At 36.5% G+C, this 72,089-nt stretch overlaps 3 protein-coding genes and 1 pseudogene across 7 annotated transcripts in view; 2 read left to right on the top strand and 2 right to left on the bottom strand.

Moving 5' to 3' along the window:
- LOC115983917 (putative pentatricopeptide repeat-containing protein At1g12700, mitochondrial) overlaps positions 1-9,344 on the bottom strand; it is a 10,254-nt gene extending 910 nt beyond the window's left edge. Inside the window, exons 1-4 of one of the 5 annotated variants that reach the window (XM_031106780.1) lie at positions 7,115-9,344; positions 3,979-4,263; positions 1,279-1,796; positions 1-86 (exon numbers count right to left, since the gene is read on the bottom strand). The exon at positions 1-86 is cut by the window's left edge and continues 203 nt beyond it. In XM_031106780.1, coding sequence (XP_030962640.1) covers positions 7,178-8,986 — 1,809 coding nt within the window. In that variant the 5' untranslated portion in view covers positions 8,987-9,344 and the 3' untranslated portion in view covers positions 1-86; positions 1,279-1,796; positions 3,979-4,263; positions 7,115-7,177. Of the gene's footprint in view, positions 240-1,278; positions 1,797-3,978; positions 4,264-7,114 lie in introns of all 5 variants that reach the window. The other 4 variants (XM_031106778.1, XM_031106781.1, XM_031106779.1 and 1 more) reach the window with 4 other exon arrangements.
- Positions 9,345-18,228: 8,884 nt separating this feature from the next.
- Positions 18,229-20,421, top strand: LOC115985187. Its single transcript, XM_031108154.1, has 4 exons — positions 18,229-19,040; positions 19,095-19,377; positions 19,474-19,839; positions 19,996-20,421. Exons 1-4 carry the CDS (start codon positions 18,229-18,231, stop codon positions 20,419-20,421), a joined length of 1,887 nt encoding a protein of 628 aa, XP_030964014.1.
- Positions 20,422-28,430: 8,009 nt separating this feature from the next.
- On the bottom strand, positions 28,431-43,012 carry LOC115983922 (annotated as a pseudogene).
- A 14,799-nt stretch (positions 43,013-57,811) lies between these two features.
- LOC115987225 (SEC12-like protein 1) lies at positions 57,812-67,308 on the top strand. The gene is made up of 10 exons (XM_031110734.1): positions 57,812-58,277; positions 58,496-58,596; positions 61,355-61,487; positions 61,601-61,692; positions 63,495-63,594; positions 63,684-63,756; positions 63,840-63,960; positions 64,688-64,807; positions 66,647-66,717; positions 66,846-67,308. Exons 1-10 carry the CDS (start codon positions 58,089-58,091, stop codon positions 67,031-67,033), a joined length of 1,188 nt encoding a protein of 395 aa, XP_030966594.1. The 5' UTR covers positions 57,812-58,088; the 3' UTR covers positions 67,034-67,308.
- The last annotated feature ends 4,781 nt before the right edge of the window (positions 67,309-72,089 follow it).

Genomic DNA, 72,089 nt, shown 5'->3' with positions numbered 1-72,089 from the left:
ATGTTTCCAGATAATTTTGCCAATAATTGGTTGGCTGAATTAAAATTTGAGGATACCAATTCATGGGCTTCAAGAAAGCGCAGCCTCTGCAGGAGGCCATTGAACTTTTCAGGCCTCTCAAGTAAAAAGAAAACAAGACAAAAGGGATGATACATATCAGCTTCTCCATGAAGATTGTTTTACACAAAAGAACATTTATGTCTGTACTTGTGTGCGTGCACAATCACTAACATATACAACTGCAAATAACATTAGCAGATGGATAGCATCATACACATATGTAGTTAAACAAAAAATCCCTTACAATTTAAAACGTATTACATAGACTAATAATTATGTATAAGAAGAATGATTACGATCATATTCTATCCTTTCTACAATGCCCATAGACAAAGTGCTTCATCTGTATTTCACAGACCAATAATTGTGTATACAACTGCAAATAACATAGACAAAGTGGAAAAGAAATATATATCTTGCCCTTTCTACTCCTCATCTGTTTTTAAGAGTGTGACAGAACAGCTAGCTATTGGCCTCCCTTAACTTGTTACTTGCTAGATATTGTTTAAGCTATCAATCATTTCTACTCCCTCCAACAAAAGCATTATGCTGTTACACCTGTTAGACCCAAATCTTAGTGAAGTCCATTATAAAAGAAGAAGTTCATTTTCGATTATCAAACAATCTCCTCAAGGAACATCCCAATGTTCTGTTACTGATTTGATCGATTTATGTAATCTTTTGTGATTGATTGTATGGACCCCAGTTGTATACTCCCCGTATACTAGAGCAACTCTATATTTTTATATCAATAAAATTGATTTGAGCTTGAATAATACTGAATTCATGCATTATTCATGAAGCCTTCAAGCAATAGGAAACGTACAGGATACAATATTTCTATTAAGACCAAAAATTAAAAAATGTGGTCTAGAAAACACAATCCATTCAGAAAAAATATCCATCAATTGAAGAATTCAACCTGAGTACATGCTAAAGTTTTTAGATATTACCTAGCCTGGAGTAAATATATACACAGTTCTAAATATTATTCCACTTGGAAAATTGGATCAAAGATGAGCAAATAATAGGAATATTGTGGAATAAAATATGCACTACCAGAGTATTGCATTGCAAGGCAAACAATTTCTGTAAAACTTAGGAGTTGAATATTTTGGGGTGGGGGGGGGGGGGGGGAGGGGAGAATACATGATTTAATTCTAATAACATCAAAGGGAGCTCACAAGAAGGCAAACAATACAATAATAGCATACATACATGTTCAAGTGAACAAGGCGAGAGGGGAGAGCTTGTTCGATGAATTTCCAGACTTCAGAGTGAAGAAGAAGAAGAGCAGAGATGGGAGACCAAAAGGTGCCCTAACTCAGGACTGGGAAGCTGAACTTGCCAAGACCTTAAGCATTTAGCAACTTCCATAGCAGAAGCAGAAACAAGAGTGGTCTCATTACGCTGCTCGCACCTCTTCAATGTCTCCGATACACCTTCCTCGAACCAACCCACTCAACTCGCTTTCGGTCTCGAACTTTCTCCCCATTTTCAATCTCTCTTTCATAGATTCATATATCACACCTCTTGGTTTTGCAGGAGTGTGTATAATAATAAAGACTGTTGCCTACCGTTCCGGCACAGAGAGAGATCCAAAGCTCGATCAGTGTGTAAATGTGTAAACTCATCAAACCCTCTCAAATTTTGAGCCCTAACCTTTTTTTGACAATTCTAAACCCTAGATCCACAAAACCTCCTAAACCTTAACAACCTCAAATTCTCAATTTTCCCTACATTAGTATAAAGGATTGATTTTTCTTCTTAGCAATTATCAAAGAGGTAAACAAAATCGCATAACACAATTCATACTAATTTAAAAATGTGAGCAACACATAACAACCATAGTCCAAAGTACAAATTCAATTATTAATTGTTAATTTTATAGACTAAAAGATGGTTTACAGCAATCTACAAACACCGGACCAAAACATTGCAATTTGAAAGGAGGCAATCTGTGATAATGACAATTTGCAGCCACAGGGAAGGCAATGCTTGCTTATATAGTAATGTTATTAAATTTTTTTTTTTTTTTTTGGCTCAAGAAAAATGGGTAAGGGAAGCAACCAGTTTGTAGAAGATCTTGCCTAGGCATGATGATTGCAGCACCTATTCGCTGAGGAACCAAAGCCTAAGAAGCCTAGTTAGGGGAATGGGGGATTGGAGGACACATGAGCTCCCTCAGGGGGGGTTCAGGCATAGCTTAATGCCTTAACCTCAACCCCACAAAGATTCAAGCTCAGGATGTTGACCCCAACCAGACCACATTGGAAGACTTTACCATTGGACCACTCACCCTTGGTGGTCAATAATGTTATTACCTGCACAACGGACTGCTAGCATCCTCTAATGCTGGTATCTTCCATAAAGAAAGCTACTCTACCTATACTTGGACCATTGGTGATTTACTGATTGTGGGCTACAACTATCCCATTAAATGACCATGTAGCCACCACTGGACCATTTTTAAGGTATTAAGGGAAGATTCACCTCTGTATAACGAACAAGAAATGCTCCTTGGACAGATGGAGATCCATTTCCTATGATATTGGACGGGCACTACAGCCATCAAGAGTGGCTACGATCAATTTTAGAGCTCATGAACTATAACTAGATTTTTCATAAATTTCGCGAAGAGGATTGCTAAATTCAAAAATCTTTTAAAGGATGTTCAGAAAGATAATGGCATTGCACTGATTGAAAGAGTGTCAGAGAGCCTTTGAGAGTCTGAAGCAGAGGATGATTGATGAACCCTTATTGCGTTAGCCAAATCACACTAAGCCATATGGAGCATGCATGGATGGATCAGACTATGTCATACATAGCATCTGTATAACATAGCAACCCAGTTGCATATAAGAGCCAAAAGCTCAATGAGACCAAAAGGAATGGTCTAGGAGAAAGAGATTACAATCAAATGCAAACATCTACAAGAACTTTGGGACAGTATATTAGTCTAATCAACAACAATAAATACTCAACATTTGTTTGAGTTCCAAAACAGCCCATTTGGCTTAAATGCTCAATAACAAAGGAATTTAGTAGTGTGTAAGTGAACATAAGATTCAAATGTACATGAACATCTCACTGATTAGTATGTTAGGAATTCTCAAGTATATGAGATACTAAACAAGGGAAGGCATCTCACTGATTGCAGTTACCACTTACCAGCACTCAAGGTTGTTACATTTTACTAGAAAGCAAGTAGCAATTATATGTTGGAATAAAGAAACATCTTCGTCTATAGTGGCAGGCTAAAACATAAGCAAAGAAACAAAGGTAATGAATGCAAATCAGTTTAACTAACATCAAATTTAAAAAGCACAGACTAGTATTAGATTGAAATGTCTGCTTCCGTTGTTGCATTTTAAAGTTTTTTTTTTTTTTTTTTAATTTCTTGTTGAGTCTAATCTAATGTACCCATCTCCTGGCAACAAAACACTAAACTAGTTTTTATATTTTTTATTCAGTGCATATTTTTCCAGCCATAAATATAATTAGGGAAGAGTACTTGTCAAAGATAATTAATCAAATGCAGACAATTTGCACAACAATTGAGAGTAGGAACTAACACAGATAGCATCAATCTTATAACTTTCTTCTTCTTTTTTGTGACACTATTTCTAAGTGGTAACAAAATGTAAATCATTGAATTCATATTGCATCTATAATATTTATTGGGTAAATATCACAATTTTCCCAAAGTACAGACTCTAAAACCTAATCCAATATAGAGTAGTGAAATTCTCAATCCAATATAAAGGAGTCCTAATTAGATAAAAAAAATTAGGAGAGGTAATAAGAGTCATGCTTTCCACATATTTCCCAAATCCCTAACAATCCAGCAATTTTCACAGCAACCAAATTTTTGTTGCCAAATCAAAACGCAATGGTAGAAAGGAAAGAAGTACAAACCTCAGTTCATGAAGTACCAATGGATGCCAAAGATGACAGTAAGGACAGCAATGCCAGCCACGACGTGCTTCTTGTACCGCTGTAGAGGAAGTGATCCATTTTGGACATGAAACCTCCTCCTGCTCCAACATTGGTGCCATTGTTTTTGGCAGCACTGCTCATTTTCCCTTTTCACTTTCTCACTAGGTTAATCATTGGAAGCTATGTACGCTGTTTTATTATGCAATTGGACTTGGAAGACCTTCCTATCCTCGTGTTACCTAGGCTAATGACATGAGAAAGTATCTGTTTTAACACAATAGGTATACCAAGTTAACAAGCCAACTAGTAAATACCATGTTGGAGGTTGATAGAACCTGCTCTGATAAAGTAAAATAAACTACCCTATTCACACGCACTATGTGTGGATTTAGAGGCTCTTATATATATAAGTCGTAACTGCAAGTAGGTATAGTTTAAGTATAAAACGTGTTCCCTAATTTATAAAATTTGAAACTGAATTTTAAATTTCCCAAAAACCATTATATCCTTAATTTGCCTTTATTGCTAACTCATTTTTAATCAATCGAATAATAGGGTATTTTAACTAAAGATTTATGTTCCAATTGTATATACAAGCATGCCTTTCCTTGTGAATTTACTCATATATCATGGACTAGAGGGGAACTTCATGTACATAGAGGCTATATACACAATCTCACCAAAAATATATGTGTGCATAAACCATGTTGGCATCAAAAGACATGGTGACCTCTGAAGCTCAAAAATTGCAGGAGAGGTTTTCACTTTTCAATTTTCACCACACGTTCTTCTTTATCAAAAAAATAGAAAAACAAGAGCCCTTCACTAAATCTAAATGCCTAGTTTGATAATTTGATTGCTAAACCAATGAAATGAGCTCTAGCTCAAATAACACTTCCTCCCAAATTCCATAATCCTTGGGAACTTAATCAGATACTCCCAATTGAATCTAGGCTATATCACATATATACCATGCAGGAAATGGATTTCAACTCGGAAGAAATAAAAATTTTATTAGACTAAACACCAAATAGGAATAATTGAGAATCAGAGTAATAATTCAACAAAGCTGCTAAACCCAAAACTTAAAAGCAAAATTATCAATAGATTTGATTTGGCAATTTAAGATGAATGTATATCCTACCTATGTTTTATTCTAAAATGTGTATAAACTATAACGACAAATTTAGCGAGAAAAAAAAGCTCTACATATGAGGCAAGTAATTGTAACAAAGGGATTGCAGGTATACCAAATCCATCAAAGGTCAGAATATTAGTGGTAGTAGAAAGAAGATGATCTCTAATATTAACTACTAAGTAAGGAAAATCTACTAGTATCAATGGTCTTTGGGTGATATTCAATTGACCTATGTCGAGCTCCCAAATTACCCCATGAGCATAACCAATTGCAGACAAATTATTCTATCATTTCACAAATACATAAAACTAATTACACGTTCACAATGTTGCTTCAACTGAAGTTCAAGATAATTTTCACAAAAATTAGTTCAAATTTACAACATTAGTGCTCAACATAATTGCAAGGAAAGATAACAAAACTAGAATAGCAACAAACAACCTAGTGCCAATGCAAGAAAATAAATATCACCAGGTAAAAGAATAACTTGCAATGAAAATACTAGTCCTTAATCATTAGTCAATAAGTTGATATGATTACATACTGTACAAAGTAAAACAAAATGTTTACTCCAATATAAAGATAGCTTTATCTAATGGGGGAGGGAGGGAGGCATGAAGTAACCAAAAGAACCAAACTAATTATACTATTTGTCCAAGTGTTATGTAAAAATAATTAAATTTGTCCCTAGGGTTGGGTCTAAAGGGCCCTACCTTGGTGAGGTTCCTCGTTATGAAAAAAAGAAAAGAATAAATAAATAACAAAATTTACTAATAACGGCACTCTTACTTTAGAACAACTATCCTACATACCCTCAAATGAATAAAAGTTCAAGAATCTCTAGTAACACTCAAATCGTAGTAAGCACAAACAGAACATCAGAATTATGAAGGTTGAACACAAAATAGATCCTGCCTTTTGGCAAAAGACAAGTAAAAAGTATGAAAATGAAAGAGACAGTAACTTAAACTAATCAGAAGTCTGACAACTCAATCTATTGTGATTTTAAAACAATATTTTAAATTACAAGCACCCATAACCTGCTCTAAAACTAAATTTGATAAGCAAATTATAACCAAACTACCATTGTAAAACTAAAACTGATTCAAGAACTAATTTGGTGCAGAACCTGATCACTAGTGGTTTAAGAATTTTGGGGCTAGTTTAGGGAGTGCACACCTATACAAGTGGTATGATTTTTTTTGATAAGTAGTAAAGATTTATTGATATAAAAAAGAGAGACTCCCAAGTACACAGGAAGTATACATATCAAATTCAAAAACTACATAAATCAAGTAAATCAAAAATTGATGAAAAGGGTTGGTTTCTCCACACATAAATCAAGGTTCTAAAAAATAAAAGCTTGAGATCAGGCATAGAACAATCACTGTCTTCAAAACACCTACTATTTCTTTCCTTCCGAACACACCACATTAAACAATGAGGAACAACAATCCAGACATATCCATCACAATGGCGACCAAAACGACCTTGCCGGCAAGCAATAAGCTCAACAACAGACATTGGCATAACCCAACAAACTCCAAATAAACCAAAAACCATATCTCATACTCCAAAGCAACCGGACAATGAAGGAATAGATGGTCAACAGTTTCACTATTACACTTGCACATACAAAACCAATGCAAAATGCATACCTTTCTTTTCTTTAAATTGTCAATTGTAAGATGTTTCCCCAAGGCAACAATCCATACAAAGAAAGTCACTCTAGAAGGAATCTTCTACTTCCAAATGCTCTTCCAAGGGGTATGATATTTCACATCAAAATTACATTAGAAAAAATTTGAAACACCTATCCATGAGAAAGGGTTTAATGCAACAAAATGAGTGCACAACAAAATCGCAACAAAATATCGGATAGTAAAAGGAACAAACAATCTTGAGCACAGAATGGGAAGGAAATACTATCTCATAAAAAGTATTAAATTTTACTATAAGCAAATATACATCACTCACATAATCACTAGTGACGGGTTAAAATATAAAAGTTGTCCTTGATCTTGAGAAACTAAATAACCTTCACTCAAACTTTGGAAGCAACTCTTGAATATTTTCATCTACTTGATTAGACAATAGCAAGTCAATAAACAAGGCAGCAGTTGTTGCGTTTGCTGAAAATCCCTTGTCAACCATCATTTTGAGATATTTCATTGCCTTTGATGTCTCTCTATGTTGCAAAAACCCTTGGATTAATGTGTTATATGTGCGATCGTTAGGTGAACAACCGTTACCATCCATTTTCTCAAGCAGCTCACTCGCTTCATCAACTAGTCCATTCTTGCAAAATCCTTTGATTATTATAGTGTAAGTCCGAACATTAGGTTTCAATCCTTTTGCAGGAAGACCATTAAAGATTTCTCTTGCAGTCGTAAGTTCCCCAACATTACAAAAACCATCAATCAAGATGCTGTAAATCACAATATCACAGTCCAACCTTTTGTCTTCCATCTCCTGAAACAATGCCATTGCCTCAGCAATTCGTCTATTCTTAAAAAAGCCATCTAACAAGATGGCATAGGTTTGGGGATCTGGATGTTGGCCACAAGCTTGCATTGTATTGAATAGCTCTAGTGCAGTTTGCACTCTCTCCACTCGACATAACCCACCTATAAGAGTGTTGTAAGTCACTACATTAGGAATCATTCCCTTGTTCAACATTTCATGAAACAGATGCTTTGCCTCATCAATTTTTTTACTTTTGCAATATCCATTTATCAATATGGTATAGCTAAACACATCAGGTGAACAACCCTTCTCAACCATCATATTAAACGTCTTAACTGCCTCATCCATTTGGTTTTGCAAACAATAACCATCACTCAAAGAACTGTAAGTGACTTTGTTAGGCTCAATGCCTCTTTGAATCATCACTCTAAAAACTTCTTTTGCCTCAGTCAACCTCCCTTCCCTGCAAAGTGTGTCCACCAATATGCTAAATGTTTGTACATCTGGCATAACCTTCCTTTGTTCCATCTCATTCAACAAGGTAGCAGCCTCCCTCCCCCGGCCAAAATTGCATAGACCTTGAACTAAGGAATTGTAAGTGACCAGATCTGGTTGAATGCCTTTACTCATCATTTCAGATAAAAGGTTCAAAGCGTCATTTACCAATCTGTCCTTACATAAACTGTCAATGACCGTGTTGTAGAGCACCACATTTAGTTCAAAATTCCCATTTTCAAGCTTCCTGAGCAACCTAATAGCCACACCAGTCTGGCCAATCTTACACAAACAGTTTAGTAATGTTCCACAAGTAATTGCATTAGGTTGGTACCCTTTCTTCTCCATTTCTTCTATCAAATTCACAGCTCCAACTACGTTTCCTTGAAGACAAAGGCCTTTGACAAGAGTGGTTAGAATTATATGGTTTGGTTGATAGCCAAGTTTCAAAATTGTTGCCAAGACAGAGAAACCAAAATTGACCCGGTTCAAGTGGCAGAAACAATTAATCAAAACAGTGAGAGTATAAACATCGGGAGAGATTCTGAATGATTCCATTCGTTGAATTAGAGTAATGACTATGGAGTAATGCTTCATTCTAGCAATGGAACCAAACATGTTATTAAAATCCACAATGGAAGGCAAAGGGTGCATGTGAAGCATTGTATCAAACAGACCCAAGGCATGATCAAGATTCTTAAAGGTTCGAGATTTGCAGTGATCTCTCATAGATTTCAACAACTGATTCCGATTCTGATACGGGGCTTTCGCATTTTCTCTAATAGTAGAACAATAATGATAAGAAGTAAAAGCACGAAATGGAAGGCTTCCTACTCTAATAATCAAACGATTGCATATAAAAAGAAGAGAGGATGTTGATTTACCCATTTCACAATGACGACAGACAGTCTCAGCTACCAACTCGGGTGGGTCGGGTTTGGTTTGGGCGTAGCTTCGAAAGGAGAAATCATGGTGGTGGAGTGGCAGATCGGGGAGCTAAGCAGGGCAGAGATAGCGATTTTTGGGTTTGGGTTTGGGTTTTTCTGCTTCGATTCCGAGAACGTTATTTTAAGGGTTTGGGTTTGGGTTTGGGTTTTTTTGCTTCGCTCTTGAGATCGTTATTTTTAAGGGGAGAACTGTCTTTGAGCTTTGGGGGCTTGGAAGAAGAGTGGAACGAACAGCAGTGGAGAAAACGAAAAAAGGAAATGAAGCTGGAACGAACGGCAGTGGAGAAGTCAAAAACCCAATAAAGAAGAAAAAAAGAAGGAAAAAAAAAAAAAAAAAAAAAAAGTGTGTAAAGCTCATTTTTTTTACTTGAAAAATGTATAACTCTAATACTAGATATAATTTGAAGTCAAATATATGTAATTGTAATCTGTATATATAATTAAAATCAAAATTAAGAGATAATCTAAAGGTATATATTTTTTAATTATCAAATAAGGAAGGTTAGTCCTAGAAACTTGAAGTCTCATTTAGGCTCATGTAGGGTATATATATTCTCCATTTCATTGTTATGAAAGAGACAAATATTTTATAATTAATTTATTTCGTGTGTTTACTAAATTCTTTATCCGGAACCTATAATAGTAAGACATATTAATAAGTTGAAACTTGAAACTTGTGAATTGATATATGCTTTAAGTACTAAGTTGTGAAAGAGGTAGGATTCAATTGATAAGTTTAATTGTAATGGTATCTTTGTGGTATTTTATATTTGTGGCTCAAACCACATTTCTTCCTATTCACTATTTATCAATAAATTTTTTTAGCTTGAAAAGAGATTGCGATAATTTGTACTTATGTAAAATTATAAATTTGTGCATCAACATATTCTTTTATGGCCAGTGGTTTTACCAATTTTAATTGAAACTTTTCACCAAGACTGGCTGCATACAGATTGAGGGAAAAATATGTACTTATTTTTTTGTTGAATATCATTTAAATAATATTTATTTAATTTTCTATATTATAATTTTTTTAATTAAACCATTTTTCATACTTTTTGAAGTACAAAATTACTAGTTAATATTTTTTTTTGGAGACTAATTAATATTTTATATTTAAGTTTTGTTAACATCTACTTTTCAATTGATAATTTAACAATATAATTAAGGTCACCACTCATAGATTATTAAAAAATTATTATAGGATGTCATTGTCATTTTTTTTTAATAATTATGGCCACCTTCCAAGTACTTCACCTGCCAACTTTGCTATTCCATACTTCTCAATGTTTGTTTGCTTCAGAATTTTAGCAACCAAATAAATATTAATTCAGAGGGTCTTATTTTAATTAAAAAATATATACAGTATTTTTTTATTAAATATTTTTTCAAAAAACACACCCCTCAACTTTTTATTATATTCAAATTAAAAAAAAAAAAAGTTTCTAAACACACCAATAGCATAGGTGGAAAAGATAGTTTCATTTTAACTTATTTAGAGAATTGATGGGCATATGAGTTTGACTGGAATTACAATTTTATTGACCATGTTAAATTTCTCAATTATATCTATTGTGTTCTTAGTTTTTAGATTTTTTAAATACTTTCAATTAAATATAATGTTATTTTGTGGAAGTGTATTTTTTATTCCAACTACATATCGTTACCTACCCCCTTCACACAGGCGTGAGTTTAGAGGTTTTCTTTTATAATTGTTTAAAAATAAATATATAAAATTAATTGATAAAAGGTTATCAAATAAAAGTTGACCATACAATTTCTTTTCGAAAACGTTTGATAGCAATAAAAAGATGACATGTGTCCTGTTATGTGTAATACACATGATTAATTTGATTAGTTGGGTTAAGTGAGTTATGTGTATTGCACATGATAAAAAAAAAATGATATCTTCTAATTAGTAACTGGAGTCCAAAACTTCAAACATTTCTTTAAAACATAAGGTTTAGATTGGCAAAGTCTATTACAACTTAATAATCACTAAGTCAAAACATTAAATCTGCAAAAGCAAAAAAAAAAAAAAAAAAAAAAAAAAAAACATGTTAATTAAAGCACAAATCCAAATGGTTGTTTGAAGAAAACATTAAATTTGCAATGTAAAATGCAAATAGCCCATAACTTTTCCCAAAACTGCACATACAATTCCACATTTATACGCAAAACCCAGACCCAAATTCGTTCATATACATATATAATTGTTGGTGTTATGAAGGTACATTTCTTCCAAGATTGGCATAAATTTGGTTTCAAATTTCTCCCATAATGTGCTATGAACAACAACAATATCTCAATAGTATTATACGAGAAATTGGGACGTAGCATCCATCATCTATTTATCTATCTATCTATCTATCTATATATATATATATATATATATAACAGAAATATCTGAAACTCTCACAATTTTCCACATTAACACAATATTTAAATAAAATTATTTTTGTAAACTCAATAAAAATAAAGGACAGTCACATGTGACATTAGTACTACACAATGTGAGAATGGTACCATCAAATGTGAGAAAAAATAAAGGAACTAGTGAATGTGACAAAAGTGTAGTCACATATGATATTGATACTACACAATGTGAGAATGATATCATCAAACGTGAGAAAAAATAAGAGAACCACTGAATGTAACAAAAGTACAATCACATGTGATGTTGGTAATATACAATGTGAGAGAAAAAATAAGAAAACCACCGAATGTGATAAAAGTACAATCACATGTAATGTTGGTACTACACAATGTGAGGATGATACTATTAAATGTGAGAAAAAAATAAGGAAACTACTGAATGTGACAAAAGTACAATTACATATGATATTGGTATTATACAATGTGAAGATGGTATCATCAAATGTGAGAAAAAAATGAGGGAACCATCAAATGTGACAAAAGTATGGTCACATGTAATGTTGATACTGCACAATGTGAGAATATACCATCAAATGTGATGTCTTGGTAACCTGTTATGTAACCTGGTATAGTAGGTTACCTACTAGTGGGTACTGTACCCCCCAAAAAAGGAGGATACAGTAGAATTACCTTAAAAACAAAACAACCTTATTTATAATTAAATTTTTTTTTTTTTTGAAAAATAAGTGTATGACCTTTTCAAGTATCTAATCAAAAATCATGTTAATTATTGGACGAATCAAAATCAAATATAATAATACTAGACTCATCATACGCACTTTGCGTGTCCAATAATACTCTTATTTATTTATTTATTTTTTGGTTTAGTGTTATAATATTTAAAAGTGATATATAAATAACATTTTTTTAAGAAATAAGTAAGGTAAAATTGAATATGTTAACATGAGATGGAGATAGTATTCTAAGTTTTAAACTAAACAATTTCTTCATTTGGTAACTTCTCAATTTTTCCTCTTTCTTCTTTCTTGGAAATACAAGAAATATGTGGGTCTTCTGCAAAATTGCTATTTGTATGTCGGTTTTTTTTTTTTTTTTGGTGTGTGTGTGTGGTTAAATAGTGAAAAGGTCTAGGAATCAAGCCACACTAATGGTAGCAACAATAATACTGAAATATTTCTTTACACGCCTTACAAATTCTATTCTTCTCAAATTTCTCATTCTCTACCCTACACCTTACCAATGCTTTTCTTTCAATGACAGTTTTTTTTTCTTTTTAATATATATATATATATATATATTTATATATATGTTGAGGGCCATTTGCGGAAGCCCAGGCAGGCAGAAAAGCCCAATGATGAAGGCCACAAAGAATTGACAAGATAAATAGCAAAAAAGCCCATTAGGCCCAAGCGACAGGAATAATGGATCACAGACCCAACAAATAAATAAATGGGTCTTGAAGAGGTAAGCGGGCTCAAAGAAGTAAGGAAAGAAAGAAATAGCATCTCATGGGTAGTGTATGAGGTAGAAAAGTGAGAAAGGGCTACCGCAGGCCCAAGGTAGTGCAAACTAAGAGAGTAAGGGGTTTATGGCAGGCCCATGAACCTCAAAGATAAGAATAAGGTTATTGGGCCGGAGAAACCTAATGAAGCTACTAAAAAATCCATGGGAGTGTGGAATTAGCAAACGGATCGAGGAAGCCCAAAGAAAGCAATCGGGTCATGGATGCCCAAAGAAAAGCCCGAAGGGACATAGGAGCCTATGAGTAAAAACAAAACAATGCCCATGATAAGCCACTGAGAAAGGGGATAAACGGCTGGCCCAAAAGGAGGTCTAGCAGGATTAAGTTATTACGGTAGGAATAACAATTCAATGGGGCAGGCAGTAAAGAAAATAAAAAGTGGGCCAAAGAAGTGTAAAGCCCATCATCATACGAAGCCTAGCTCCTGAATGGAGTGAAAAACCAAAGGAAAACCCACATGAAAGGCTAGTAAATGCAGACAGAGAGTCTCCAGGTCGCGGCAAATGCATGAGCAGCAGGCAGACTCTTGGACAAATTTGAAAGGGGAGCACGCGCAAGGCCCAGACACCACCAGCCCAGCCAATATAGGACATGGTGGGGCCATGGACCAGAGGTAAGAGGTAAAAGGGGGTATGGTTTGGTGGTGGGGAGAGAGAAAAGGATCTATTTGCGGCTCTTGCCCAAGCCTCTTTTGGGAGGTACGTCCTGCTGGGATGATAGACCACCCAAAAGAGGCAAGTTTGAGGGGGAACCATTGGGTGCATGCTCTAAGGGTAGAGAGAGAAAACATTAATACCGTGGCAGGAAGAAATGTTACGGTACATAGAGGAACAAAACAAACCCACCTCTGTCTGGCAAGGGTGGATGTCGCACAGTCCTGGTGGTCGACAAGTACACTCAGACCAGACAAAGGCGGTTAAGGGGCAAAATGGTAAAACACTAGCCACGACAAGCGCTATAAAAAGGGTCTTACCGTGCCCTGTAGGGGGGATGGAAAAATAGAGTATATTTTCGGGAGCGAAAAGGAAAAACAGAGCAAGAAGAAAAGAAAAAAGATAAGAAAGAAAACAGAAAAGAAAAGAAAGGAAAACTAAGAAAAAGGAGAGTTGGTTCAATAGGGCATGCATCCATAGATAGGTTTCCCTCTCTCCCCCTTCAAATCTTACCTACTTCCAAAACACAAACAAGAACTCTTTCTTTTGGGCAACAACCATTCAGGTCCGATTCCCTCAAAACCATTAATCCCCACGGCAGGATCCTTTTCCTGGAGGGGGGTTATTTGCATTAAGAAGAGACGTTCTTTCCTCTTTGGCTTTACTGTGACAGACTAAGTTTAAAACTTAATTTATTCCCATTTAAATTAGCCAGTATTATTTTCTTCATTTTTCTCTGTTATTGATATCATTGTGACTGTAATTATGCTTCATTAGCGGGGAATACATAGCTGTTTATTTAAATAAGTCAAAGTACTCTGTTTTAGTTATTATTATATCTGTCTGCCGTAACTCATCTGCAATAGTTCTGCTTGCCGTAAATTCGTTCCTGGCACACAAGGCATAAGTTTATGCACAAACCAGCCCAAGTTGAGTTACAATTGGACCAGCCCCAGCTCCCTTACTCATAAACACTAGGGCCTATCACCGTAGGAGGTAGCCCAGCCCATTACCGCAGGAGGCAGCCCAATATACCATATCATACAAAAAAGGCCCCTACATTAAATCGGCGACTCCACTGGGGAGTTGGGAAGTAGATAGGAGCAAAGGAAAGGAACACAGAGCCCCTCGCAAACAATGCCACCCAAGTCCAGGATGACACGGAGTATGAGTGCCGTACCCTCACAAGTAGAATCCAGGCCAACGATGCCTCACCAAGCGCAACTTAACCAAACAGAAGGTGCCAACAGAATGGGGGCTGATCCTCAGCCTCAGACAAGAGTCCTCGTGGATAATGTCAACACCTTTGTCGAAGTATTGCAATCATTGCAGCACTCGTTGCAACAAATGATGGAAGAGATCCGTCAACTGAAGGCAGACAAAACAAAAGAGAAAGGCAGCTAGCATGACCCGGATCATGTGGCAGACAGAGAAGAGACACTAGTAGGGGGTGTCCCTCAGAACGCGGGACAGCGTTTCATCACCATGGCTAAGGCAGCAGCTCTCTTGGAGCAAGAGAGAGCCAAAACACCAAAGGAGAGGTTTTACGCAATGAGACCTCCCTATCCTCTAAAAGTACTCAGCAAGTCGTACCCCGAGGTATGAACCAAGGGCCTTTGCCCAGTACAATGGCAAGAAGGGAAGTGCGGTAGGGCATGTGAGCAAATTTATTGACACCCTTGGCCCTTACGCAGCAGACGAAGACTTATGTCTGCGGGAGTTTTCAAAATCGCTATGCGACCGAGCATACACCTGGTACATTGGTTTAAAACCAGGATTAATCCCGACCTGGGATAACATGGTGGACATATTTTGCACTAAATACTTTCACGGGGAAGAAATGGTAACACTTGCAACTCTGCAGGCGACAAAGCAAAGGAATGGAGAGGATCTGATGGAGTACATCAAACGATTCAGGGACATAGCACTTGATTGCTATGATCACTGTGAGGAGAGGACATTGGTAGAAATGTGCATGACCAATATGATTCGGGAGTTCAAAGTTGTCTTGGAGAATTTGGAGATTTCCCAGTTTGCACAGCTATTACAGAAAGCTAGAAAGACGGCTCAGTCCGTGAAACCCAATTCAGATAAGAGGAACGCATCGCAGGCTATGGCGGTGTCCACTGAAAACCAGAGAAGGAAAACAGAGGGGAGGGAGTATGATACACCCCTAACCCTGCCATGCACTCCTAAGGAGCTAGATATGCTACTTGACAAATGGATAGCAGACGGGATCTTTAAACTCAATTAGGTTTCTAGAGAGCCTACGGAGGAAGAAAGGAAGGATCCTTGCTTCTGCTGCTTGCACAACTATGTACAACATCCCACTGCAGAATGCTGGGCGCTCCGCAGGCTGGTGCACCGCAGGATCAAAGAAGGCACGTTAGAACTGACCCAGTATGAAGTCCAAAGAAACCCACTCCCAAACCACAAGGGAAAGGGTGTAGCAGCAGTAATGATATGTGCAGACCCAGGAGAAGACGAGGAAGAAAACTTGGCCTTGCCTGCCGCAGCGATTACCACTCTTCAGCAGAGTGCCAAGTTTAAAAATCTATTTGACCAGTTGGGACTTACAGCAAAAGAAAGAAAAATAGCCACGGAAGCTTTGGTAAGCATCGCCTCCGGAGCAGGGGTGGAATGCCTGTCAGTAGAGATGCTGAAAGACAGAGCCCTCCTATAGGAATCAACAGAAATCACATTTAGCAATGAAGATATGAAAGTGGGGCACCCAGATCATAGGAGGCCTCTCTTTTTGGCAGCATCTATAAATTAAATCCCCATTAAGAGGGCTCTAGTGGATACAGGTGCTTTTGTAAACCATATCCCATTGAGCACCCTGCAAGCCACAGGAATTTTAGACAAAAAGATCCAAGGATGGCCGATGGAAGTAATGGGATTTGGTGGAAGAGGTGAGTACGCCGCAGGCCACATTCAGTTATGGTTGAAAGTAGGCCTTATAGCCTTTCTAGCTCGCTTCCACGTGGTCAGAACTGAAGTATCTTACCATGTGCTTTTGGGAAGACCTTGGTTACACAAACACCGACTAGTCCCGTCCACCTATCACCAATGTGTGAAGGGAAGATTGAATGGCAGGATGATACACATAGTGGCAAACCCCTCGCCGTTCGAGCAGGTAGAAGCTCACTTGGTGGAAACCATGTTTTATGACCAATGAGCCCCATTTAGAGAAAGTTCAGTTGCAAAGCCACAAGGCACCTTTGTGCGTAGGTGGGAGGATGTTCAAGATGACCCAGAACCTGATTTAAGAGAGCTACTAGCGTGAAAGAAGAAAAGGAAAGAAGCGCTTGCCGCAGAGGCAGACAAAATACCTCAGTGCATCAGGGTCCGAGGCCTTGATGGCAGGATTGTTTATAAATTATGAAGGTGCGTGGGGCCTACGGGTGAGATGCAAGTGGGTCCCACCCAAAAAGGGCAACACGAGAGTTCGGCATGTTGCATTGTTGAAGGAAGTTTGGGAAAAGCAGAAGAGAAGGACAAGGCAATTGTGGCAGAAAAGGACATCCAGGTTATGGCAGATGAAGAGTTGGAAGAGATTGACTTAGGGTCTGACCCGTGAGAACCAAGACCCATGTCAATTAGTGCAAGCCTGATAGAAAAGAAGAAGTCAGAGCTTATACTGTTGCTAAAGAATTCAAAGACGTTTTTACTTGGGATTACAATAAAATGCCAGGGCTCGATCCCGGGCTTGTTGCGCATACGTTAAATGTGGACCCAGAGGCTAAGCCGGTGGCTCAGCCTGCCAAGATATTTCACACAGAAATAGAAGGGCAAATAGTCAAAGAAGTACAGAAGTTGCTAACCGCAGGATTCATCAAGCCTATCCAGCATCCCCGTTGGCTATCTAATATAGTACCAGTAAAGAAGAAGAACGAGCAGATAAGATGCTGTGTAGATTTTAGGAATCTCAATAAAGCTTGCCCAAAAGACGAATTCCCATTGTCAAACATGGATTTACTGATAGATTCTGCGGCAGGAAATGCCATGTTCTCATTCATGGACGGTTTCAGTGGGTACAATCAGATCAAGATGGCGCCAAAAGATGCAGAGAAAACTGCCTTCAGAACACCCATGGGCAATTTCTATTATACTGTGATGCCCTTCGGGCTAAAAAATGCGGGCGCAACTTACCAACGAGCAATGACGGCCATATTTCACGACATGATGCACCAGGAGCTAGAAGACTATGTGGATGACATAGTAGTTAAGTCAAGGAGAAGAGAAGAACACTTTCGGGTGTTAAAAAGAGTATTTGAAAGATGCAGGACTTTCAAGCTAAGAATGAATCCCCTCAAATGCACGTTCGGAGTGTCCTCTAGGAAATTTTTGGGTTTCCTAGTTCACAGCAGAGGCATAGATGTGGAACCGGCCAAAGCCACGGCCATAGCAACTATGAGACCTCCTGCAACAGTAAAAGAATTGAAGAGCTTCTTAGAAAAAGTCTCATATATCCGAAGATTCATCCTTGGGTTGGCATCAATCACATCTGCCTTCACTAAGTTGCTTAAGAAGGGGCAAAGTTTTAAATAGGGGGAAGCGTAGCAGACGGCCTTCAAAAGGCTGCGGCAGATAATGATAAACCTCCCCACAATGCAGGCCCCTATTCATAAAAGACCACTACTACTCTATTTGGCCACCAACTCGTACGCCATCGGCGCACTGATCGCTCAGGAAGACAGAGGTGGTATTGAGCAGCCAATATACTATGTCAGCCGCGTCTTAAAGGATGCAGAAACCCGGTACCCAAGGGCAGAGAGAGCATGCCTAGCCATTGTATACGCTTCGCAGAGGTTGCGTCACTATTTCTTGGCATACGAAGTGTGGCTGATGACTAAGTCACATACCATTAAAGCTCTGTTACAACAGCCGATTCTCTCCGGCAAGATATCCCAGTGGTTGCTACAATTATCACAATACGACTTAAGAATGGGGACACCTAGGGCAGTGAAAAGTCAAGTTATAGCAGATTTATTGGCACAGTTTCTAGGAAAGGAAGAATTTCCACTAGATGATGAAGTACCAGGGGAAGTAGCTATGGCAGAGGAAGTCAGGGAACAGTGGGTAATGAAATTTGATGGGCCTTCTACTACGCATTCCGGAGGGGTGGGCGTAGTTCTGTATCATGAAGAAGACAAGGGAGTGAGACTGTCATTTAAGCTGGAATTCCCCTGTTCAAACAACACGGCGGAGTATGAGGCCTATCTAACTGGGCTTGCCACAGCTCTCGAAATAGGAGTCAAACATTTGAAAGTATTGGGAGACTCAAACTTGGTTGTCTGCCAGGCTAAAGGAAGTTTTTCCTTAAAGGAGCCTAGCCTAGCCCCGTACAGAGCAATGGCCCAGAAAATGGAAGAGAAATTCTCAACCTTTGAGATAGAACATGCCCCGAGAAACAAAAATCGGTTTGCAGACGCATTAGCCGCATTAGGTTCGTAAATAATCTTCAAAGGGAATAGCACTAATATAGAAGTCAGCAAGAGGGAAGAATCCATCATCGAAGTGTTGAAGGAAAAGTTCCGGGAAGAACAGGGCGAAGGGGATTGGCGAATCCCCATAAAGGAAACCCTGGTGAAGGGAGATGACGTAGCAGAATTGAAGATATTAAAAGACTATGCCTTGGTGAAAGAAGAGTTGTACCGCAAGATGCCAGGTGGGATTTTATCCAGATGCGTGGGCCAGGAGGAAGCCCAGAGAAAATTGAAGGAAATACACAACAAGACTTGCGGGTCCTGCGGTGAAGTTAGTCTTTACCGAAAACTCCAGAGGGCAGGCTTCTATTGCTCGAGTATGGGTAAAGATGCAGATCAAGTCCAAACCTAATATGGGACCTGCCAGCTTGCGACAGACAAGGAGGAGAGTTATGCTGTGTTCATCAGCGAGGATTGGAGAAGCCCTTTCGTACAGTACCTGGCAGGAGGCATCCTGCCACAAAGGCACAGTGAAAGATACAAGCTTAAGAGGTTGGCGACACGTTACTTCTTGCATGACACGGTCCTTTTCAAAAAAGGATATGATGGAGACCCTTTGAGGTGTTTTGGTCCTGAAGAGGCTAAACAAATGGTAAAAGAAGTACATTCAGGGGAATGTGGTGAACATCAAGGGAAGAAAAAGCTTTACAGGTGCCTGCTGCAGATGGGCTACTATTGGCCAACCATTAAGAAAGATGCGGCAGAGTTTGTAAAGAAGTGTCATAGTTGTCAGGTACAGGCCAACTTAATTCATACCCATCCACAAGGCTTGCATAGCATGGTTACCCCATGACCCTTCCACACTTGGGGGCTAGATTTGGTAGGGCCAGTCAACCCGCCATCACGTGGGTACATATGGATATTAGTAGCTACAGAATATTTTACTAAGTGGGCGGAAGCCGTACCACTCTGTAAGGCCACAGGGGGAGCAGTGGCAAACTTCATTAAAGAAAATATAATTGTAAGGTTTGGGGTGCCCCACAAGATCATCAGCGACAATGGCACACCGTTTGTCAACAGTGATGTGAGGAGAATGCTAGAGTTCTACCAAGTCAAGCACCACAGGTCATCACCATATTACCTTCAAGGGAATGGGCAGGCAGAGGCAACAAACAAAATTCTCATAAAGATCATTAGCAAGATGAGCCAAAAGTATGCGGGAGGATGGGCAATGCACCTGCCAGATGCTCTCTGGGCATACAGAAAATCACCAAAGTCAGCCACGGGCTTTTCACCTTTTTCCCTAGTCTACGGGACTGAAGTAGTGAGTCTGGCAGAAATAATGATACCGTCCCTAAGGGTTATGCAGATGTGAGAAAAAGAAAAGGAGGGAGAAGTTTTCGCGGCAGAAAGGTTTGAAGACCTGGGAGAACTTGATGAAAAGAGGGAAGAAGCCTAGGAACGCAGCCGGAGATATAGGCAGAAAATGACTGAAACCTACGCCAGGATGACCAAGGAAAGAGTGTTCGCGGAAGGATAACTAGTGCTAAAAGTGGCAGACTACGTCAGGCGAGGTCTGGTAGGACCATCCAAGTTTGCACTAAAATAGGAGAGACCCCTTGTGATAAGAGAAGTGCATTAAAGTGGGTATTATCGCCTAACTCAAATGGACGGCAAGGACTTGATGGACCCCATCAATGGAAAATGGCTGAAGCGTTATTTTGTTTAGAGAAGAAAGTTATGTGGTTGACCCCCTTTCCTTAGTTGTTTGTTTATGTTTCCTTTACTAAACTTTTTCTTTTATTCCTCCAAGTGACTATATCACAAGAGAAATTGTAACATGCTTTCATGAGTATGCAATGAAAAAGTACGAAGTATTAGCATCATATTATAGTAGTAGTAAAGAAAAAGTAGTAAAGTGTAACATTATTACAAACCCAAACTGTGGCAAACAAAGCCAAGTAACTACGGCAGGAAACATAAAAGTGTTCTGTATAACATAACAAAAACAGAGAAACAAAGAAAAGGAAAGGAAACGGTGCTATCATCAATGAAGTCCAGAAATGAGACTCTGATCACCAAAGCGACTGAGTCCACCAACTCCGGAAAGAAGACGCTCACGGTGACCCTCCAAATCAGCCACCTCTTTCTTCAAAAGCTCAATACGAGCGTCTATGATTTCAACAGCTGGCTGGACTCTTCTCATGAAAAGGGCCCGGGCAATCTCACATAGATGCTCAAGAATGAACTCCACAGCGAAACCCACACTGATGAGCTCTCGTATCACGGCCCTCTACTGCAGGATCCTCCAGGCAGAAATAGAGTTGATGAAATTATGCTCGATGTCATTCAGCACACATCCCAGCATCTGTAAGAAATACTCCCTAGAAGAGCGACCAAGGCGAAACTCCTGCATAAAATTGCCATGATGACTGTAGAGCATCACTAAGTGCGAGACGTAGTCCTCAGGAACTCGAAAGCCATAAAAGTCCACGTAAAGAGGACCGGAAGCCCAGAAGTCTGCCGGACCAAGGTCATTAACCTCTGGCTGGTCAAAACGGACAAAGAAAGATGCAACATTATCCGGGACGGCGGCAGAACTACTACCCGCCACAAACTGAGAAGGGATAGTAGGAAGTGGGCCTAAAAAAAAAAAAAAAAGGAGGGAAACTCAAGGCAAAAAAAAAAAAAAAAAAATGAATGACACGGGAAGAAAAGGCTTGCAGAAAAAGAAGATGAAACAAGAAGAGAAAGAAAGAATTGCCAAAGTTACTAGGAATGGGGGCTACGGGTGTAGCAGAAACAGGTACTGCAGGCACAGAAGAAACAGGGGTAGTAGGTACAGCTGAAACAGGTACTGAGGGTATGGCAGGAATAGGCACTACGGGTGCGGTAGGAGCAGTCATTCCCACGCCTACTGCGATTTCTGGCCCCTCAGAAGTTTCTGCAAGTGGGGAGATAAGTATGCAAATAAAATGCAAATGCAGAAAGGAGATGAGGGGAAAGGAAGATACATACCCATAAAGTCAGGATCGGGTGAAGCACTCTCCTCTTCATCAGAGTTGGAAATTCTCTTTTTCAGCACGGGTGCATCATCAGGATCCTAAAAAATGTCATCAGGTCCCTCTGAAGATAAGTTCGGATCAGGACCATGGGTAGCAGAGCCGAGAATGAAGGAAGGAGTAACAACAAGTGAAACACTACCCTTTGCAGCCCGGGAAATAGCTGCAAAAGGGTCGCTAGTCGAAATCACTGGCGGTAGAACAGGAGAAGTAGTTTTGGCTTGAACAACAGTAGAAGGAATGACTCATTCTAAAGGAGTGGGTCTCTCAGCAGGCAAGGGTGTAGTCTCACCAACCCCTTCGACATGAGTACCCTTTCTAGGTACCGGCTCGGCAGAAGGGGTGGGAGTTTTGGTAGGAGTCTTATGCGTAGCAGAAGGAACAGGCGTTGCTAATACCGCCTCGGCCCCATCAAAAAAACCTTCCATAGGCACACCCATGAAGGCGGAAATCTCCTCGATGGTGGGGCGATATATGGATAGAGGCTCAGGCTCTTCCTAAAAAGAACATTTTTTATTAAGTAAAAAAAAAAAAAAAAAAAAAAAAAAAAAAAAAAAAAGGCAAAAGACCCATGGCGGATGCGTGCGAAAAAGAAAGAAGAAAGAAGTGGAGAAAAGGGACTCACCTCAGATTCAGGCTCATCGAGCAAAATGAGGCGAGTAACTAATGAGTCTTCCTTATGCTTAGACTAAAAGGAAAGAGGCAGAAGAAATTGGCGAGTTAGCCGTGGGAAAATTAAGAAATTTTATAGAAAAAGGAAAAAATGGAGAAATAACTTACCCTCCGTTCAGTGGCAAATACGGGGTAAGGAGTAGTTTTCCTTTTGTTACCACGAGCCCTACTAGCCAGGGGAGCACCTGCAGGAGGCAATGGTGTGGCAGGCTTGGTTTTGCCGGCAAACTTGGGTTGGGCAGGCGCTTTCTTGCTTGGTGCAAAGAGATTAATTACCTTAACTTTTTTCTCCCAACCAGGGTGATAGTCGCCAGCGTGCCAAAACCATCCTTTCTTCTCTGCGTCCCATTCAAAAATGCCTGACCAACTCTATTTTCTAGCATACGCCAAAACAGATTTAGAGGGAAACAGCAGACGAGGGTTAACCGAGGCAACCATGCTTAGCCCTTCAGGAGGAATAAGGGAGAAGCCACGACTCCTCGCTAACTCAGCCACAAATGAATCCATCACTGCATGCCAGTAACCGTGCATGGGAAAAGTGCAGACACCCTCCCTTAGCGAACCAGGGACTGTAACGGCGCTGAAACGCTTCTTCCAAAAGTCAAAGGCAGTGTGCCACAGGAAAGGACGGATTGAAGTAGGAGCTCCCATGAGGGAAGAAATGTCATTGAGGATGTCTTGATCCAGTCCAAACTGCCTTCTCACCCGGTTGGCAGGGTAGTGAACAAATCTGATGCCTTCATCAGCTAGGTAAGGCAGCCATCCAACATTGGTACCGGCAAGATAGGTAATCCCAGTTTCATCAAAGCTGACCAATGGGGTAGTAGTCCCAACGGTGTCAATAAACAAACCCATGACAGAGTCCGCACAAGTATAATCAGCACCCAAATTTCTATAGGCTCTCCAAGAGAAACCCACACCCTCATCAAAAGATTCAACCACAGAATAGCCAATCGGCTTCAAACTAGACCAACGAAAAGCAAGCGGGAAATCGGATTCAAACCTGCCACAAAAATCGGTGATCACTCTCGGACAACTCTGGTACTTCTCTCTGGCAAACCGAGCGGGTCTACATTTTGTCAAGTATTGAGCACATCGCTCAAACAACCACTGTTGAAGTATAGTGCAATGAATGGAAGAAGTGACAATGTGGCAAGACCTAGCCTGACTCTCATCATTACGAAGGATATCTAACTGAACATACAAGTGCCCCATGAACATAGGAGCCAGCGGCAAGCTCACCCCCGTAGATATTTTGATAGCCAAACGAAAATACAAAGGTTTTATGGCGTAGTGGGGGTGGGACCCAAAAACAAACTTGCAAAGCCAAAATGCAATAAAAGCCGCACGGCAGGCAACAGCGGAAAACTTAGAGGAAGAACTCACCCAGTAAGACAACTTGGCGTTTTCAGTCACCCTTTTCCTCAATTCAACCTCAATGGCCTCTTCCTCAGGAGAAAGCTCTAAGGCGGCAGGATCGGTATCGCTAAGAATGGGCAAAAGTAACTGGTTAGCCACATCTTCGAGAGTCACAGTGAGTTTGCCGCACGAGAAAAAGAAGGTGTGGGTGGTGATGCACCATCGCCGGACCAAATGACGGAGGTTATAGAGGTCCCGGAAGTTCGACAAGCAACGAGACGAGACTATGGCCTTCAAAACGCCAGCTCGCTGCAACAAACCCATGAAACCCGTGTCGGAAAGCTCGTTGTCAACCCATTCCTTCCAACCAGAGGATATGCCGGACCTAAACTCAAAATGAAGGGGCACAGGAACCGAAACACCTTGGCGAATAGATAGATTGGGGATTGAAGATGCCAAAGGAACCCAAGAAACGTTGGGGTCTCACTGGACAAGGGTAATCAATACACGACCCGGCGGTGGCGGTACATACTCACCGGGGATTTTTGGGAAGTGAGGGTTCATTTCATACCAAGGGTCAATTAAAGGAGCGCATTCGCTGTCAGGGTTGCGCTCCGCCTCCTCCTCAGTGGACCACTCCGAATCGGAACGTTCCATCTCCTCGGGAACGACAGGAGAATCGGAAGCAACCGTCTTCCCTTTGCGGTAGGAAGAGCTTTGACTTTTCACTGGCGACATGGTGAGGAGGCATAGTCGGAGAAAATGAGTATGGTTGTTTGAAAGGAAGAAGGAGAGTAAGAGATGGAGAGTGTATGTTTTGGGAGAAGAAAGAGTCTGTGATTAAAGTGCAGAAGGATTCTTCCTTAAATACCCAGGTCATTAATGTCAGCACAAAAGGATGTGACAAGTCAGCCATCAGAAGGGAATGGAATTAATGAAGCGGTGGCTCTGTTTTGAAACTGGGAAATTCGAAGAGACAACCCTGTTCGTGGCAGGAAGGAGAATATATGTATATATGAAAAGGGGTCCACAGCTTAAAAAAGACCCGTGAAACAAGAGAAGAAGAAAAAAGGAGGACAGAAACGCCTTTTCATTCACATATAAATCGCAGGAACGTTTTATATGTTCAGGGGGCTAAATGTTGAGGGCTATTTGCGGAAACCCAGGTAGACAGAAAAGCCCAATGATGAAGGCCATAAAGAATTGACAAGATAAATAGCAAAAAAGCCCATTAGGCCCAAGCGGCAGGAATAATGGATCATAGGCCCAACAAATAAATAAATGGGTCTTGAAGTGGCAAGCGGGCTCAAAGAAGCCAGGAAAGAAAGAAATAACATCTCATGGGTAGAGTATGAGGTAGAAAAGTGAGAAAGGGCTGTCGCAGGCCCAAGGCAGTGCAAACTAAGAGAGTAAAGGGTTTATGGCAAGCCCATGAACCCCAAAGATAAGAATAAGGTTATTGGGCCAGAAAAGTCCAATGAAGCTAGTAAAAAGCCCATGGGAGTGTGGAATTAGCAAATGGACCGAGGAAGTCCAAAGAAAGCAATCGGGCCATGGATGCCCAAAGGAAAGCCCAAAGGGACATAGGAGCCCATGAGTAAAAACAAAACAGTGTCCATGACAAGCCACTGAGAAAATGGATAAACAGCTGGCCCAAAAGGAGGTCCAGCAGGATTAAGTTATTACGGCAGGAATAACAATTCAACGTAGCAGGTAGTAAAGAAAATCAAAAGTGGGCCAAAGAAGTGTAAAGCCCATCATCATACGAAGCCCAGCTCCTGAACGGAGCAAAAAACCAAAGGAAAACCCATATGAAAGGCCAGTAAATGCAGACAGAGAGTCTCCTGGTCACGGCAGACGCATGAGCAGCAGGCAGACTCTTGGAAAAATTTGAAAGGGGAGCACGCGTAAGACCCAGGCATCACCAGCCTGTACCCAGCCAATATAGGACATGGTGAGGCCATGGGCCAGAGGTAAGAGGTAAAGGGGGTATGGTTTGGTGGTGGGGAGAGGGGAAAGGATTTATTTGAGGCTCCTGCCCAAGCCTCTTTTGGGAGGTACGTCCTACTGGGATGATAGACCACCCAAAAGATGCAAGTTTGAGGGGGAACCGTTGGGTGCATGCTTTGAGGATAGAGAGAGAAAGCATTAATATCGTGGCAGGAAGAAATGTTACGGTACACAGAGGAACAAAACAAACCCATCTCTGTCTGGCGAGGGTGGATGTCGCACAATCCTGGTAGTCGGCAAGTACACCCAGACCAGACAAAGGCGGTTAAGGAGCAAAACGGTAAAATACTAGCCACAACAAGCGCTATAAAAAGAGTCTTGCCGTGCCCTGTAGGGGTATGGAAAAACAGAGTATATTTTCGGGAGTGAAAAGGAAAAACAGAGCAAGAAGAAAAGAAAAAGGATAAGAAAGAAAACAGAAAATAAAAGAAAGGAAAACTAAGAAAAAGGAGAGTTGGTTTAATAGGGCATGCATCCATAGATCGGTTTCCCTCTCTCCCCCTTCAAATCTTACCTTTTTCCAAAACGCAAACAAGAACTCTTCCTTTTGGGCAACAACCATTCAGGTTCGACTCCCTCAAAACCATTAATCCCCACAGCAGGATCCTTTTCCTGGGGGGGGGGGGTTATTTGCATTGAGAAGAGGCGTTCTTTCCTCTTTGGCTTTGCTACGGCAGACTAAGTTTAAAACTTAATTTATGCCCATTTAAATTAGCCAGTATTATTTTCTTCATTTTTCTCCGTGATTGATATCATTGTGACTGTAATCATGCTTCATTAGCGGGGAATACATAGCTGTTTATTTAAATAAGTCAAAGTACTCTGTTTTAGTTATTATTATATCTACCTGCCGTAACTCATCTACAACAGTTCTGCTTGCCGTAAATTCGTTCCTGGCAAATAAGGCATAAGTTTGTGCACAAATCAACCCAAGTTGAGTTACAATTGGACCGGCCCCAGCTCCCTTATTCAGAAAAACTAGGGCCCATCACCGCAGGAGGTAGCCTAGCCCATTACCGTAGGAGGTAGCCCAATATACCATATCATACAAAAAAGGCCTCTATAATATATATATATATATATATATAAATATATATATATATATATATATATATATTATGTGAAATAGTGAGTAGATATTGAAACTTAAAGGAAAAAAAATGAAAAAACACAATTGTTCGATATTTTTAAATGTACAAGTGGCATAAATTTGTATAGTTACGTGGTGCAATAAGAAGTGGTCAACAAAAAGTCAAACATTTTGCTTTTATATTATATATAGATGCCTAGTACTTTAGTTCTACTCATGTTTCTAGTTTTTTCAAATTGAAAATCCATGTTTATTATATTGCAATTAATCAAATTTTTATGGAGGACATTTGAATTGTGATGGTGTTGAATTCATTTAGATCTTGTGCTACTAATGCATTCTCTACTATCTTCAGATTAAATAGTTTCTTCTTCAAATTCACTTTGTTGTTTGCCAATGGATTTTCATGCATACCAAATAAGGCTACCATCAGACCCACTGTGGTCTTCTCCTTTACACCATACGTGAACTTTTGATTTAGAAAAGGAGTGATTTTAAAATGTAAACTTTTGGGAAACCTTGAAACCAAAGAAAAATTAAATTTGGTTAAATCATGTTTGATTTTTTTTTTTTTTTTTTGGCTTGTGTATTACTCAAATCCTGAGGCGATTTCAAATTTTACTCCTTCCCTTCCCCCCTCCATCTCCGTACTATCCTTTCTTTCTTCACCTACTCCCCCCCCCCAACCCCTGGTTTTTTTTTTTGGCTAAAAATGCTAAATGAATCCAAAAATAATAAAATACTTTTAACTTCTTATTTAAAAAAAAAAAATCAGAATAAATATGATTACATAATACTAGTATTTTATTACACTACAACTTCAGAACAAAATAGAGGCATTGAAAACTATTAAAATAAATGTCGTTCTTCTTTGAAACTTTGAAAAATAATTACATATCCAAAGCATTCAAAAGTTACTGTTTTTTTTTTCTCTTGGAATAAAAATAGCACCGTTTAAATTTATATTTTAAAAAGAAGAAAAAGAAGAAGAATATGGTGCACTCTATTCCTCCTCTTACAAGCTTTTGAACTAAATATTGGAGCTTCCATCCTTAGATTTTATTTCCTTGTTGCAAACCAATGGCAATAAATATAAATCTTTTCATTATAATGTAGTCCTTTAATTGGATAGAATGAAGAATTAAAAAAAAAAAAAATGCTAGACTTTTATAATTCTCATAGTAGACCCCGTATAATATATTCATAAACTGTCAAACTCTATCTGATTACATTCAATGAATCCTACATTCTTACTTTGAAACTTAGCTAATTGCATTCACTAATTCAGCAACCGATCCTATGGCCGCAATTCCACCTATTTCAAGCAGAGAAAGGGCCAGCTCACATTCATGCCACCCTCTCAATCCATTGGCCAATTTTCTCAACATCTCTAGCTTCACTTTCTTGAATCCATGGAGTGAAGCTCACCATCAAACCCACTAAACAAGAGAGATAAGCTTTCCAAGTGGCAGGATCACACCCAAGTTAAATGTTCCCTTCCAATACCCCTGCCAAAAAATCCATGTGAATCACAACAATACGAGCCCGTCTACAGAATTCCCATGATGTCAGCTTTGCCTTAACACCCAATACAATTGCCCATGAAAAAATCAACAGATATGCCATGGTGTACCCCTCCACTATTAGGGACACAGAGCTCACCTTGCGGAGTCTCTCTTTTCTTGAAGATAGCAGCCATATTGGAATAGTATCCTTGAACAATTCCTGAACCAGGTGGACCCCACCCGTTACACATAACAGACTTACAGCATGTGTGGCCACCTCCCTTGCCCTAGCAGTGGCCAAGGATAATGATGCTTGATTAGACTTCAAGCGAGGGGAGTCCATGCTTGCCCACCTGACAGCTAATTCCCCAGCATACCCTACTACAAACCCTACAATGACATCATTTACATATTGGACATTGTGTACATTCTGACAAGAACGAAGGTATAGAAATCTAGGTGCTATAGAAGGACGAATGGCACAAGTAGAGATGTTCCTTCCCAACAGACTATTCACACTGCTTTGATTGCTCAATGAAGAAGTTGATACGTTGAGTGATCCTAAGAATGAGGTGACGCAGCTTCTCAGGAGTTGTGCAACTGCTTCTTCGCTGTGTCTGAATACAGAACGAGAACATGATACAACAATGAAGTCAAGCCAGGTTCGGACCTTTTGAGCTCATAGAGATCCAATTATAGGCATGCTTGGCCAATGGCAACCTGATGCACAGTTCTCCAAGGCCAGCCCAGCAATAGCGTGTATGTCAAGTTTAAAAGTAATGGTTAAGTAGACAAGAGTTGCCATCAGCAGTGGAAGTATCAAGTTTGAATTCCCTACAACACACAAGAAAACTTTAGCAACTTAATGCAGAAACCATATTTTAAGTTGTTAAGTCCAAGAGTCTTCATTAACAAGAATATTACATTCATTTATAACAATAAATATAAATATAAATAAAGAGGTGCAATCTACCAGGGGTACAACTTGGAACACCAACACCTGCAGTAGCAAGTATTGCTTTTATTTTAGACTCAACTGAAGGAAGAATTGCTGCTGGACTGGGCCAATCTTTTCCATTTTTTTGAACTTGTTTCCATATACCATGAGTAACTTCTACAAAGAAGTAAGTAATAATAGCAGCAAGAGATGCAGGAAAAAAATCTACAAGGTCTCTTAGGCCTACAAACATATAAGTGCTAGTAAGAAGTATGCTGATGAAGGGAACATGCATAGGAAGATCCTTAGGTTCTTTTTTTTTTGAGCACCTATTATTATTATCTAATATTTGTGGATAACAGGAGCAGAAAAGATGTTCAGAAACTAGAAAGATGGATTAACAAGAATTCCAAGGACAGAAAAGGGGTAAATAAAACTCAAATAAAAAAAGAGTATTGCTAGGGACACCAACTTTGGCACAACTATGTGCCACAACTCGCCGCATGGTGAGTTGTGATTAGTAAGGGTGTGTCAGTAGGCCATGTGGGGACATACCCTTACCAATCATAACTCGCCACATGGCGAGTTGTGGCACAAATTTATGCCAAAGTTGGTGTCCCTAGCATTACTCGTAAAAAAAAAAGAGTGAGTCTCAGCTGACAAGCTAGCACTTGGCCTGTCATCAAATCCTGAGATGAAAGCCTTCCACGGGCACAAACAGTTAGAATTGCCTCAAGAACAAAAGAAATGACTTCCAATACCTCCCATGCAGGGAGCATAGGTCTCTGGTAAGCATCTTCTCCATATTTGCAGGGGAGCCACATGTATTGCTGCTGCTTGGCGTTGAAGAGTTAACCGACGAGGCCCCACTTTTAGTCATTTTCTAGTGTATCATACTTAAGATCATATTAGCAACTTGATGAACAGGATTTCCACTAGAGAGGCCAGCAAGTGTTGAAGCTATATGAGATTTGTTTTGACAATACCAAGCTCGTAATTTTGGATATGAATCAATATATATATAGGCTTTCTTGATGCTGACTCAAACTCGTTTTGATTGCTATTTGTTTCAACCTGACATGAGGCAATGCTGCTATTGCGCAATAACAAAAGATACTCCAAAGTAAGCTCCCCTCGAACTACTCCTCCTCTCTCTAAAATGCACTGCTTAAGAGGAGGCATGTAGAATTTCCACAGACGAAGAAAAAATAGAAACGCTAAAGAAAAAACCATGTAAACTGAGGGCTCATCAGCCTTGCTTGATTTGTTATTTGATGGGGAATTTTGTGACCCAAAGGCCTCATAAAGTGGCATTGATGAAGCTGCAACTTCATGGACCTGTAGGAACAGAAACATTCAGAATACATGTATCAACTTGTCATAGTCAATGATACAAACCTGACAAGAAAATTAGGAGTAACAACACAATGTATGTCTTCCAATAGAATAGCCATAGAGAGTAGATTAAAAAATATATATTTAAAAACCTTGCTTTAAAGATATTCAAATTATGGTTCATTTTAAGTCAGCCCTCAAGCCAACCAAAGAAATAACCATTTTGACCAAACCTTGTTCCACTAACCCACACTTCCAAGCTATAAATGTTTTGAACAAATAGTGGTCCAAAGAGAAAATTTACTAACAATAGCATCATTCAAATCAAATAGTTATGGACAAAATACTGAAGTTTGATGAGTATTGGATAAGATGTGGGGACTATAAAAAAATCATCACAAAGCCTTAAAGAATTATGCACATATGTAAAAAATGTCGCATAAATTTTAGTGAAATCAATCTCATAGAACCTAAACTTTCACAACATCCAGAAGATATTTGTAATGCAATTTGATACACCAGTAACTTTACCCACTCTTCTAGATGTTAATTTAGTTTCACTATTACACTTGCACATATAAACCAATGCAAAATGCATACCTTTCTTTTCCTTAAATTGTCAATTGAAAGACGTTTTCTCAAGGTAAAAATCCGTACAAAGAAAGTCACTTTAGAAGGAATCTTCTACTTCCAAATGCTCTTCCAAGGGGTATGATATTTCGCATCAAAATTACATTAGAAAAAAATTTGAAACACTTATCCACGAGAAAGCGTTTAATGCAACAAAATGAGTGCACAATAAAATCGCAACAAAAGATCGGACATTAAAAGGAACAAACAATCTTGTGCACAGAATGGGAAAAAAAATACTATCAATGGGAAAAAAATACTATCTCATAAAAAGTATTAAATTTTTCTATAAGCAAATATGCATCACTCACATAATGACTAGTGGTGGGTTAAAATATAAAAGTTGTCCTTGATCTTGAGAAACTAAATAACCTTCACTCAAACTTTGGAAGTAGCTTTTGAATATTGTCATCTACTTGATTAGACAACAACAATTCAATAAACAAGGCAGCAGTTGTTGCGTTTGCTGAAAATCCCTTGTCAACCATCATTTTGAGATATTTCATTGCCTTTGATGTCTCTCTATGTTACAAAAACCCTTGGATTTTTGTGTTATATGTGTGCTCATTAGGTGAATAACCATTGTCATCCATTTTCTCAAGCAACTCACTTGCTTCATCAACTAGTCCATTCTTGCAAAATCCTTTGATCATTATAGTGTAAGTCCAAACATTAGGTTTCAATCCTTTTGCAAGAAGACCACTAAAGATTTCTCTTGCAGTTGTAAGTTCTCCAACATTGCAGAAACCATCAATCAAGATGTTGTAAATCACAATATCACAGTCCAACCTTTTGGCTTCCATCTCCTAAAACAATGCCATTGCCTCAGCAATTCGTCTATTCTTAAAAAAGCCATCTAACAGGGTGGCATAGGTTTAGGGATCTGGATGTTGGCCACAAGCTCGCATTGTATTAAATAGCTCTAGTGCAGTCTGGACTCTCTCCACTCGACATAACCCACCTATAAGAGTGTTGTAAGTCACTACATTAGGAATCATTCCCTTGTTGGACATTTCATGAAGCAAATGCTTTGCCTCATCAATTTTTTTACTTTTGCAATATCCATTTATCAATATGGTATAGCTAAACACATTGGGTGAATAGCCCTTCTCAACCATCATATTAAATTCGTAATTGCCTCATCCAGTTTGTTTTGCAAGCAATAACCATCAATCAAAGAATTGTAAGTGAATATGTCAAGATCAATGTCTCTTTGAATCATCACATCAAAAACTTCTCTTGCCTTAGTCAACATCCCTTCCTTGCGAATTGTGTCCACCAATATGCTAAATGTTTGTACATCTGGCATGACCTTCCTTTGTTCCATCTCATTCAACAAGGTAACAGCCTCCCTCCCCCAGCCAAAATTGCATAGACCTTGAACTAAGGAATTGTAAGTGACCAAATCTGGTTGAATGCCTTTACTCCTCATTTCAGATAAAAGGTTCAAAGCATCATTTACCAATCTATCCTTACATAAACTGTCAATGACCGTGCTATAGAGCACCACATTTAGTTCAAAATTCCCCTTTTCAAGCTTCCTAAGCAACCTATAGCCACACCACTCTGCCCAATCTTACATAGACTGTTTAGTAATGTTCCACAAGAAATCGCATCAGGTTGGTACCCTTTGTTCTCCATTTCCTCTACCAAACTCACAGCTCCGGAAATATTACCTTGAAGACAGAGACCTTTAAGAAGAGTGTTTAGAGTTGGTTGGGTAGGCAGATAACCAAGTTTCAAAATTGTTACTAAGACAGAGAAACCAAAATTAACCCGGTTCAGATGGTAGTAGCAATTAATCAAAACAATGAGAGTATAAACATTGGGAGAGATTCTGAATGATTCCATTTGTTGAATTAGATTAATGACTACGGAGTAATGCTTCATTCTTGCAATGGCACCCAACAATAGAGTAAAATCTTCAATGAAAGGTAGAGGGTGCATGTGAAGCATTATATCAAACAGGCCTAAGGCATGATCAAGATTCTTAAAGGTACGAGATTTGCAGCGATCTCTTATAGATTTCAACAACTGATTCCGATTCTGATATGGGGTTTTCGCATTTTCTCTAATAGTAGAACAATAACGATAAGAAGTAAAAGCACGAAATGGAAATGGAAGGCTTACTACTCTAATTATCAAACGATTGCATATAAAAAGAAGAGAGGATGTTGATTTACCAATTTCACAATGACAAGTCTCAGCTACCAACTTGGGTTGGGTTTAGTTTCGGCTTAGCTTCGAAAGGAGAAATCAGGAGTGGCAGATCGGAGAGCGAAGCATTGAGTAGGATTGGACGAGTAAGAATGAGAATGATTTGTATTTCTTTTTTTTTTCTCTTCTTTTTTGAGAGAGAAGAGATAGATATTTTAGTTATGTAAACGTACAAGAGGAACATCACCTGGGCTAAATACCTACATCAGGGAAAGAAAGCCTATATACAAAAAGACAACCTTCCTAGATAGAGCACAGAACCAATAAAAAATTGGAAACTCGTTCAGGGCCCTTTTTTACCCCCCAAAAAACAATAAAATTTTTTTAAGGTTAGACGTATTTTGTTTTAGTCCACGTGTACTATCTAATTTTTTTTGAAATTTTTGTTCATGTTGTGCAAAAAAATGAAGAGTATAATATAAAATGCAAAAAGTCCATAATTTTTTCCAAAACTGCACATACAATTCCATATCTATACATAAAACCCAGATCCAGATTCATTCATATATAGATATAATTGTTGGTGTTATGAAGGTACATTTCTCCCATGATTGACATAAATTTGGTTTCAAATTTCTCCCATAATGTGCTATGAACGAAAACAATATCTCAATAGTATTATACAAGAAATTGGGATGTAGCATCCATCTTTGTAGCTAATTACCGAGGAATATGTTTTCCCAAATCTGATATGATCAACCCCACTACAATCCAAATGGAAATTCAATATAGTGATTGGTGACCCTATTCTAACCATTTAGCTAACTAAGATATAAACTTATTCTCATTTTCAGTTCACATACATACAAAACCAAACAACTCAAATAGTAAGATTCAATTCAATTCAATTCTTTGACTTTCCTTCTCTTTCTCTCAACTTCACTCTGTGGATTGGTGTGTCCATTGTCCTCATTTATTAAAAATACAAAATTATGATAGATGAATTTAACAATCAAAATAAATATAAAATTTATTTTAATTTCTTAAAATTTTTGGTAAAAAGACTTTGGTCAAAATAAAAATTTTCAATTACTTGAAACTTCTTTTTTTTAATGAAAAGATTGTATTTTAAATTTTAATTTAGATGGAACAAAACCATTGCCTCATGAGCTAAACATGCTCAATAATAATAAAACAAATTTCCTTTATCCAATTGAAAAAAAATCTACAATGCCCCTGTCCAATTGACAAGACCTATAATGCCTCTAGCATGTTGGATTAGATAATGGGTTAATGAGCCAAAAAAACCTATTTAAACACCCTTAGATTTTTAGATGAAACCTTAATCACTTCATGGACTGATGGGGTCAGATTTATGTTTCAATAAATATGACTTTCAATTTGGTGTTCTTATTCTTTATAAATTGATTATATATATAAAAAAATTGTTATTATTTATAAATAAGAGTTGGTGTTTATTGTCTAATGAGTGCATTTTGGGGATTTTAAAGGCTGTAGGCGGTTTATAAATTTGGGACCAAATGTGGTGTGATAGAAAAATTAGTTCCTATAAGAATCACTTTATAGTAGCTCAAAATTAACTTTATTTTAGATTCTCCTACATTATAGAAATTTAATGTAGTGTACCTGAGTATCCCTTTATATAATTAGGGAGTGAACATTATATAGTAAGTGTAGTACCAAAATCTCATCTTATAAGAGCAAGACGGAGCAGGTCATGGGTTCAAGACACAGTGGGTTTGTGTGTAACTTAATTTTTTTTTTTAAAAAAAAGCATGGAGATGCTTAAAATTATGGTTCTTGGGTTTCTTTACAATCAACATCAATAACAGAACTAGGAAAAAAAAAAAAAAACATCAAGAAATTTCACTATAAGAAGTTGTTGACATTTACTGCTCGTATATTTGTACAAGAAGTAGAATATAGAATATAGGCTATAGCTTTCCGGGTAACCAATACTTTAACACCCTTGGAAGTTCAGCATAATGCCAAATGAAAATTTGTTTCTGAATATGAAAAGCTTCATCCTTTAGTAAGTTTAATTTGTGGGGATAATGAGTCACTGCAACATGCAATAAGAGTTCTAGAAAGTGATTTCTTGAAATTTAATAAATTATAATTTTCTTATGAACACAGCAAGAAACCTTTACTTCAAAAAAAAGAAGAAGGGGATAATATCATGAGTGATATTTATCTCTTACTTTTCATTTTGTATATCAGTAATTCGATCAAAATGAATAAGGAAAACCACTTTTTTCTGGTTTTCATGCTACACACTTCTTCAATGTTATGATTCCTATGACTAGATAGCAATGCCCCACTTGTTATGAACCGGGATTATGACAGCAAATTGTGTGAGGTCGTAAGTCAATATGAGACCATAACATCAAGTGCTTATGTATATAAAATTCATATCATCATCCTAGAGCCATAAAATATAAAATAGAAGTACTTACCATACCATGCAAAGAAAGTCTATGAACAGTATTAATAGCAGAAGCTCCAAAAAGAAGAGCACCTAACTGGACATAGAATCAATTAAGTGGCTGCCTGGTCCAGTATAACTAGGAGGAACTGGAGGGGAAAGAAGCTTGACCACAAAGTGCACCACTTGTTCCTGCCAAGAAAACAAGTGATTCAAAAGTAGATACAGAGTCATTTTCTTCGAGAATAAAGAGAAGGGGGGTGGGAGTACAAAGTAAAAAAGAAGTTCCAAGTAGCATAAAAGGAGGACAAAAATTCAAAGGACATATATTGGTTCCAAGTAAGGGCTGTGCTGTGCATGTGGTGTTTTAAACTGCCTGGAGTATAAATGGTTTCTGCTAAAAGGTTGAGGCAAAGATTTTGTTTGAAAGAACTAGTTTTCTTGTTGCTTTAACTCAAAAGCATAAGGGAGTCAAGTATGGGTTTACTTGTTTGATTTGTACTAATAAAATACCAATTAACCCAAAAGCTTAAGTTATTAGGAAATTGACCAAAGGGTGAATCCAATCATTTAATTACAATTCTAATACTCTCCCTCACTTGTGGGCCCAAGTCCCCCCTAATAAATGGGGCCCAACATGTGGGATTTTTAAGTTTTTTAAATGGGACATAGAATGGAATAAGGTTTGAACTAAGACCACCTAATCTGATACCATAATAAATTTTAGAATATCTCAAAAGTTTAAGTTATTAGGAAATGGTGAATTTGACATTTAACATTAATTTTACTATGTACAAACTCTATTAGTAGGGGAAACAATTCATGAAATATATAATCAATTATAAAGACATAAAGCACCACTAGGTGAGACTACAATAGAAGAGGAATTCAAAAATGGATTTTACTAATGTATGTCCCTAATGTGTGCCCTTAGGGCACACATTAATTTCCATTTTTGGAAATAATTTTCTCAAGAATTGAAAAAGTAATGACAGCTTTTTCAATTACCGAGAAAATGTTTCTAAAAATAGAAAGCTTAATGTGTGCCCTTAGGGCACACATTAACCGGACCCTTCAAAAATTTCCAATATCCAATATCACTAGTGTTGCTACCTGAATGTTCCATCCACGGCTGACAGATGCACCACGTAGAATCTTTGCCGCTGCTGACTTCTCTTCCTTTGACCCATTCAGAGCTATATAATAAATTTCTCTATCTCCGCTAAACTAGAATAGGGAAAATGGAGAAAATTATTCATGCCAGTAGTTTCTAGTACTAGAGTTTAACAAACAAAAACCTTTTTATACCTTGAAGCAGGAGTCTTTATAAGGGAATTTATTAGAAAAGCATTTAATGGTGCTCTTTCCATAAATGTTGACCAAGGGGATATTTCAACTGGCAATGAATCTGAAAGTGATATTATTGCTGCAGACACATAACCAGGCCAAAAATATGCTAATGTGTCAATTAAATTTCTTGCAACGCAAGCTTCCACTATGAGGTGCCTCATGTTGGCTCCTGAAAGCATAAACAATAAATTGCAAAAAGATTACAGAAAGCACTAGACAAAGTGACTAGGCCATAAACTAGACCCATGTATATGTAATGTATGAATTAAGTATTGCTCTCATGTTATAAGAATTTGAGATTACAAGTGAATCATATGCTTCCCCAAAACACCTGCTCTTAAAGGCAATGGAACCCAATCATTGAGAATTTGAGAATAGAGAGGAGATTAGAAGGTGCGAAGTGACTTTATTTATCTAAGGGGAGGTCGGGTAACAGGTTACATTATTTAAGAGCACTCTCTCCAATTTGCCAACTTATTTCCTTTCTTTATTCCCTATTCTTACTTTTGTGGCCAATGTATTGAAAAATTTAGAGATACTTTTTATGGAGCAGTTTAGGAGAAGAGTCCAAGTTCCATCTAGTACATTGGACTTAAGATTTGTACACCTCTTCAAAAGTGTCAGGAATCCAATCTGCTTTAATTAAGTCCTTTTTAAGAAAATGGCCGTGGAGGAACGTTTTTGACTGGGGATCACTTTGGAGGATGGTTGTTGAGGTGAAGTATGGAAGTGTTTGGATGGGTGGGGCACCAAGGAGGTGATGGGCCCGTATGGAGTGAGTCTTTGGATATATGTTATATGGGAGTGGGCATCATTTCCACAATTTATTCAGTATGAGATGGGTGATGGATCTAGAGTGAAGTTTTGGCATCATAGGTGGTGCCCGGACAAATCCTTAAAGGAGGCATTTCCAGTGTTATTTGGTTTAGTCGGTATAAAGAGGCTTTGGTAGCGGATCTTATGAAATTCTGCAATGGTGCCTACAGTGGAATTTAAATTTTGTCAGAGCTATGCAGGATTGGGAATTGGAGCCAATGGGGTGTTTTTATGAACTTAATCTGCTCTACTCCTGTGAGAAGGAATGGGAAGAATATTTTCCATTGGAGGGCAGCTAAAAGACTGGGATTTGAGGTCAGCAGACAGCAGGTATCATCGCTCTTTGATTTATATGGCTGATATGTCTTTTCTCTTAAGAAGCATTTGGACGCCTAAAGTTGCTTTCTTCACATGGACTGCAGCTTTGAGCAAAATCTTGATGATAGATAATCTACGAAGGAGAAGCTTGGTTGCGATTGACTGTTGCTATATGTGTAAATGTAGTGGGGAGATTGTGGACAATTTACTCTTTCACCGTCCCATAGCTATAGAGTTATGGTCTATGGAGTTTGTGTTGTTTGGAGTTTACTGGATTATGCCAAACAGTGCTGTGCAGTTATTGGCTTCTTGGCAAGGTCAGCTTGGGCATCATCAGAATATTTGGAAAGCCGTCCCGCGTCGTTTGATGTGGTGCATTTGGAGGGAACATAATGCTTAAGCCTTTTCTTTTCAAAACTATGTTTGATTGGCTGTTAGCTTTAGGATCTTTTTCTATGTGTTCTTTGTTGGATGTTTTTGATTCTTGTACTATGAAAGCTTTATTTTTTGGTTCCCTTGTAAACTTCTTGTGTACTTTCGATTCTTCTTTCATCAATAAGATTGTCATTTATCAAAAATAAAAACATACTGGCTCTTATAGAAGTATCAACATGATTGCCTCCACCTACAATATTCCTTTCATTCTTCCACTAGAAATGAAGCTAGCTGCTTTTCTAGCTGCACTATTAGCTGCATCAACAACTAATGCAGGAGGGTATAAAAGGCTAGAAAAGTGTCCAAGGACCTGGAGAGAGGAGATCAGTCCGTCTTTCCTTGAAGCAATAGCCTTGCCATTCATTTTATGTCCATATGCAGACTCAACATATCTAGTAGCAGTAGCTTGAGAGAATTTGGCCTCATCCTCCAAAACATTAGCAATTGCCAAGGGGACGATAGACAAAAGGACACAAAGACGGGCCTCAAGATGTGTAATTGGACCTGCTGGAGGATCTCATTCCTGTAACAAAGCATGGAAAGAGCAAATATCAGATAACTATATATATTTTTTCATGATAAGAAATGTTAACATGGACTAGTCTCAACTCATTGTACAAGCCAAAGGGCTGAAAGCCAGAGCGCCAAGAAGGTTTCTTGCCAGCTTGCCCGGTTAAATACTTGGAGCGTCTTAATTGACTCTGCAGTTTGGCCATCAAAGGTAGGTTATAATTGATTCCTTGCACTTATCAAACAAATTATGCTCTTTTATTTTAAACGCGATTTGTGCCTGTGTGCATGCACGCGCGTGCGCGCACACAATTTGAAATTGATCTGAAAATATTTCAAGGTATACTCTTGAAGAGAATAACCTGCTAGTACATCAACGGCAGATATGATAAGGAGTTGTATCCCATCCATTGCATTCTCCATGTAAATATCAAAAGGAACTCAACAAGCAGACCGGCCAAATTCAGAGTGGACGCAAGGTGATGGCTTACATGATGCAATATTGACAAGCATCCTAGTGAGTTGGCACTTGTTTAACGGGTATTCAAAGCCCAAAACTCTTTGTATGTTGTCGGATAATTTTGCCAATAATTGGTTGGCTGAATTAAAATTTGAGGATACCAATTCATGGGCTTCAAGAAATCACAGCCTCTGCAGGAGCCGATTGAACTTTTCAGGCCTTCTAAGTAAAAAGAAAACAAGACAAAAGGGATGATACATATCAGCTTCTCCATGAAGATTGTTTTACATAAAAGAACATTTATGTCTGTACTTGTGTGCGTACACAATCATTCACATATACAACTGCAAATAACATTAGCAGGTGGATAGCATCATACACATGTAGTTAAACAAAAAATCCCTTACAATTGAAAACGTATTACATAGACCTATAATTATATATAAGAAGAATGATTACGATCATTTTCTATCCTTTCTACAATGCCCATAGACAAAGTGCTTCATCTGTATTTCATAGGCCAATAATTGTGTATACAACTGCAAATAACATAGACAAAGTGGAGAAGAAATATATTTCCTGCCCTTTCTACTCTTCATCTGTTTTTAAGAGTGCGACAAAACAGCTATTGGCCTCACTTAACTTGTTACTTGCTAGATATTGTTTAAGCTATCAATCATTTGTACTCCCTCCAACAAAAGCATTATGCTGTTACACCTGTTAGACCCAAATCTAAGTGAAGTCCATTATAAAAGAAGAAGTTCATTTTCGATTATCAAACAATCTCCTCAAGGAGCATCCCTATGTTCTGTTACTGATTTGATCGATTTATGTAATTTTTGTGAATAATATTGAATTCACGCATTATTCATGAAGCCTTCAAGCATTAGGAAACGTACAGGATACAAGATTTCTATTAAGACCAAAAATTTTAAAATGTGGTCCAGAAAACACAATCCATTCAGAAACTATATCCATCAAATGAAGAATTCAACCTGAGTACATGCTAAAGGTTTTAGATATTACCTAGCCTGGAGTAAATATATATAGTTCTAAATATTATTCCACTTGGAAAATCAGATCAAAGATGAGCAAATAATAGGAATATTGTGGATTTAAATATGCACTACCAGAGCATTGCAAGGCAAACAATTTCTGTAAAACTTAAAGAGTTGAATATTTGGGGGTAAAATACATGATGTAATTCTAATAACATCAAAAGGAGCTCACAAGAAGGCAAACAATACAATAATAGCATACATACATGTTCAAGTGAACAAGGCAGAGAATAACCCTAGATTTTCAGCTCTGTTAGTTTTCCCAACACCGCTATGACCATAAATGAATTTGTCCTCCTCATCTCTTCATGATGTTCACTGCCTTTAAAATCATGGCTTCCTCTAAAATCGATGTCCATATCAAGGAGCTCTGTGCTTCTGACTGCTACACTAGGTCTCTCTATAGGTGTCATTTGCAAACCCCAATCATCCAATGTGCTATCAATCAAACCAATGATAATACTGAAAAAGAACAACACAAATGCATGTCCAACCTCCAGAACGCGAACTTTATATGTTTGAGATAGTTGAAGGGCAACATCAACAGATTTTATAATCCTGAAAGATAGCAAAGCATGTACTCAAAACTTTGTTGGTTGATTGATAGTGAGATGTACTTGCAAGACTACGGTACTGTAGCAAGCATTTCAACCATTGTCTAGACACATAGCATGGAAAAAAAAAAAATAACAGCAAAGAATGGAAATGGCTGCATTCTCAATTATTGTATGTGTAGATGCCACTGGTTTGCAACTATGCGTGTTATTATGTATTATTGAAACATATGCATTCATACACATTATGGATACAACTAGTTAAACCAAGGAAACTGAATATTTTGCAGGAATTTGGAATTGCTATGACCTCCTTGGCAAATGCATTCATCACCATGGGCCTATATAAATTGCATTTATCAAATAATAAAATCCACATATTATGGAGAATGAATTATAGAAAATTGGAATCTTGTGGAAAAAATTACATGTAGTAGAGGTTAAAAAATTTCTGTGTCTATAATGAACAGGCCCCGAAAAGGATAAACTAAGTGTCAAATGTACAGAAAGGGCAGTCCTACATTTCCCTTATTTATAGAAGTGTCAATAACAAAGATAGAAACATAGAAAAGTTATGACTGGGGACAGTTAAGGGTTGAAAGAAAACCCATAGAAAAATGATAAAACTACTACTACTACTAAAAAAGCTTACAAACTGACATGACAACAAATGTAATTGGTGCAATGGTGTTACTTCAGCAACATAATAAATAAATGTCTGAATTACTTGTTCATGATTGGTGAGACATCAAGTTGTAAAGCTTATGTAACTGATAAAAGCTTATGTAACTAACTTACTTGTCTTTGCAGGCATCTTCACTGAATGGATAAAACAAAAATGCATACCAACTCAAACATTCAAGATAGAGTCTATACACCTTGGGTTGAGACTGTCAATTTGGAAGTACCCTGAAACAGTAGAGCTTGTTCAATGAATTTCTAGAGTGAAGAAGAAGAAGAAGAAGAAGAAGAAGAGCAAAGATGGGAGACCAAGAGGTGCCCTAACTCAGGACTGGGAAGCTGAACTTGCCAAGACCTTAAGCATTTGGCAACTTCCATAGCAGAAACAGAAAAGAGAGTGGAATCATTACGCTGCTCGCACCTCTACAATGTCTCCAATACACCTTCCTCCAACACACTCAATTCACTTTCGGTCTCGAACTTGTTCCCCATTTTCAATCTCTTTCACAGATTCATAAATCACACCTTTTGGTTTTGCAGGAGTGTGTATAATAAAGACTGTTGCCTATTTTGCTTTTCAAGTTTTAAAACCATTCCGAAAGAGAGAGAGCAGTTAGCAAGTGCTTATTATCCAAAGCTCGATCAGTGTGTAAATGTGGTAGGTGGTAGTGAGAGTGGTAACAACTAACTCTGAGTTCTCCTTCACCTTCACCTAACAACAAAGTAAAAAAACAAAAAAGTCACTTCTCCACTTCTCCTGTCTCCATAATTATTAAACCCCGGCCTGTGTTCAATGTTCACTGGTTTATTAATCTTAAATCAATAGATACTGTACTTGATCCAACATCAACATTAGTAGTAATTAACCAAAAACAAATTATTATTTTAAAATATATAAAATATACTTATACTAACCTCTAAGCACGCGCTGACACATCAAAGTAATAACTAACATCTGAATTATCTTTCTTAGTGACAGGGCATGCCACAACATATACTATTGGCCTCTCTTCCATAGTTTTTTCTTTTCTTTTTTAGTCTAATGTCATAATTTTCCTTTAAAAAAAAAAATTAGATAAGTTTGTTTTGAAAGACATGGATTAGTAAGAGAGTATCCTACTTTGTAGGCATTTTAAGTGGAGTTGGAAATATATGTTTACCAGGTTGTCCTCAAGTTTTTTCCTATTAAACCTAAGGTTTAGGGGTATTTCTGAACCATATAAAAGTCCAATCCAAAGAGGGGAATCCTCTTATAGATAGTATAGATTACTAACCAAAATGAAGCCTAAAAATTCAACCATGTAATCAATCGAATATAGAAAATAAAAGCTTAGTCTTTTTTCCTTGCCTTATTTTAATATTTTTAGCTATATTTCTAAAAGCACGCATTTTCTCACATCATCTCTTTTAAAATATATAAATTTTAGTTTTATTTTTAAAGTTAAAAACATGACAAAGTTTAGTTACAAAATTGATTATAGGATTAGGTTACAATCTTGCTCAACATCTTTTTATTGGATAGTATAGATTACTAACCAAAATGAAGCCTAAAAATTCAACCACGTAATCAACCGAATATAGAAAATAAAATCAACATGCAGGTAGAGCACCCACCAACCAATGGTCCAATCCTCAAGAATCAATAAAACCAAACCAAGTCCAGTTCACCTATAACCTCCATTTGTTAAAGATACTTTCACATGGTACAACAAGATAATTTAGGCCAATAAGTGTTGTAATTAACAGTAAGAAACACTAACATGACAATAGTCTCATTAATTTTCATATAAGCAATGCAGGTTATAATGCATGCATGACCTGCACTACATGAAACACTGAAAAAGAGGCCACCATTACAAGTTTCCAATACTTTTGAACCACAATTAGCAAACTGAAATGGGTCCCAGATATATTCCAAGCCTGACATTTACTCCTGCCACAGAATAGCACTTCAATAATTTCAATAGGAAGAACATATAAGATGCAGTCATGGAAGATTAAATCGCTACTACATAAATTGTCCATTCAAGATTTTATTTTATGGGATCTACTTATAAAATCCAATTGAAGTAAAAGTCACGTGATTCTAAAAGTAAAAGTTGGGTTTTTATTGAATAAAATATGGTCAATTTTGTATTCAAGGATAAAACTGTAATTTTTGCAATCTCTGCAAATTAAGGGCATTTTGATCATTTGGTTGAGTCTAAAATTCTATAGGACATCCTAGGTATCTTAGATTTTATTTTCTTTGAATACAAGTTAGTCTTTAATTAGTTTTTACTACCTTATTAGGTTTTTCAGTTAACTAGTCAAATTAGGAATCCTAATACTACAAGAAAGAGTTATTATACATATTTAAGTTGTATTCGAAAAAAAAAAAAAAAGATGTAGCTGATTAATAAAAATATTTAGTGAGTATTGAGACACATTGGGCTAATTGTTCTTTTTTTCCCCCTCCCTTTTTCTTCCCTCTTTCTTTTATTCTTTCTTGTGGTATTGTTCACAGATAATGTTCATACAGCCCTTGAACACTATAAATTTCTTGATTTTCCTTCTTTCTTAGAACCCCAATTCAAGTCCTTCCTCTTATTGATCAAAAATCTTAAAAACCCATGTTGTTCTTTATCATATAGCCCCCCCCCCCCCCCCCAAAAAAAAAAAAAAAACTCATCAAACCCTCTCAAATTTCGAGCCCCAACCTTTTCTTGACAATTCTAAACCCTAGATCCACAAAACCTCCTAAACCTTAACAACCTCAAATTCCCAATTTTTCCTACATTAGTATAAAGGATTGATTTTTCTTCTTAGCAATTATCAAAGAGGTAAACAAAATCGCATAACACAATTCATATGGATTTAAAAATGTGAGCAACACATAACAACCATAGTCCAAAGTACAAATTCAATTAGTAATTGTCCAAAGTACAAATTCAATTAGTAATTGTTAATTGTATAGACTAAAAGATGGTTTACAGCAATCTACAAACACTGGACCAAAACATTGCATTTTGAGAGGCAATCTGTGATAATAACAATTTGCAGCCACAGGGAAGGCAATGCTTGCTTATATAGTAATGTTATTTATTTATTTTTTTTTTTTGGCTCAAGAAAAATGGGTAAGGGAAGCAACCAGTTTGTAGAAGATCTTGTCTAGGCGTGATCATAGCAGCACCTACTCGCTGAGGAACCAAAGCCTAAGAAGCCTAGTTAGGGGGACGGGGGATTGGAGGACACATGAGCTCCCTCAAGGGGGGTTCAGGCATAGCTTAATGCCTTAACCTCAACCCCACAAAGATTCAAACTCAGGATGTTGACCCCAATCAGACCACATTGGAAGACTTTTCCATTGGACCACTCACCCTTGGTGGTCAATAATGTTATTACCTGTACAATGGAATGCTAGCATCCTCTAATGCTGGTATCTTCCATAAAGAAAGCTACTCTACGTATACTTGGACCATTGGTGATTTACTGATTGTGGGCTACAACTATCCCATTAAATGACCATGTAGCCACCACTGGACCATTTTTAAGGTATTAAGGGAAGATTCACCTCTGTATAATGAACAAGAAATGCTCCTTGGACAGATGGAGATCCAATTCCTCTGATATTGGACGGGCACTATAGCCATCAAAGAGTGGCTAAGATCAATTTTAGAGCTCATGAACTATAACTGAAGATTTTTCATAAATTTCTTAAAGAGGATTGCTAAATTCAAAAAGCTTTTAAAGGATGTTCAGAAAGATAATGGCATTGGACTGATTGGAAGTGTGTTAGAGAGCCTTCGAGAGTTTGAAGCAGACAATGATTGATGAACCCTTATTGCATTAGCCAAATCACACTAAACCATATGGAGCATGCATGGATGGATCAAACTATGTCATACATAGCATCTGTATAACATAGCAACCCAGTTGCATATAAGAGCCAAAAGCTCAATGAGACCAAAAGGAATGGTCTAGGAGAAAGAGATTACAATCAAATGCAAACATCTACAAGAACTTTGGGACAGTATATTAGTCTAATCAACAACAATAAATACTCGACATTTGTTTGAGTTCCAAAACAGCCAATTTGGCTTAAATGCTCAATAACAAAGGAATTTAGTAGCGTGCAAGTGAATATAAGATTCAAATGTATATATACATCTCACTGCTTAGTATGTTAGGAATTCTCAAGTATATGAGAGACTAAACAAGGGAAGGCATCTCACTGATTGCAGTTACCACTTACCAGCTCTCATTGTTGTTACATTTTACTAGGAAGCAAGTAGTAATTATATGTTGGAATAAAGAAACACCTTCGTCTATAGTAGCAGGCTAAAACAAAAGCAAAGAAACAAAGGTAATGAATGCAAATCAGTTTAACTAACATCAAATTTAAAAAGCACAGACTAGTATTAGATTGAAATGTGTGCTTCCATTGTTGCATTTTAAAGTTTTTTTTTTTTTTTTTTTTTTTTTTTTTTTCTTGTTGAGTCTAATCTAAAGTACCCATCTCCTGGCAACGAAACACTAAACTAGTTTTTATATTTTTTATTCAGCATCAATCTTATAACTTTCTTCTTCTTTTTTGTGACACTATTTCTAAGTGGTAACAAAATGTGAATCATTGAGTTCATATTGCATCTATAATATTTATCGGGTAAATATCACAATTTTCCCCCAAGTACAGACTCTAAAACCAAATCCAATATAAAGCAGTCCTAATTAGATGAAAAATAGGAGAGGTAATAAGAGTCATGCTTTCCATATATTTCCCTAATCCCTAACAATCCAGCAATTTTCACAGCAACCAAACAATGATTTTACTTATTTTTGTTGCCAAATCAAAACGCAGTGGTAGAAAAGAAAGAATTACAAACCTTGGTTCATGAAGTACCAAGGGATGCCATAGATGACAGTAAGGACAGCAATGCCAGCTGCAACGTGCTTCTTGTCCCCGCTGTAGAGGAAGTGATCCGTTTTGGACATGAAACCTCCTCCTGCTCTGACATTGGTGCCTTTGTTTTTGGTGGCGCTGCCCATTTTTCCTTTTCACTTTCTCACTAGGTTAATCGTTGGAAGCCATGTACCCTGCTTTATTATGCAACTGGACTTGGAAGAGCTTCCTATCCTCGTGTTACCTACGCTAATGACATGAGAAAGTATCTGTTGATAGAACCTATTCTGTAAAGTAAAATAAACTACCTTATTCACACGCACTATGTGTGGATTTAGAGGCTCTTATATATATATATATATATATATATATAAGTTGTAACTGCAAGTAGGTATAGTTTAAGTATAAAACGTGTTCCCTAGTTTACAAAATTTGAAACTGAATTTTAAATTTCCCAAAAACCATTATATCCTTAATTTGTCTTTACTGCTAACTCATTTTTAATCAATCGAATAATAGGGTATTTTAACTAAAGATTTATGTTCCAATTGTATATACAAGCATGCCTTTCCTTGTGAATTTTCTCATATATCATGGAATAGAGGGGAACTTCATGTACATAGAGGCTATATACACAATCTCACCTAAAATATGTGTCCATAAACCATGTTGGCATCAAAAGACATGGTGACCTCTGAAGCTCAAAAATTGCAGGAGAGGTTTCCACTTTTCAGTTTTCACCTCACATTCTTCTTTATCTAAAAAATAGAAAAACAAGAGCCCTTCACTAAATCTAAATGCCTAGTTTGATAATTTGATTGCTAAACCAATGAAATGAGCTCTAGCTCAAATAACACTTCCTCCCAAATTCCACAATCCTTGGGAACTTAATCAGATACTCCCAACTGAACCTAGGCTATATCACGTATATACTATGCAGGAAATGGATTTCAACTCGGAAGAAATAAAAATTTTATTAGACTAAACACCAAATAGGAATAGTTAAGAATCGGAGTAATAATTGAACAGAGCTACTAAACCCAAAACTTAAAAGCAAAAGCAAAAGAAAAATCAAAATCAAAATCAAAATCAAATCATAGAGAGAAAGAGCACCTTGGCTTGAATAGTGAGTGAGAGTGGGAGTTAGGGTTTCCAAAAGCCATAGTATATATTATGCAAATGTGTGGAGCTTGGTCTCTTTCTCTTCCCTTGCGCGTGATTGCATTGGCATGTGACTAGCATCAAACAAAACTACGTGGTATATATGTAACCGTTGGACTTCAGCTTTACTAATAATGGCACTCTTACTTTAGAATAGCTATCCTACATACCCTCAAATGAATAAAGGTTCAAGAATCTCTAGTAACACTCAAATCGTAGTAAGCACAAACAAAACATCAGAATTATAAAGGTTGAACACAAAATAGATCTGCCTTTTGGCAAAAGACAAGTAAAAGGTATGAAAACAAAAGAGACAGTAACTTAAACTAATCCGAAGTCTGACAGCTCAAACTATTGTAGTTTTAAAACAATATTTTAACTTACAAGCATCCATAACCTGCTCTAAAACTAAATTTGATAAGCAAATTATAACCAGACTACTTTTGTAAAACTGAAACTAATTCAAGAACTAATTTGGTGCAAAACCTGATCACTAAGGGTTTAAGAATTTTGGGGCTGGTTTAGGGAGTGCATACCTATACAAGGGGTATGATTTTTTTGATAAGTAATAAAGATTTATTGATATAAAAAAGAGAGATACCCAAGTACATAGGGAGTATACAGGGGCATACATATCAAATTCAAAAATTACATAAATCAAGTAAATCCAAAATTGAAGAAAAGGGTTGGTTTCTCCACACATAAATCAAGGTTCTAAAAAATAAAAGCTTGAGATCAGGCATAGAACAATCACTGTCTTCAAAACACCTACTATTTCTTTTCTTCCAAATACACCAGATCAAACAATGAGGAACAACCATCCATATATATATAAATATATATATATATATATCTATTACAATGGCGACCAAATTGACCTTGCCAGCAAGCAAGAAGCTCAACAACAGACATTGGCATAACCCAACAAAATCCAAATAAACCAAAAACCATATCTCATTTCTCCAAAGCAACCAGACAATGAAGGAATAGATGGTCAACAATTTCACTATTACACTTGCACATATAAAACCAATGCAAAATGCACACCTTTCTGTTCCTTAAATTGTCAATTGTAAGATGTTTCCCCAAGGCAACAATCCATACAAAGAAAGTCACTCTAGAAGGAATCTTCTACTTCCAAAAGCTCTTCCAAGGGGTATGATATTTCACATCAAAATTACATTAGAAAAAATTTAAAACACCTATCCATGAGAAAGGGTTTAATGCAACAAAATGAGTGCACAACAGAATCACAACAAAAGATCGGATAGTAAAAGGAACAAACAATCTTGGCACAGAATGGGAAAGAAATACAATCTCATAAAAAGTATTAAATTTTACTGTAAGCAAATATACATCACTCACATAATGACTTGTGATTGGTTCCAGATTTGCAGTGATCTCTAACAGATTTCAACAACTGATTCTGATTCTGATATGGGATTTTCGCATTTTCACTAATAGAAGAACAATAATGATAAGAAGTAAAAGCACGAAATGGAAATGGGAGGCTTACTACTCTAATAATCAAACGATTGCATATAAAAAGAAGAGAGGATGTTGATTTACCCATTTCACAATGACGACACGCGATCTCAGCTACACACAGGCTTAGCCAAGTTTCAAAATTGTTGCTAAGACAGAGAAACCAAAATTGACCCATTTCATCGGGAGAGATTCCGAATGATTCCATTCGTTGAATTAGAGTAATGACTACGGAGTAATGCTTCATTCCGAATGATTCCCATTTCACAATGACGACAGACAGTCTCAGCTAGCAACTCTGTAGTCATTACTCTAATTCAACGAGTGGAATCGTGGTGGTGGAGTGGCAGATCGGAGAGCGAAGCAGGGCCGAGATCGCGATTTTTGGGTTTGGGTTTGGGTTTTTCTGCTTCGATTCCGAGAAAAGGAAAAACAAAGGGTTTTTCTGCTTCGAGATCGCGAAGGGTTTTTCTGCTTCGATTCCATTTCACAACGACACACAGTCTCAGCTACACACAGGCTTAGCTTCGAAAGGAGAAACCATGGTTGTGGAGTGGCAGATCGGAGAGCGCAGCAGGGCCGAGATCGCGATTTTTGGGTTTGGGTTTTCCTGCTTCGGTTCCGAGATCGTTACTTTAAGGGTTTGGGGGCTTGGAGAAAAGTAAGAAAGGAAAATGAAGAATGGAGAAGCAATTTTTTCTACCTAATTTTAAGGTTAGACATATTTTGTTTTACTGCACGTGTTCTACCTAATTTTTTTTTGAAATTTTTGTTCATGTTGTGCAAAAAATGAAGGGGGTAATATAAAATATAAAATTAAAATAAAGAGTCAAAAACCCAATAAAGAAAAAAGAAAAAGAAAAATGAGTAACTCATGTGTATATAAAAAAACCTAAAATTAAAAATTAAAAAAAGGAGAGAGTAAAACTCATTAATGACTTGAAAAATGTATAATTCTTCCTCCAAGTATAATTTGAACTCTTATATGTATAATTGTAATCTATATATACAATTAAAATTAAAATTGAAAGAAAATCAAAAGGTATATATTTTTTTAATTATCAAATGAGGAAGGCTAGTCCTAGCAACTTGAAGTCTCATTTAAGCTCATGTAGGGTATATATATTGCCCCACTTCATCATTATCAAAAAGACATATTTTATAATTAATTTATTTGGTGTGTTTACTATCACGTTCACTAACCTCTTTATCTAGAACCTATACTAGTAAAACATATTAATAAGTTGAAACTTGAAACTTGTGAATTGATATATGCTTTAAGTACTAAGTTGTGAAAGAGGTAGTGTTCAAGTGATAAGTTTAATTGTAATGGTATCTTTTGTGCTATTTTATGTTTGTGACTCAAACCACATTTCCTCATATCCACTATTTACCAATAATTTTTTTTTTTATCTTGAAAAGAGACTGTGAATAAATACAAAATAAATATAAAATTTATGTAGGCGGCCTAGATGCATTGTCCACATTTATTAAAAACACAAAATTATGATAGATGAATTTAACAATCAAAATAAATATAAAATTTATGTAGGCGGCTAGATGCATTGTCCACATTTATTAAAAACACAAAATTATGATAGATGAATTTAACAATCAAAATAAATATAAAATTTATTTTAATTTCTTAAAATTTTTGGTAATAAGATTTTGGTCAGAATAAAATTTTTCAATTTCTTGAAACTTCTTTTTTTAATGGAAAGATTGTATTTTAAATTTTAATTTAGATGGAATAAAACCATTGCCTTATGAGCTAAACATGCTCAATAATAATAAAACAAATTTCCTTTATCCAATTGAAAAAATCTATAATGCCTCTGTCCAATTGACAAAGCCTATAATGCCTCTAGCATGTTGGATTAGATAATGGGTTAATGAGCCGACAAAACCTATTTAAACACCCTTAGATTGTTTAGATGAAACCATAATCACTTCATGGATTGATGGGGTCAGACTTATGTTTCAATAAATATGACTTTCGATTTGGTGTTCTTATTCTTTATAAATTGATTATAAAAAATTGTTATTATTTATAAATAGGAGTTGGTGTTTATTGTCTAATGAGGGCGTTTTGGGGATTTTAAATGATGTAAGTGATTTATAAATTTGGGGCCAAATGTGGTGTGACAAAAAAATTACTTCCTAAAAGAATCACTTTATAGTAGCTCAAAATTAACATTATTTTAGATTCTCCTACATTATAGAAATTTAATGTAGTGTACCTGAGTATTTCCCTTTATATAATTAGGGAGTGAACATTATATAGTAAGTGTAGTATCAAAATCTCATCTTATAAGAGCAAGATGGAGCAGGTCATGGGTTCAAAACACACTGGGTTTGTGTGTAACTTAATAATAATAAAAAATAGCATGGAGATGCTTAAAATTATGGTTCTTGGGTTTCTTTACAATCAACATCAATAACAAAACTAGGAAAAAAAAATAACATCAAGAAATTTCTCTATAAGAAGTTGTTGACATTTATTGCTCGTATGTACATGAAGTAGAATATAGAATATAGGGTAGTGCTTTCTGGGTAACCAAAACTTTAACACCCTTGGAAGTTCAGCATAATGGCAAATGAAATTTTGTTGCTGAATATGAAAAGCTTTATCCTTTAACAAGTTTAATTTGAGGGGATAATGAGTCATTGCAACATGCAATAAAAGTTTTGGAAAGTGATTTCTTGAAATTTAATAGACGTTTCCCATTTATATATATTTATCCTTTGAATTTTCATTTTTGATTGTCAAAGTTAATAGATACCATCTTGTAGCATTTTGAGCTTACTTGTAACTCCTAGCTCCTACACCATAATTATATTTACTATACCATGCCAGTCCTTGCTTTTCAGGAAAATGATAAAGCTGCCTTGGAATTTTCCAATTTTAATTTCAGTGTTTTTCATCATGGTAACTATATGTGGCTATGGCATCTGAACCTTTGTGCCCTGTACGGGTAAACATAATTTCTATAGTCAATGCCAGCTCTTGTGAAGGTTTTGGGTTGAATTTTGGCACCTCCCATGCACAAAGTGCTTAGAAGTGTAGGAAGGCAAGAGTTCAAGCTGCAAGGTTAGTAGTAATATTGTAACTATCTAAAAAAAAAAAAAAAAAATTGCACTTCATTTATAGGGTGTCTTATCAGCAAAACCATGGAGTCAACTGGAAGGCGTGCAATTCAATACATTTTCATAGGAATCAATCATTCAATCTCTTTGTCACATATTTCTATTCACCACCAGAAAGGTTTCATCACATATCCTGCTGTGGTAAATTGAGTAGCACAAAACTTCAATCATCTTCCATTATGTTGTCAAAAAATAGATTTCACACTCGTTTTCCAACCCCAAAAAACTCCAACGTAAAAAACTTTTACTCTTCCCACTACCTTGGCAACCATGAGAGCAGCCACTAGAATGCTGAAATTAGGATGTATCCAGCTAGGATCCTACTTTTCTAGGACTAAAACACTGGGCATTGCCTTTTTTAAAAACAAATTATGTTAAATGTTTTGGCTAGAAGGTGGGGTTTGGCTGAGTCTTCTAAGTTGTTTTTACTCATGAAAGCAATGATGGACCTACTATTATGATGCATGTGCAGCTCTCTTGAAATAATACAGTATTAACTGGTCTATTTGTGAAAGAAGTGATTGCAATTAAGTTACAAACATTTTTCATAATTTGTTGGTAAATACAATTTCAATCCTTACATTTTGTAGTTAGCGTCAATTTGACCCCTACATTTTGGAAGTAATTAATTTGGTGGCTCCTATAGGGGCAGTGATATGAACTAACTCTAAGGGAGGAAAAACTAACAACCCTAGAAACCTCAAAATCCTATATATGTACATGGGAAAGAATAACTTTTGAGCTTTACTAGTACTCCTATAGATATCAACAATGGTTTGAATAAACATAGAGGGAAAACACATAGAACCATCAGTAACAAGAGCAAAAAGAAATGCACATCTATCTATGGGAATAGTATGAACATGAGAAATAGGATAGATGTTATGACAAGAAATCCTTAAGTACAAAGAATTAAGCTCAGTGAGTTCACACAAGGGAATCAGATGCTAGGGGAATCTGGATTCCCCCTTTAACCCCCATTTCAGTAGGAATGTGGATTCCTTTTAAAACATGTGGGTATCTAGATTCCAAAACTTAAAGGAAATTTTATTTTTTATAAATTGACAATTTTAACCATTTTTCCTTATCATTTAAGCAATTGAGATAAAATATAAAACAAATCATCAATATCTTTTCCTTTGTCTTTATCTCTTCCTGCCAAAACAACATAAATAGACAATTCTGTTGATATATTCATCTTTTCTTCTTTTAGACTATTGTTTTAATGAATTTGTCATAATTTATAGTTTATATTTTGTTTTTCATTATTTATTTAGATGAAGATTATTATTATTTTTAAAAGACTTATATTGGATTTATAAATCTAAGAATAGAATGGGAAAAATAAATAATTTAGTTAAGATTTCTGGAAATAAACCAAACATTATAATTTCACATTCCTAGGAATTTTATTAGATTCTCAATTAAACCAAATATAGGAATAGTTACATTCTTAAACATCCAGATCGTAAGGCATCACATTCTAAAGAATTTGGATGCTAGGAGTAATGAGGATTCCTTGTACCCAACACCACCTAAATGGTTGTTTGGGACCTTGGGTGCTCTATCTTTCTCTCTTTCTTTGAGTTTTTATTTTACTTATTTATTTTATAACTTAGTAATACTTGTTATTTTTTCAACTATTGGACGTTTAATGAGATAATAAATATGACTTTCAACTTTTTATAGTCCACACTTCACAGTATGTCCTTGAAACAACCCTTTATCTAGCTTGAGGTGACAACCAACTATCATGCGTATTGCTTAGTTTTAGGTTGATTGAGATGCTAAATTGACACAAAGCTCTTCAGTCAACTTGAAGAGACAACTAGTTGTAGCCTGTAGGCCGCTTATTAGCAAGTTTTATGGCAATTCAGTTCTAGGGAGACTTTTTGCCAAAACTTCTCCCACATACTAAATAAATAATTAATAATTAAGGGAAATACTAATGAGTGCTTTTAGGGTACTGGTTAATAATTCATTTAAAGAAAGTTTTTATGGGAAATGAAAAAAAATTAATTAATATTTTGACAGTTTTTTTCATTTCCCATAAAAGTGGTATCAAATTTTTTCTAAAATGGATTATTAATGAGTGTTCTAAGGGCACTTGTTAGTATGACCCAATTAGGGATGACAATGGGGTGGGGCGGGGCCGAAGGATGGGGTCTTCGTCCCCGCCCCGCATGGTTTTGTCTTGCCCCATCCTCGCCCCGTCCCACATAACGGGAAATACTTTCTCACCCCATCCCCGCCCCTTGGGGTCCCGCGAAACCCCGTCCCACCCCATAAAACTCTACTTTTTGTTAATTTGCCCTATAACTAGTACAATTTTTTTAATGAAACTTATTTCATTAATAAAAATATACTTGAAATTACAAATTTATCACATCAAATCAAATCAATTTTTAGAAAAAAAAATTGAATAATATATCCAAGTGTTTAACAAGACAATCATAAAAATAAAATAAAAATCTCATAGTATAACACATAACAAAATAAAAACAGAGAACCACATTGGATAGAATAAAATATGCTAACATTAATATGTTTGTTTAAATAGTAAGGTTTTAGGGTATGAAAAATTTACAATTATAATCCTTAGTAATGCAGGGAGGGGCGGGGCGGGTCTAAAAAGTCTAAACCCATCCCCGCCCCGTCCCGTGGTACGGGGCTAAAATCTTGCCCCATCCCCGCCCCACTGCCTTTGCGGGGCGGGGAAAACCCGCAAGGGGCGAAGCGGGAAGGGGCGGATTAAGCGGGGCGGGGAAAAATTGCCATCCCTAGACCCAATAATTAAATACACATTCACTCAGCTAGACCAAGTATGCGTTGCAAGTTTTATTTTGCATTGTATTCGTCTTTCACCTCTCATTTTCTTCATTGGTTTTCTAATTTAACCATCGGAACCTTCTTAGCCACGCCCTTTTGGATGGTATTGGTTGGTCTAAGGTATTCTTTTTAAGTATGTTGACCATTTTAGTTAGTAATTTTAAGTCTTTGTTGCGGTTCCATTGTATCACCAAATTTCATCCCCACATATATATTTGATTTTTCCTTAAGGTTAGTGTCTATCCCTAAAATTCTGGTCCCCATCTCACATTTGAAAGAATTTCATATCGTTCCAATCTCTTAAATTCTTAAAAAAGGGATGACTACTATTTTTTTACTCGTTTCTTTATTCCAGCCATTCTCAATTAGAATTACAGAATATGATAACTTTTAAGGCAAACGAATCTTTTAGCTAGAAAAATATAGCGTTTTCCCGGTTGGTAATGGGTGAATAGGTATTTATATATATATATATATATATATATATATAAAAGTGTGCTCTCAAGAAAATAAAATATTTTTCATTTCAATATCACATACTTTGTTTTCTCTTTTTATATTTTTCTAAGAAAGCAACAAATAAAATCAAACACCAAATCCGCACACAACAAGTTGGTGATGTGAAGTTTCGTGGTAAAGAATAAAATAAATAAAAGAAATGGATTCTACTAAAAAAAAATAAAAGAAATAGATAAAAAAAAGGTTTGTGTACGAAAAAGTTTAAATAATACTAATTTCAAGTAAAACTATATTACTAAAAATGATAAATACAAAAATTATCCTAAGATTGAACTAATATCAGGCACTACTCAGATTTTTTTTAAATAAAAAAATACTAATATCTAATTTACTCTCTAAGCACAAACCACACTTAATAGTTAATACTGTTTGAATTTATTTATCCAACTATTTTTTTGACTACATTTTCCATCTATCCATCTACTATTTAGTATTTAGTATTTACTGTTTGGATAGTCTCCTATGCATATAATTTTCATAAGGACAAATTTTGACAAATCCACTGTTAAATTACATTTTTATTTTATATCTTCTATGTTTGCAAAATTTTCAGAAAATTAAAGATTAATAGATATGTCATTAATCAAATATTTAAATTTGAAGTTTTGTAATTTTAAATTATATATAAAAAAAGTTAAAGGATCGAATAGTAAATAATATTTGATTAACATGAAATTTGACGCGTGTGTTAAAAACACAAATAACATACAATTCAACGGTTAGATTTTCAAAATATGTAGCTTTATAAATGTTTTTAGTGAGAGTTATAGTCTTAGGCCATAATCAAGTTTGTAACCAAATTTTGTCATTTCCATAATATAATTAATGTGTGATCGCATTGTGGTAATTAAATTGACCAAAAATGATTATTTAGATAAATGAGCACAAACAATATTAAGTGCAGTTTGTGATTAGGGGAAAATTTGATATTTCCGAAAAGCATGGGTAATGCTTGACATTAGCCCAAATCTCAAGGATGATTTTTATATTTTACCAATAATTTTAAAGAAATTTTATTATCAAATTAAAATTCCAATAATAAATCTAGTGTAATTTTATTTTTGTGTAGGAATAAAATAAAGATAAGAGCAAGAAAAAAAAAGTTATAGTTCAAAAAAGTCCAACTCTTATATTATTTATAAATTTCTTATTACTATGACCTAAAATAACATTTTAAAATGGGTTTGAGTGGTACTCCATTTGGGTTTTATTTGAACCCCCACCTCTTCACTTATAAATAATAATAATTTCAATCATTATAAATCCTATCATTACAAGTGGGAAATAATTAAAAAAAAAGAAAAAGAAATTCCATCATACAAAATGTTTTTCTAAATGAGAGCAAACCTCCACCGAAGAAGCAACGTCATAAATACACTTCCCGCGGTATCCTCGGGGAATATCTTCTTCTAAGTTGTAACCCCAAAACAAAACACAACAAGCCTCGACGGAGTTGACACTGTTTGTTGGTTGCCAATTGCGACGGCGTTTCTTAAGTAGGCCCCACCCCCACACACCCCATTATATACCAAAATAAAAAGAAATCCCAATCCACTTCGTAAAAACACACAGAGTCTTTCAAAAATAGGATAAAACTGTTTTGAAGAAACAGAAATTTGTGTTAGCATTTTCAGATGGAAGAAGAAAGCGGGTCGAGTCAGGGTCCGGTGGCGTGCGGGTCGTGGATCCGGAGACCCGAGAAAGTGAATCTGGCTGTGTTAGCGAGGTCCAGGAAGAAGCGTGGCGATTCTGATTCCTCTCCTTCTGTGCTTCAGATCTTCTCCTTCGACCCCAAGACCGCTTCTCTCTCTTCCTCTCCTCTGGTCTCTCTCTCTCTCTACAAAACACCGCCGTTTTTGGAGTTTGTTATTTGAAAACGGTTTTTCAATGACTTTTTTGGAAACAAACACAAAAAAAAAAAAAAAAAAACAAATTTCCAACTGTTTTTATTAACCGTTGCAACTGTTTTGGCAATGACTTTCTCACCGACTTCTGGGATTTTTATTTAACTTTGTTTTTTTTTTTTTGGGGGGGGGTTTAGACCACGTATGTTCTTGAAGAAGTAGATGGTGATCCAGTTTCGATTACGGTGCACCCAAGCGGTGATGAGATTGTGTGCTCTACCACAAAGGGTGGCTGCAAGTGAGTTTCTTTTTCATCAATTTTCATAATTTCTTATACCCTTTACTTTGTTCTTATTGGTTTTTATGAATCAATAGCACCTTTGTCAATTTGATTATTGGACATTAATTGTTCGAATTGAAAGTTTAAGAACCAAATTGGCACTCGCTTTAAAGTCAAAGAATGATATTTGTAAAAATTACTGTTGCTTTAGAGCCAATTTGATCATTGGACACTAATTGTTCAAATTGAAAGTCTTCAGAACCAGTTTGATCATTGGATATTAGGTTTCATTCTTAAACTGCGAGTTTATTGCATTGGGATCAATTATATCACAATTTCTCATACCATTTACTTTGTTCTTATTGATTTTTATGACAATTGTTGTTATTTTTGTAGTACGGTTATTATAAGTTTTTTTTTGATATCACCCTTGAAAAAAAAATGAGTGTCAATTTGATTATTGGCAAATCAAACAAGTTATGTCAATTTGATTATTGGACACTAAATTGTTCAAATGGAAAGTTTAAGAACCGAATTGAAACTCGCTATAAAGTCAAACAATGATATTTGTAAAAATTACAGTTATTTTAGAGCCAATTTGATCATTGGACACTAATTGTTCAAAAATCGAAAGCCTAAGAACCAATTTGATAGTTGGAGATTAGGTTTGTGACAAATTAAACAAGTTATGTCAATTCGTCAAATTGACAGTAATTGTTCAAATTGAAAGTCAAACCAAATTGGCACTTGCTTTAAAGTTGAAGAATGATATTTGTCAAAATTACAGTTATTTTAGAGCCAATTTGATCATTGGACACTGATTGTTCAAATCAAAAGTCTAAGAACCAATTTGATCATTGGATATTAGGTTTCATTCTTCAAGTGGGAATGTGCTTCATTCAGAACTTGTGCTACTGTATCCGTCTGTGTGTTTGTGTGTCTGTTTACTGATTGGTCAACAACTCATGCACCCAATTGGACATGAACCCATGATCTCACCTACTGGACCATTCTAATTGGGGGTGGAAGTGCCATTTAACCCTGAGATCAGTGGCATGGCCTCTCTTAATCAAGCACCGCTGGTGGCTTTTATAGGTTCACCTCTGGATTATATGTAATGGGGTTTGGAAGCTATTTGACCAGTCTGAACTTTTTAAAATAGATAGTAATATGTTAATGGAGTTTAGTAATGTTAGAATAATGGTTAAGTGCATAAATTATTTAAGATTTTATTTTTATAATTTGAATTCTGATGAATTTGGTTTTAATTTTGAGGGTTTTATGGAATTTAATTAGATGTTTTTTTTAAAAAAAAAAAAAAATATATATATATATATGTAATTTCTAAACCTTATTAAACTAGTGCTCTTGTAATCGTGAAGGAAATTAGAATTTGAATATGAATCTTATGAGTTGAGAATGTGTTTTGTTTGGTGGTGACACCAAACCTTAGGTGGTGATGCTTAAGGTTTCTGTTCTGTTCTGTTATGTTATTTTATATATTGCTGTTCACCTACACGTCCTACACCATTAGGCCTAGGCCTAGAGCTGGCCCTGCATTGGGCCCATCATGTTCAACAGTCATCGTTGACATAGATAGCCTTTTATTATTTTGGTTTATGGCTGTCTTACCTAGTTATAGGTAGTGGATTGTATTTTTAGAGCAAACTGGATGCCGGCATTTCCTGGTAGCAACAAATTTGGGTTTTAAGGTAGTCTGGAAGGGTCAGTTGCTGTCAGAAGGTTTGAGAAAGATCTGGGGTTTAAGGGTTTCTCAAGTTATGAGAAAAGGGTTATGGTTTGGAGCTTAAATGGAAGAAAACAGATAAAAAAAATGGTAGCTGTTTGAGGCTGTGTAATTAATGCTACATATAGTGAAGTGAACTGTAAGTAGGAAAAAGAGAAGGAGAAGGGAATGAAAGAGAGAAAGCTTCCCAGTAGGGCACACATGCCTTCCATAATTTTTTTTTTAAAAATTATATATTCTCTATATCTGCACTTCTCTTAGTAAGACTATACTTTGAATAGTAACCAAACTCCTGATTGGATTGGACCAAAGTCTACACAAAAGCCTATAAACTGATAAGACTTGCCTATTGATAATTTCAAATTTAAGTTCTACACCAAAAAATTATGGAATTGCGAAAATATGCTTGACTATTGAAAAGCCAATTACTATAAAAGAAAATAAAACTAGTTAACTACCATAGGCACTTGTTCTTGGACCAAAAAGGCTTTTGGTTTTGCCTTAATCTTAGGCTTCCAAAGAGGATGTTTCTTCTCTAGCCATGCAACAGTTGCGCTTCAGTTGTTCTATTGTAGGCTTAGTTGTTTTTGTTCAAGCTCTTGTGCTTTTGCAAGGCTTACCTAATAAACTCTAATTCTATAGTTACTGCTTGCCAGAATATGGGGAAGCCAGAAGTTAACTTCATCTTTGCTGGTGCTCTCTGCTGGATCCTTGGCATTTTGTTTTATGAGAACATTTTCCCATTAATCTGCAGAACATCATTTTGTGCTCAAGATATTGTGTGAATATTACGATAGGTCTTTAAAATGATCTCTAAGAGAAAGGGGTTAAAAAAAGAGAGTGAAAGGCGGTCAGTACATTTTCTTGTAAAAATAGCAAGTTCTGCTTGCCACTCAATATCCTCTGGTCATTTTATTGTCTTTATTATTATTTTTTTTTGGAAGCTACATGTCTTTAAGCATTGCTAGCTATCCATACATTCGAAAGGGTCTAGAACTATAATAAGGTGATTTCTTTTTTAATTTGCAGATTGTTTGAGTTGGTCAGTCATGATTCACAGACAAGGCTATTGGCCAAGGAACTTCCTCCTCTCCAAGGTGTTGGTCCACTGAAATGCATAGCTTTTAGCGTTGATGGATCTAGATTTGCCACTGGTGGGGAGGTAACCAATAACATATAATTTAATCAATCATTATCGTATGCTTTCTGGCACTGCATGTTTGAACTGTTTTTATATCAAACCACTGTGATGATATATTTATTAATCAAATATAGGATGGACGTCTCAGGATTTTGGAGTGGCCAAGCCTGCGCATTATTTTAGATGAACCAAAAGCACATATATCTGTGCGGGATATGGATTTTAGGTAACTTTAGGTCATATGTATATGTATTGTCTCTTTAAATTCATTAAACATGTTTTTTTTATTTTTATTTTTTATTTTTTATGGTTATTTTATTATATTATTTTGTTTCTAAAGTAATGCATTTTATTCAAGAAGAGGAGAAACATCTTGGACTCTAAAGAATGACAGTATATGGAACTACAATCTCTGAGAGAGTAAATAAAATTTAAAATAGAATGTATCTCACTAGTCACTACTTCCTAGAACTCTAGATTACCTAAATAAGAATCTAAAAAACCAATGACTTTATTTCAATGATCAAGACCTCCACTCAATTAAAAGTGCAATTGTTTCTCTCCCTCGATACCACCCACATTAAGCACAAAGGGGCAATGTTCCGAACAATCTTCTGTGCTTAACAAACCAGTTCCTTCACCAAAATAGAATATCTTCTACTTTTATAGGTTTTACACTTTGAACTCAATTATAGAACCCCACAATTCATGAACAACTGCACAATGCAACAGCAAATAATCCACAGTTTTTCTATTACTCTTACACATACATCACCAGTCTACAATAATAATGCCTCTATGAATAAGGTTGTCCCCCATTAAGATCTTCCCCCATGCTATTGTCCACACAAAGAATGCAACTCTTGTTGGAGCTTTAGTACACTGGATACTTTTCCAAGGGAATGCAATATCTACAGAGCCTCTTAAAGCTTTATAATAAGATCTGACACGAAACTTTCCATTAATATTCAAACTCCACCTCATTTGATCTGGACCCTCGACTCATTCAATCTGCTGCAGCTCCCCATCACTAGAGTCACATATGATGTTTTACAAATGTGAGCCCCATCATTTTGAGTCTTCAAGTAAGAGTTAATTGAGGCATCCATTTCTACTGCAATATCATACAATTCTGGGAATAGTTGATTGATCCCATTTCTCCCTATTTCACACCAACAACTTGCCTCCATGACTGATTGCCTTCCTACCCAAAACGCCATAGCCATTTACCTACTATGGAACTGATTGTATGTGCCCAATTTTTGCACCCTCAAACCCCCATATTTGATAGAACATATTGTGTTGCAATCCACAATATGGTATTCAAACCTTTTTTTCCATGACTTTCCACTAATGTTTATTTATCTTAGTTGATGAGTGCCAAGACACTAAAAACAATTTTATGCAGGAAAAACATAAATAATAAGTACACTTTTGGTTTAGTTGAGCTACTACGATATGGACTGTTTCCCTTTTGGTATTTTGATGAACTAGCTTTTTATGAGATTTGAATTTTGAAAGGAAGTTATTCATTACTTTAGGAGGATTTCAAGGAAATGTATTTTTTTTTTTGTCCTTATTCTTTATTTTAGGCGAGAGAGAAAGACCACCACTTTTGTTTTGAAAAAGTGCTGGCTTCATATATTGCTACAGATGCAATTTGAGAGCCCTTCAATAAATGTATTCTTGGAATGATAGTGTGGTTGTATTGGAGAGTGAGAAGATTTCAAACTATTGTCTTGTAGTACTCTTATAGAGAATCATTTAATGTTATTGGAGATTCGAGAACCATCAGATTGTCAACTGAATATCCTTTTCTTACACACACACACACACACACACACACACAACTGATCCATCAGGTTGCCAACTGAATATCCTTTACTTATATATATAAAGTGTAAATAAAACAGTATTGCCTTTACTTTTTCCCCCCAATTGTTGGCGGAAAAGAATTTTGAAAGAGAGTTGGAGATATTGCATAGCTAAGTGCTGAATTTTTGGCTTTCTCTGTTTATCATACTCTAGCCTAGACTCGGAGTTTTTAGCTTCAACATCTACTGATGGTGCAGCAAGAATATGGAAGACAGAAGATGGTGCTCCCTTGACTACTTTGACTCGCAACTCGGTATGGTTTATCTAATTTAAAAGTCTGTGGTGGTATTATGCAGATATCCCTTATATCTTGATGTCTCATGTGGTGTCTGTTTCCTCCAGGATGAAAAGATTGAATTATGTCGGTTTTCTAAGGATGGAACAAAACCATTCCTTTTTTGCACTTTTCAGAAAGGTTTTTAATTATCAATCTCATCTTTATAGTGAATAAATTGTTTCATCATTATTTTCAGCAACTTATTTGTATCAAATGAACAGGTAATAAGGCCGCAACTGGAGTTTGGGACATAAGTACATGGAATAAAATTGGGTATAAGAGGCTGCTTAGAAAACCTGCTTCTATAATGTCCATAAGCCTGGATGGGAAATATCTTGCTCTGTAAGCACTTAATTTTGTACTTTGGCTTCTGTTATTTGATAGCTAGAATTATTTTACTATTAATTTCAGGAAAAAGGAAACTTGCTTTTACTGATGTATGAGCTTGCATTTTCAACATTACTGTAATTATTTACTTTCATCTCTACTATTTCATATAGGTAGAGGAAGACCAAAAATAATGTTAGTAGAAGTAATAAAAAAGTACATGTTAATTAGGGAAAGTAACAGACAATATGACTTCAGATAGAATAAAATAAAAGAAAAGAATACATGTGGCCGACCCTAATTAATTTGTTGAGGATCCATATCTGACCCCAAAAATTTGGGACTAAGGCTTTGTTGTTGTACTATTTCATAAAGGAAACTCTTCCTGTGCATGGATGCTACATTGAATTATTTGACCACCCTTAATATCTTTCTTAACAAAAACTAGTGACTTTATTCACTTAAAAGTTTTACCACTGCATATTTGGAAATAACTCACCACATTTGTTTCTCTCTTGTCAGATGATGCCCCACTAACTTTTACATGACAAACTTTTTTAAATAGCTATGGAGCAATAGAAGAGAGAGGAATTTTCTTTACATGTAAAAAGAAGAAATATAAGTTCAATTTGTTGTTTCGTTGGGGGAAAATGGTGCTATGATGACTTCATTAAGTAGATTTTGTTTTCAGAATTTTGTGATTGATTTTTTTTGAGTAATATGTTAATTTTTATTCCTTTAGGGGAAGCAAAGATGGAGACATATGTGTAGTTGACGTAAAGAAAATGGAGGTCTCCCACACAAGTAAGAGGCTACACCTGGGTGCTGGCATTGAGACGCTAGAGTTTTGTCCTAGTGAAAGGTCAGCTCCACCAATAACAATTTCTTATCTATTGATGGAGAAATTTATTATTTCTTTGGTATTACTTTTTTGATAAGTTATTTCTTTGGTATTACTATGCTGAATTGCCATAACTTTCTTTTTATCACTTTTAGAAATCAATATATTCATAGAAAAATGGTCCTTGATTTTTGTAAGGAAGACAGAATCTGAGTATAGGTCAACATTTCAACATTGGATAGACCATTATACAGATAAATGATTTACTGAATGTTTTGAATGGAGAAACGTGAATTTGTTTTCCTCTCTCTCTCTCTTGTAGTGTCTTCAAGGTGTATTTTGCTTTATTTCTAAGATTTTAACTTTTAGACACAACTTCAAAGGACTTTGTCTGGTATCCCCTATTCTTGAAATTCAGATCAGCATCATAAATTATGTTCTTCCCATCTTTGTAAAACACTTGTTTTTATAAAGTTTGTAATGCTTCCTGTGTCCCTGCCTACTTTATTCTGGGTGTACTTTGTAACCTTTTTATTGGTTTGGAAAAGTAACAACTCTCTCTCTCTCTCTCTCTCTCTCTCTCTCTCTCTCCTCACTATTTAAGGTCACAGGGGGTAAATCTGACGTTTGGTATTGTTCTTTTGTTGTTTTTCCTCCCTTTCTGTTGGCCAGTCATTGAGATCTTGTTGCATTTGGATATGACTCTTTTTGGTTTATTGGCCACCGAGGTCCATGTTTACTTAACAGCTGCCAGGTCAATAAAGTTACAATCAATGGCTGAGATGATAGTGCCCACTCTACATGTCAATATCCAGGATCACATCTGGAAGTTTATGTCAAAATTCTTTGCATGGATTCTTTTTTGACGTTCACCACAAAAAATCCTGGCCTGTTGACAAACCTGGTTGCCCTCACTTAGTTTGAAATACATATCCTAAAAAGTTCTAGATGAAGGGTTCTCCCATAATGGTAGGGTTTTCTGTAGTAACTGAAGGAGTTAAAACACTCTTCAAGTGGCTGGGTGAACAACTGTGACATTTGTAACCCCTGTTAGAATTAGACCACATACTTCTAACAACCTCTAATAATAAAAAGTCGTGGAGATAAATGATTGATTGTTATTAGTCAAATATAAACAATTATATTAAATGTAGGAATGGAATTGATGCTAGAAGGAAAAATCCCCTTTGGAGCTCTTGGCTTATAAAGTGACAAGCATGAAGTAGGGGAAAACACTTCAAGGAATCATAACAATATAATTGCAGCATAATTGAATGAGTTAAGAAGAAAATCTAAAATAAAATTAGTGACTGGGAGGACTTTAGTCTGCACAAAAATATATATGACTCCAGTTTGTTCCCTTTTTGATTTTAGAGTTTGTTATGAGTTTAGTGATTGGAGGAGTTAAAAGTTTGGGAGTCTAGCTTTTAGAGTTGTTAATGTGGCTATAACCCTATGGAAACATACTCTGTGATCATGTATGCTATATGAATGATAAATGCTAGCCCGCACATGATTGTTTCTTAAAGTTTCTTCTGGCATCTTTATGGTTACTCCATCCAGATAATTGATCCTGACATCTATTTTAATGATATTTTTTATTCTTTAGTTTTTAAATGCTAAAATTTTAAGTCACTTGTCACAAGTCTAGGTATGTTTATTTCTTTTTCAAAATATCAGTCGTAGAATGTAATTTGTAAGAAAACAAAATTAAAAGACTTGATTGCAAAATGTTTTTTGAAGAGATACTCTTGAAAATCTACCTTGATATAAGCCTATTGTCATCAGTCTAGATCTTTTATGGTTTTCCGTTCTGGTTTTGGCTTCTCAATTATATGTGGGTGGGATGCATTCCTGCAGGGTTGTGCTTACTACTACTACTGAATGGGGAGCTGTGGTGACCAAGCTAAGTGTTCCAGCAGATTGGAAAGGTCTCTCTCTCTCTCTCTCTCTCTCTCTCTCTCTATATATATATATATATATATTTATTTATTTATATAATGCGTGTGTGTGTGTTTTTATTTGGCCCTTTTAACCAGAATTTCTGTCAAACATGCAGAGTGGCAGATCTATATGTTGCTGTTAGGAATGTTTTTGGCATCAGCTGTTGTATTTTATATCTTCTTTGAGAACTCTGATTCATTTTGGAAGTTCCCAAATCAAGCAGCTAAGCCTAAGATTGGAACCTTATTAGGAGATCCACAATCCTCTGATGATCCAAATGTTTGGGGTCCATTGGATATGTGAGCGCTCTACACGAGCCATTCTCCAGGAGTCATACGAAGTTGCATCAGAAATAGGATGCAGAATAAGTTTTTTCTATCTTCAAGACCTTTTAGATTTAAGACTGAAAGTCTTGTAGCATACTAAACATGCAAGTCAAAATTATTTAGGTTGGAAAAAAACAGGAAGAAAGAATGTGTAGTTTATCGCATATTTTTTTGCTTATTTATTTTTTTCTTGTATTCTTTGAAATTTAATTTTAGAGCATATTAGTAGAAATTTGTGTGGTTTAAGGTTAAGAGGATCATTTATATACTTTTTTTGAAAATGAAAGTGTTCTTGTGGAAGGCAGAATTTGATATTTGTGGCTGGTGTTATAACCTTCAAACCTCCAAGCTTGCATTAGTGTTGGGGTCAGCACTAAAAGTCATATGCACGTCACTATTACCTTGTTCTAACTTGTAAGATAGAGTTTAAATGCTAAAAGAATCAAGATTCACAATGTCATTAGCTCAATCCTAGCGAGATATATATATATATATATATATATATAGAGAGAGAGAGAGAGAGAGAGAGAGAGAGAGAGAGCCATTTGCAAGTGTAATCATGTATAAATTTTATTCCTCTCTTAAATCAAACTGACTCCGCCACTGTTAGGAGCAATTTGGTAAAATAATAAATATTTTGATAAATTGATTTGTTTTAGTAAAATAGGTTTGGTTATTAAAGGAACCTAAAACACTCAAGGCCGAACCTCTCCCAAAATTGATTGGGTATTAAAAAGTTCAATCTAACCATAAATATGCAACTGTCAATTTTTTTTTTAGAGTGGGTTACATACCTGGAAAATATAGTTTTATTGCCATGCGTGTACATATAGCAACCATAGCTTGACAAAATATTTATGGTACAGAATAGTTACTGATGATGCACAAAAATCGTCAGTGAACTGATTGTCCTGATCGCTTCAATGGGTACTTGAAGAACAAGATACCAAGAATCTAACAGAGAGCACTGGTATGGTATTGGCCAAAGACTCTCCGAATGTTAATTTAATGAATGAGAAATTTCTAAGAACTCTATAGTGAGAGATCTAGGGATTTTCTGCGTTCATGTACTTAGTAGCCTTGTATAACATGTCGGCCATCATCTTTAGGTTGTTCTTGTAGATGGAGAAGAGGAATTCTCCTAATTGGAGTCCATTGGTGAATGCGGTGACCAAGACTTTGTTGTTGGCCTCATCGATCAATAGGGTTTCTTTGTTGAAACAAGTCACGTATGACCTCAAACTTTCATTGTCCTGTTGCTTGATGTTCAATAGGCTCGCCGAGGACCTCTTGTACTTCTGGCCTTCGATAAAGTGGGTGACGAAATGTCCGCTTAGTTCCTTAAAGGTGGAGATCGTATTGGGGGCTAGCTTGCTGAACCATACTCTTGCCAGTTCTTTAAGCGTGGTGGGGAATGCCTTACACATGATTTCATCCGGAACTCCTTGCAGGTGCATAAGAGCCTTGAAAGACTCTAGATGGTCGAACGGGTCTCGCAAACCGTCATATGCTTCACTTGAGGCATTCAAAACTTGGTTGGGAGGGGGAAAGAAGTCACCTGTGCTATGAAGGGTGAGTCGGTCTGCTAGACTAGTTTATCTAGGTTGGTGGATACCCATCCCCTCAAAGCGTCCATCATCATGTCCATCTTTTCTTTCATCATCTTCATATCCTGTGCCATGTGCATCGCGTTGCTCTCTAATTCTGACGGACGGTTGGTGTCATTCGGCCTATCCCGCCTGCTGGGGATATTGCTTTCTTCTTGGTCTTCCCTTTCCCGGTGATCTCCCGTTGGGAGATGATTGCTATTTTGTTCTTCGTTGTTCCACTCATCATATGTTGATCCTTGGGGTGTCGTTCGTTCCTCTGGTTCAGTTGTTGTTCTAACTCCTAGTTGCGTTGGGTGAGTCGCTTAACCGCTACCGCTAGGGTTTGCACTTGTCTTTCCAATGCGTTGGAGGGGTTACTAGTCTCCTGGTTGATGGTAGCCATTGGCGCTGTCTGTGGGAATCGAGTGATTGGCCATATCCTCGCCTTTAAGATAAAAGAGTTGTACGGTCCAAACGAGATCAATAACTACCATCAACCAATAATTATACTATGTTTCACTTTGGAAGATTTCCATCAATATATATTCTTGCTAACTATACAACTAAGATTTTAGTAGTTAGATTTGCATATGTTATATTTGTGCACGCCGGAAATGAGACTGTTGGGCTTAACCTCACTTGGGCTCACAACTTATTTATACGGTGGGCTTTAGGATTTCCTACTTTGGGTCGTTCTTGGCACGGAAACTCAAAGTAATATCCCTCCTTCCTTCCTCAAATACTGTTTTTGCTTCCTTTTTTCTGAACCCCTTTTTCTTCTCTAACTTCTCCTATTTATAGTTCTAAGTTAGTGGGGAAATCATGATTACTGCCATTGTTAGTGCAATTGAAGGTCCAATATTATCTGTTGTAAGTGGATGTTTAGGTGAGAGTGGAATGCAGCGATTATGGCTTTGGAACTTGGTTCCAACTCAGGTGAATATGCTCGGTAGTGATGTTCCCCGAACTGCCGAGCATCCTATGGTACGTCCGAACAAGGTTTCATTGATTGTTCGGGAAATTTATGCCGAGCATAGGTTAGGGCCCAGGCTCAAAACTCGTATTTCGTGAAGGTAGTTTCAAGCAGAACTTAAAGTGATGGGGCCGTGCCATTGGGCCTGAGCCCAGGGCCCATCTGGGTCTTGAGACCTTGGTGCCATACAATATCCATTGAAATGTCAAAAATTAATCATATTGACAGTATCATTATTTCTTTATATGCAACTGAATTAGATTTTTTTTTCTTTCAAAACTTTTTTAGGTGGTGCTCTAGTTGCTTGTGATGCTCAAGGGTAATGGCATTTGTATTATCATTAGTATGGGATGCTCAAGGGTAATGCATAGCAGCGTTGTTTGAGATGCTCATCAAACTTTGGTTATTCTCCATGACATTGGGGCCATTGTAGTGAGTCAGTGACAGACTCGGGACTTTTCTAAGAAACTTAGTCTACAAGATCTTATCATTGGATGTGCTTTGCTGCCAGTATATTTAGCTCTAATCTCAACCAACTTCAGTAGTTCCAGCTTTGGTCATCTAAAGAAGAGGCAATCTTTTCATTGTATTAAGTTTAAACTTTAAAATTTGTACCAAAGAAATGTAAGACAAGTGCCTTGTATAATACAAATGCTTATGTATTACAAAAGATATAGTAGGGATAGTTTAAAAATATGTTGTTGGAGGATCTTCCAAATTTCCTTGTTAAGTACATACTGGATGAAATTTATCATTAGAATCAATAAATTCTTTGTTCAACAATAGCACAAAAATGGGTTACACCTTTGCAAAAGAAGACTTATAAGCCAAAATATAATGGAAAAAGCATACCCCATTATGATAATATAGAGATAGTGGCAATGTTGCCAAGGAGGTAACTGGGTAAAGGTGTTCTTGCTCTCTTCATACTGTCTATTGAGACCTTATTAAAAAGAAAATTCACTTACCTTTCCTCATACTTCGAGGGGTGACAATAGGTGTTGGTCATTCTTTTTATTAAAACTCCAAAAAGTTAAATGAGAGATACTAAATAAACAGATATCATGCATATGGTCTTATTTTAACAAGTTCTATTTGTTTATAGAGTAAAAAAATTTACTAACAATGCATTTATTGAAATCTGCAATTCTTAAAATAAAAAAACCATTGTCCAAGCCTCATGCAGATCAAAATTGTTTTCCCATTTTTGAACATTACATAATGCCAAACTCTCATTTTTATATACAATACAATCTCAAATAGATAATCACCATTTAAATTTTCACTCACAAAAACGTTCAACATGCCCAAACCCCAAATCTCTCCTCCATCTGAATTATCCTCATTTTTAACCACAAATAGCTAACATCAAAATGACACTAAACTCCAATCCATTAGTGGACTATGAACCATCAGACTTGGCAACAAAATGTACAGTTAATCACATTACTTGAATAGTATTCTCATATGGAAGTAGGAGGGACTGAAACAATAGATCAGTAATGGCCACTTCCACCACAATGAAAACCCATTTCCAATCTCCTTGAAGTTCCTAGAGCATTATAATTCAGCGACAAAACACATAAGTAATTCCCCCCCCCTCCTAAAAATTTATATATAAAAAAAAAAAAAAAAAACCGAAGGGAGATTTAGATAATCAGAGACATTGTACAAAGAGCAAAATGGGAAAATTGAAAACTTAAAATCAAATTGAAGCAATAGCTTTAGCTATAGTACAGTTTAAGTTAAATCCAAAAAATTACAATGATAGAGCAGTAAATAGACCAAGGATTTTTTTTTTTTTTTTTGAAAGGAACTCACCTACACTGCACCTGGATGTTGATTTTCGTAGTTCTCTTAGTTGCAAAAAAAAAAAAAAAAAAGAGAAAAAAGAAAAGAAAAGAAAAAAGAGTTAGTGTGAAATATGAGATGGGGGTGGCTCCTTATGGTTGTTGGACCAAGGATACTTAGGTATTGTAGCGGTGCAATGGAGGGGAGGGTGAAAGAAAAGAAAGTGAGGATAAGTGGTGCGACAATGTAGTTGGGTGGTGCCGGTTTGGGGTGAAAAGGAATTAGTCTAAGAGCATGGCGGAGGTTCGAATTGAAAATTTGGGACAAATGGGATTTAGATTCCAAGGAGAAGAAACTAGAGAGAGAGAGAGAGAGAGAGAGAAATTTGATTTAGGAGAAACCAGACCACAAGCCTGGGACTTTATTGAATAAACAAAACAGAACTTAATGAACATCAAAGTCTATCAGCTCGGCAATGTCTAAAGGCAAAGCTTCCATCCAAATGTGGCAGCCAACAATGGAAGAGGCCTTTTTTGCAAGAGCTTCCGCTACTATATTACCCGAGCGGTTTACATGACTAAAAATAATTGATGAAAAACTAGGCAGTAGATGCCATACATCATCTACTATATTTTCAAAGGAGGACAGTCTTGAAGTCCCTTGGGAAACTGCAGAAATAA

This window comes from Quercus lobata, chromosome 4 (genome assembly GCF_001633185.2).
Source record: "Quercus lobata isolate SW786 chromosome 4, ValleyOak3.0 Primary Assembly, whole genome shotgun sequence".
NCBI lineage: Eukaryota > Viridiplantae > Streptophyta > Magnoliopsida > Fagales > Fagaceae > Quercus > Quercus lobata.
Note: the sequence above shows the minus strand (reverse complement) of the source record. Positions and strands in the feature narration are given on the sequence as shown.

Coding starts and splice junctions, on each gene's coding strand:
- LOC115987225 (XM_031110734.1), top strand. CDS start 58,089: ATGGAAGAAGAAAGCGGGTCGAGTCAGGGTCCGGTGGCGTGCGGGTCG. Junction 58,597..61,354: donor ACCACAAAGGGTGGCTGCAA/GTGAGTTTCTTT, acceptor TTTAATTTGCAG/ATTGTTTGAGTTGGTCAGTC. Junction 66,718..66,845: donor TGTTCCAGCAGATTGGAAAG/GTCTCTCTCTCT, acceptor TCAAACATGCAG/AGTGGCAGATCTATATGTTG.
- LOC115985187 (XM_031108154.1), top strand. CDS start 18,229: ATGCAGGCCCCTATTCATAAAAGACCACTACTACTCTATTTGGCCACC. Junction 19,041..19,094: donor GCCCCGAGAAACAAAAATCG/GTTTGCAGACGC, acceptor CAAAGGGAATAG/CACTAATATAGAAGTCAGCA. Junction 19,840..19,995: donor AGAAGTGTCATAGTTGTCAG/GTACAGGCCAAC, acceptor TATTTTACTAAG/TGGGCGGAAGCCGTACCACT.